At 46.3% G+C, this 66,979-nt stretch overlaps 1 protein-coding gene across 1 annotated transcript; it reads left to right on the forward strand.

The window, feature by feature from the left end:
* The first annotated feature begins 30,051 nt into the window (after positions 1-30,051).
* Positions 30,052-31,209, forward strand: NEUROD2 (neuronal differentiation 2). The gene has a single exon (XM_044674501.1). The coding sequence runs from the start codon at positions 30,052-30,054 to the stop codon at positions 31,207-31,209; it is 1,158 nt and encodes a 385-aa protein (XP_044530436.1).
* The last annotated feature ends 35,770 nt before the right edge of the window (positions 31,210-66,979 follow it).

Raw genomic sequence — 66,979 nt, forward strand, 5'->3', positions numbered from 1 at the left:
AGAGAGAGAGAGAGAGAGAGAGAGAGAGAGAGAGAGAGAGAGAGAGAGAGAGAGAGAAAGAATGAGAAAGTCAGAGAGAGAAACAGAGAGACAGAAGGAGAGGGAGAGAGGGAGAGACAGAAGGAGAGAGAGAAGGAGAGGGAGAGACAGAGAGACAGAGAATGAGAGGGAGAGATAAAGACAGAACAGAGACAGAGAAATACAGAAAGTGCTTGTGAGTGTTAATGCAAGTAAATTGAAGTGTATGTGGACTCATGAATATATGTGGACTTTCTCCACCAACTTTTGTCTGTGTGGTGCTTCTGATCATATGTGAGGCATGTTCCTAGCATGTGCTTATAGCTGAGTGGGAAGAACAGTGGGGCAATGCTAGGATTGAAAAAAATTCTAGGGACATTGACTTGGGGGAGGGCAGTAACTACCATCATATATGGGAAGCAGGAAAAGAGTGAAGAGGGGCTGACATGCAAGGAGATAAAAATGTGTTACACGAGTATTTTGGCAGATGTATTTCACTCTCTGCATCAAAGGGCCATAGGCTATTAGAGCTGGAAGGGAACTTAGAACACAGAATCTAGAATGTCAGATCTGTAAGGGACCTTAAAACACAAAATGCAGTTTGTCAGAGATGGAAGGGGCCTTAGAATACAAAATATAGAATATCAGAGATAGAAGGGGCCTTAGAACAAAGCAGAACTATCTGAAGTAGAAGAGACTTGAGCATGAAGAACAGATTTTGTGTAAGCCCCTCATTTTACAGATGAACATACTGAATTGAGAACACCAAGAACTATGGAAGGGAAGTAACTTGCCCAAGAGGACAGAGCTAGTTAATGATACTGTAGAGTTAGGAGACCTAAAAACTTGAGTCTTTTTGTTGACTGACTGATTTACCCACTCTCCTGGGTTCCTCCTAATGTAACACATCTCTTATTCTGTGTGTGTCAACATAACCATATAAAAGTGTGTATTTGTATCCATCAATCAACAAACATTTACTAAGCTTCTTCTACATACCACTCCACCGAGTGCTGGAGATACAAATTTTAAGAATGAAACAGTCCATATCCTCAAAGAGCTTACATTCTTATGGGGGGTGGGGAGTCTGTGATTACCTAAAGAATACGTATCTGCAAGACTTTGGTTTTGTGTGTGTGTGTGTACGTGTTTTCTATATATCTTTGTTTTTTATTGTGTATGTTTCCAATGCAAGGCAATGAGTCATAGTGTATAGGAGGACCTGAGTTCAAGTTAGTCACTAACAAGCATTTAAGCACTTCTATATGCCACGGCTAATCTATGTAGATGTTGAGGAAAAGGGAAAAAAGATTTATGAAGTATCTAAAATTTGCCAGGCACTGTGCTAAGCATTTTTCAAATACTATCTCAGTGGAACTTCACAGCAATTCTGGGAAGATTAAGAGAGTCTATTATTAGCAATTATTATTCTGTGCTAGTCTTATTCCCATTTTACAGTTGAGGAAACTGAAAAGAAAGACTTGCCAGTGTCATACAAGGAGTAATCCAGCTGAGACTGGATTCAAACTCAGGTCTTCTGACCCCAGGGCCAGCACTTTATCAGCTTCAACACCTAGCTGCCTATACAGAATATACAAAGAAAGGCAAAAAACATCCCTGTCTTCAAGGGACTAACATTCTGAGGGAGGAGAAAATATGTAAATTAATAGATAGATATATACAAGGTAAAGAATAGTTAGAAGGTATTTTCAAAGGGGGAGACACTTGCAGCTAGGGGAACTGGGACAGGTCTGCAGAAAGTAGAATTTGAACTGTTGTTCATTTTTCATTTTCATTTTCATGGTGAGACAGAGATGTACAAAGTCATCAGCCTCACTCTCTCTTCTAGAATCATCCAAGTCCAGTGGCAGAACAAAATCAAGATGACTGGTGGTAGCCAGGGATGAAATGGATGGCCTTGTTGTCTTTGCTGTATGCCCAAGCTCTGAGTACCTTCTTCAGCCACCTCCATGACCTTTGGAACAAATTGTTCTCATCTGCCCATCCACGAGAAGAAGTCTTCACAAGCTTGGGGTAGATATCTCCCTAACTCATCTTTTGTTTGCCTCGACCTGGGATAGCCCTTCTGCTGAGAGACTTAAAGGGGTATGGTTTCTCCACATGCTACAGATTTTTGGAGCCACAGATGAAAGTTGAGTGGCAGACGCTAAAGGTGGAAGAACGACCCCGAAAAGAACTAGTCCTCCCTGCATACCCCATAAGTCTTTTTTTTTTTTAACCCTTACCTTCTGTCTTAGAATCAATACTGTGTATTGGCTCCAAGGCAGAAGAGAGGTAAGGGCTAGGCAATAGGGGTTAAGTGAGTTGCCCAGGGTCACAGAGCTAGGAAGTGTCTAAGGCCAGATTTGAATCCAGGACCTCCCATCTCTAGGCTTGTCTCTCTATCCACTGAGCCACCTGACTGCCCCATACTCCATAAGTCTTTAAAGGAAGCCAAGGGAGCCAAGAATCAGATGGAAGAAGGCAGAGCATTCAACAGCCCATGACATGGAAACACCATATATAATTGTGTGGAAGGATCAAGTAGGCCAGCATCACTTGGGAAGTGTCTTCGGCTAGATTTAAACTCATAAAAATGAGTTACCCTGACTCCAGGCTCAGTTCTGTCTCTGTCTCTCTCCACACACACATATACATATTAGGGAGATATATACATATATATATATCACATACATGAATAATATGAATAAAGATGCTAATTGAACCTATATGGATGGATGAGGTCACCAAGGCAGAAAAGAGAAGACCCTAAGACAGAGCCCTGGGAGATACCCATAGTTAGTGGGAGTGACCTGGATGAGAATCCTGCCGAGATTGAGGAAAGGTCAGGGAGGGAGGAGAAAAACCAAGAGAAAGAAAGCAGTGTATGTGTGTACATCTCTGTTTTTTAGTGTGCATGTCTCCAAAGGGAAGCGATGATTCCTAGTGTATAGGAGGACCTGAGTTCAAGTTAATGAGTCTCTTGACAAGCATTTAAACACTATATGCCAATGCTAATCTCTATAGATATGAAGGGAAAAGGAACAAGGATTTATTAAGCATGGAAAACTTGCCAGCCTAGATCCTATGATAGAAGATTTACAAGGTATGTATAATTACAGGTGTGTGTACATTTGTTTATATCATTGTAGGACTGTGTGTCTTTTTAGTGGCACACTCTGACCATGGTCTGACTCTGTAGCCCTCTTCATGGCTCCAGATTTATGTGTATCCTTGTGTGTCTGTACATTGGACTACGGCCTTCCTGGATGGGTATTTGTATTGGCGGCTCCTTCTCTTGGTCACGATCAGGAATTAGTTGAGAGACTTGTTCCCTCCCTCCCTCCTTCCCTCATCTCTCTGAACCCCTGCCCCCCATACCTCCCCCTTTGCAATTCCCCCTGGCAACTTTTCCATTAACCCTCCTTGGAAAGAGGGAAGCAGGAACAATTCTTTGGAAATTGGGGTCCTCAGGTTCTGATGGAGTCCCTTGTATAGGCCATGCTCCTAACACTGTTGAGACCAGGAGGGGAAGCATGGTAGAATTTTTTCAGAAGGGCAGGCACAAATTCCACTTTAAGCCCAGGGATGGGACAGGGGTAAGGAACTGGAAATCTTTAGCCCTTTCTGCCACTTTCTATCCACTCAAGCTCAGCCTAAGGCTTTCTGTGTTTGTTGACTCTGAGCCTGTGGCAAAGCAGCCGGATGCAAGGACACTGGGATTAGGGTGTGGGCATCGCTGGCAGTGCCCGTGCTCCATTGGCACTAAAACTCTAAGACACAGTGGAATTGGCAAGCAGACAGCCTGGAAGCCTCCCCACTACCACCACTACCACACATACCAAGTATTTTGAGGGAAAGGGCATTTAGCAGTGTCCTCAGCACAGTAAACAAGGTGTGTCTATCTGATGTCCCTAGCTTTGAATGGACACTGAGAAGCCCCTTAGAGGGTGGGCATGCCTGGGTCCTAGAGCAGGCACAGGCCAAAGATGAGGGACAAGATGGTGGGGCAGGAAGAGTGGGGATGCATTTAGCATCCAGGGGACCTGGGTTTGGATCTTTATTTGATTACCTCCGTGACCTTGGGCAAGTCACCTCTCCTCCTTCAGTTTTTATCATCTGTAGAATGAGGGAGCCCAGACTTGATGACTTATAATATCCCTTCTAGATCTAAATATATGATCCTATGAGAGGGAAACGCCACCAGAATTGAGTGTCACACCCTAGGACAAATCACTTAGCTTTTCTGGGCCTCAAAATGGGAGACAATTTAATTTCTAAATCCTGAGAGCTTATATGGGGGAGGGAGAAAAGGATGCCATCGGTAGTGTGGGATCATGGACTGAATAGGAGAAGGGAGAGGATGGGAGAGGAAAAGGTCCTGGAATGGAGAGGGGGAAGAGTCTCAAGGGAACTCAGAACCTGGGCTGTAGAAAGGGTAGGAAAGGGACGCAGGTGGCCAAGAGAACAGATGGGGGATGAGAGGAGGGTAAAGAGAGGACAGTGAGTCACCACCCCTTCCTTCCTTCTCTGCTCCCTCCTCCTCCCCCTTCTTTGACGTCTGTTCAGCTCCTGCCTGAGTGGGGCTGGGGCCTGGAGAAGAGGAGACTCAGGATCAAAGATTTTGAGTCCTGAAGGCAATGGGAGGGGTAAAGGTCACAGGCCAAATAGACATTGAGCCCATAATAACCTATAATATCTCTTCCAGATCTAACAATGGGAGGGAAATGTAGCCTGAATTGAGTGTCATAACCAAGGGCAAATTTCTTAGTTTCTCTGGGCCTTGGCCTTAAGGCGAGGGAGAGGAGAAGAGGCTGATGGTGTGGAGAGTAGAATTTTGTTATTTTGGGCAAGCCACAAATCACCTCTCTCGGTCTCAGGATCCTCTGAGAGGGTTAGACTGGATCACCTTGAAGGTCCTTTCAAGCCAGAAGCCTATAGGTCCTACCCAAAGTCCCAAGACTTCCTTCTTGGAAAGCCCATGGACAAAGATGCTCTGATGATCTCAGGGGATGGGGTGAGTAATATTGGGGAGATCCAGGCAGGTTAGTCAACTGTGCAGGCATATCTGGGTCTGGGAGGTACCTTAGGAGTGAAGAAGGGTCAATAATGGATAAAGCTTTGATGGAGCAGAAAGACAAGACCTGGATTGTCTTTGAACTGTTTGCTCCTTGCCGGCTTATGTAGCTTTGTTGTTTCAGTCATGAAACATGAAACATCTTTGTGGCCTCATTTTAGGGTTTTCTTGGCACAGATACTGGAATGGTTTGGCATTTCCTTCTCTACCTCATTTGATAGATGAAAAATTGAGGCAAACAGGGTGAAGTAACTTGCCCAGGGTCACACAGTGTCTGAGGCTGGATTTGAACTCAAAAAGAGGAGTCAGTCTTCCTGATTTCAAGCCCAGTACTCTAAGCACTGTACCAACTAGCTGCCCAACAACAACAACAGCGATAAAATTACTTCTTGCTAGCTACATAACCTTGGATAAGTCATATCCTCTGGGCCTCAGTTTCCATGTCTATAAAGTGAAAAGGTTGGCTTGGGCAGTGTTTCAAGTCCAGCTCTGAGTATAGGAATCTTAACACTCTCCCCCCTTCTCTCCTGTCTTTCCTAGGCTTCTAAAAAACTTGGCCCCACTAAACCCTGCCTTTCAAGAGCTCCAGAAGTGGAAGGGGAAATGAAATTGGGGTAGGGGAGATTGACAGTCAGGAATGAAGAGAAAGACAGATGGGGAGAAAGCAGAGAAGAGACAGGAAGGAAAAGAGAACAGCAGAAAGAAAGATCGACAGAGAGAGACAAAGACAGAAAAAGGAGGCACTTAAAGAGAGACAGAGAGATCAGAAAAGAGTGAGTGAGGGAGTAAAAATAGCAGAACATTAAGATAATTGCAGCTCACAGCTCTGCCCTCCGTTAGGAATTAAATGAGGTTTTATTACTTTGATTTTTTTCTCTTCTGGATCCTACGCGATTGCAAACCTCCTCAAGAACTTGGGAAAAACTTTTTTCAGGTGGGTGGGAAAGAAGAGGGGGTTGTGGGGGAGAGGAGAAGGGTAACAAGGGTATCAGAGGTCAACCAGAGAAAAGGTATGGGGATTGGGGAAGGGAAAGGCCCTGAGGTCCAGAGAGAGGAACAGGGTTAAGGCTAACTATAGTGTATTTTTGACATTAAATTAGCCCTATGCAAGTGATGCAAACTGCTGTGCTAATTACTTTTATTATTCATGAGGCAACAGCACTGGAACTTTGGGTATAGAAGGAGAAAATAAGTCTTTGATACTCAGAAATCAGGTCTTCTGGGTGATGATCCCATACCCATATGGTTGATTTAATAATTATGACTGTGTGACCTTAGGTAAGTCAAACACACTCTGGGGGTTTTATTTGCCTTTTCTATAAAATGATGACTAGATAATCTTTTAATATCCCTTCCAGTGCTCAATCTCTTCATTTCTGGCTATCCTCCCTTGATTACACTAGGGCCTGCAATGGCAAACAGTGCAGACCAGCTCATTCCCTGCCTCCCCGGGAGGGCAGGGTGTGGATTTTGTTGTATACTGCGCTGTCTCAGAAGATGGGAGGGAGCCTCAAATCTGGCAGCGCCTGAGATCCAGGGCTGAAGTTCCCATTGTGACCAGCAGGTGTCAGCAGCCAGCCAGAGTTTCCTCCCGTGCCATCAGCTGGCGCAGATAGGGCTGGCACCACCTCTGTTAGGAGCTGGGCATCACATCCATGACCTTGGCATCACGAAGCCAGAGCCAGCCCAGGCTGGATGGCAGGGACGCTGGCACACTGCTGCTGGCATGGAGTCCCTCAGAAACCCTGGGCATTGGCTAGAGATAAGCAGCATGGGGAGGGCCGGGGTGGCAGACGGTCATAGGGACTACCCAGGCACTGGTGGCCCAGCACCTCCACTGGGCACTCGGGAGATTCTCTGCCCGGAACCTCGAAATGAACCAATATTCCATCTTCCGGGTTCTCGAGCTGTTTAGTGGGAGGGGGAAGGCGCGCAGGAAGAAAAGGATCCTCTCGGTGCTGAGGGGATTGGGAGCACCCAGCAGGGCAATGATTTAGGGCTTGGACAGGACCTCGAGCATCCCTGTGGGAAAGCAGAGTTAGACTCCGGAACGACCAGTATTTTGGAATATGTGAGCCGAGACTCCCCTCTGGTGGCAGAAATGGGAACCGCTCTCTTCTTTATCCTCCGGTACTCCCAGGAGGCAGTTGGGAGTAAAGCAGTGCCAATCTCCGAAGAGGACCCGCCCAACTCATTGTGGGAGCATCCTCCGGCTGGGGCACCTGGACAAAGGCTGACTTCCTGCTTCGGACACTGTCTGGTTGCCCTCCAGAGGTGCCAGCTGTCCTCAAGGAAAGAATGCCTCCTGCTGGAGCCGGCTCTTCCCCTCCCCAACATACACACTTCTTCCCCTCCACCCCTCCACAGCCAGCCTCACACACACACTCCAATCCTGGTCCAGTCGACTGCCTCCATTCCCTGAAGAAGAGGCCTAAAGTTAAAACAGCTGTTAATTTATAAACCAATTTTTCCGTGACTGCTTAATAAATCGCCAGCAGCTGCCATGCCCTCTCCTACCGCCCAGGCTCCTGGCCCTGGGGGATGGGGGGGCCTCACCGAGAAGCTCTGAACTACTGGGCTCTCCTCTTCCCCCCCAACATTCTCCATTCTCCCCAGCGTCCCTGGGGAATATGGAGGCTAGGAAGGGCAGTTCACTGGACTTTAAATTTTAGCTCTCAGTTTGCTCCTCCCTTACACAGGGAGAGCTAAGGTAGGAGTGGTGAAACACTCTCAGTTCAAGAGCAGTGTTCAGAAGTTGGGAGGGGGACTGTGCCCCTCACCTAAAAAGATCTCTTGGGATCATCTAGGAGCATCTCAGAGGTTCACTTGGTCTAGGATTTTCTAGCCTTTTTTGGGGGGGATGAATATGCCTTCTTTAAAAGGATATTACAGAGGCAGAAGAAAGATAAGATACCCACCTACTACAAACAACCCAAAGGAACTCTGGTGCCTTAATTCCCAGTTTGAGGTTCTCTCCCAGCCCCCTCTGCCTGGATCAAAATGTTCACTTCACATCTCCATTTCTATTTACTCTCAGATCCTGTTTTCTTCTCTATGGTAGGATGGATGAAAAGGAAAGAGAGCTAAAAGATTCTTCCCTTCTCTAGTGGAGCCCCTCTCCATCACCATCACTTTCTCCATCTTCAGAACGGTAGGAGATAGTGTTTGGACCATCACAACTATCTACTGGCATGACTTCTTGATTCTGGCCTAAGATACTGGCTTGAATAGCTGTCTTTGCCCCTTACAGTCTCCCATATTGCTTCTCTTTCCTTCCCATTCCCAGGAATCAATAAGTGAACCTCTACCCAGATGCTGATCCAGCTATACCTCTTCTGCTGTCAAACTAGGGGGAACAGATCTGACTCTTTTTTTTTTTTTAATAAACCCTTACCTTCTGTCTTGGAGTCAATAAGGCAGAAGAGTGGTAAGGGATAGGTAAAGGGGGTTAAGTGACTTGCCCAGGGTCACACAGCTAGGAAGTGTCTGAGACCAGATTTGAACCTAGGAGCTCCCATCTCTAGGCTTGGCTCTCAATCCACTGAGCCACCCAGCTGCCCCCAACAGATCTGACTCTTACTCCTTGTTGTTGAATCCCTAGCTGCCCTTGGGATAGACTAGATTGATGGTTCTCAAACTTTTTGGTCTCAGAACCTCTTTACATTTTCTTCAAAATGATTGGGGACCCCAAAGAACTTTTGTTTTGTGTGAGTTGTATCTATTAATATTTACTATATTAAAAAATTAAAGTATCTTAATATTATTGTGACAAGAGTTTTGACCTCCTGGACTCTGAGTCCCTGGACCACTCTTTAAGAACTGCTGTTGGGGAAGCTAGGTGACTCAGTAGATAGAGTCAGGCCTGGAGACAGGAAGTCCTGGGTTCAAATCTAGCCTCAGCCACTTCCTAGCTATGTAACCCTGGGCAAATCACTTAACCTCAATTTCTTCTGCCTTGGAACTGATACTTAATATTTAAGACAGAAGGTAAGAGTTAAAAAAAAAAGAATTGGTGGACTAGAAATCATACCTTGGATAGTCCCTCTCTCCTTCACCTATATAAGTTGAGAATTGGGATGGGAAAACTCGAGGTCTTTTGATAGGTGATGGTAAAGGCAAAGTTTTGGTGACAAGGTTAAAAATAGGTTAGAAGACCAGATTTCTAAAGTTTTAGATGACTTGGGAACCTGGACTTGAGGTGGATATCAGTGATGAGGGTCAGGGATGATGGCCCTCCTGGGGTCACCTTACCCAAAGGGTCAACAGGAGAATGGTCCTCAGCCCTGAGGTGGGGAGAGTGGGAAGGGAGGTGATCTTTCCTGTTCTCTTCAATTCCTAGATAAGTAGAGTCTACAGCTTTCCTCAATTATCTATTCTAGGTCTTTCGCTTTGCAATCACAAAGTCCCTCTTGTGGTCTAACTTTTGATTTCCATATCTTCTCTTGATTATTTGGAGGTGGGAGGGAGGAAGAGTTATAGGACTGTCATATTCTCCATTCCACACCACCAAGGTCCAAACTGAACCTCCTCCCTATTGATCTGCTAGCAGAATTAGAGCAGAGATAGGCAGGTAGTATGTTGTGTGAGCAAGAAAATTGGATTCCTAATCAGGAATTTTACTATGAATCCAGAGTTTAGGTTCTGGGAGGTATTACCTTGGGCTAGTCTTTTTCTGCTCTCAGGCTCTAAATTCCCTCATATGAAAACAAAGGGATTGGATTAGATGATCTCTTGAGATCTCCTTAAACTTCATTTTCCATCAAGCATCTCTTCCCTGGAAAACCAAAGCATATTTCATTCAGACATGGTCTCATTCTCACACTTTGGATTTAGCAGAGCAACTGAAAGTGGGGGAGGAGGGGAATAGTTTATAGTGTGAAGAAAAGGATTTGAGGGAGTGAGCAGAGCCAGGTATGAGAATGTGGCCTCCAGCTTCAAGGGACTTGCACCTGCCTGCTCTGCCCCAAGTCCCCTAGGAAAGGTGGAAAGTCACTCAGTCAAGACTCAGTAAAAAACCTGACAATTCCTGCTCCCCTACATCAAAGGAGCCAGATTATACTACCCCAACTCATGCCCCTTACTCCCTCCTTGTAATAAGACAGGTCCCCAGGGCTCACTCAATTCTAGGGCTGCTCTGCCAGGGTGCCCAGCTGGTGCCAACAAGGGCGGGGGCATTGGCTCGATCATGTGGAAACTGAGAGCTGGAGGGTACCCTCCACAGGCCCGAGGCTGGAGAAGAAAAAGAAAGGGAGGAGGTTCTGTACCCAGGGACCAAGATGGCACCAAGGACACGGCTTCTTTTTCTCCAAATGACAGGAGTCAGAGTCATGCCAGTCCCCTTTTCTGTGCCTTGGTTCACTCAACCATCTTGAGGTTGGTATTGGGTGGGGACAGGATCTTGGGGTCCTTTACTGGCATTCCTCCATCCTGTGCTTCCCTTCCTCACTGAAATCACCCTTGGGCAAGGGATGCAGACAGGGATTTCCCCCACCACCATTGCCACCTTCTTAAAGAGATAGGGCCCAGCTCTCCCCAATCTCCCCTTCCTCTTGGATTAAAGCTCGAACAGGCTGAGCAGCAGTTCTGGGAATCTCAAAACGAAGGCCCCTCAGGATCGGAACAGGAAGCTCAGGGACCCACCTGAACCAGGCCAGGGGTGAGGAAGTAAGCAATGGAACATTGCCAACAGCAGAGGGGGGGAGGCCCAGTTTGGCGCCTGTCCCTGAAGCGGGAAGGCAGTGCAGCACCTAGCTCGCTCCCCACCCCCACTCCAGCTACGGTCCTCATTTGCACCCCCCCCCCAATTGGGCCCCGGGAGGTCACTCTCCGACACCCCATCCTGCTCCCGCCGCCACTGCCCCTTTAAGAGCCCTTCTCGGAGCTGCTGTCCCGGATCAGCCAGAGAGACCATTAAAATTTTATGCGGAATGAAAATGGGCCAGGTCTCCAGCTTCCTCGCTCCCATCCAATGATTTATTACTCGCAAATACCACAGAACTAATTAGTATAGTAATTAATTAATACACATTTGCATATTTGCATGTGCAATTAGTGCAGTGGAGTGATTACTGGGAGAATGAGGGGCCCCGGATTGTCAGATGTGAGTGTGAAGTGGTCTGGAAAGAGTTGGTAGAAATGAACTTTGCGGGGAGAGAGATCGTGGGGAGTGCGAGTGGGGGGGAGCGGGCAGGGAGGGGACTAAGGGGGGAGCGCAGGATCTTCGGGTAGGAAGGGCCAAGGGGCAGGGCATGGGGAGGAGGTCAGGGGCAGCCGGACGCCTGGGTCCGCGCTCGGGCCACCGCCACGCTCTCCCTCCTTGCCGTCCCCCTCCCTTTTCCCCCCCTTGGCTGGCGGGGATGGGAGGCTCCGCCCGCCCGCGGATGGCACGGCTCCAAGCGTGCCTGAGCCCGGCCTGATTGTTATGCATTGTGTTTCTCGTTGGTAGCGGAGCCGGGTGGGATGGGGATAGCGCAAGCTGTTTCTCTGCCACGCGGCGGTGGCACCTTAAAGGGGCAGCATCCTTTCCCCGCCCTCCCGCCAGCTCTGCCGCCACGCGCCTCTTCCCCCTTTCCCCCCTCCTTTTCCTTCTCCCTTCCCCCTCTCCATCTCCCGGAGGAGCCCAAGCTCCCTCCCCAAGGAGGCGACCTTCTACCACACCCCAAAGGCCTCAGGGTCCCAGTGAGCACTGGAACACGTGGCCAGTAACCCAGGATGGGATTGGGAGCTGTGGGGCGAGGAACATGTCCTGGTTTCCCTTTCGGGTCCAGCTGGGATCTGAACCCTGTACCCTTCGTGGAGGGACAAGAGAAAAGGCTTTTCCTCCGGTCTGAGAGAACATGAGCCTAGACTCAGATAAAGCATCGGCACCAGGAAAACGCCTCATTCTACAAGCAGACCCTACCTGTCCCTTCCTCATCTGTCCGCTGCCACACACACACACACACACACACACACACACACACACAGAGAGAGAGAGAGAGAGAGAGAGAGAGAGAGAGAGAGTTTAGTAGACTAAACTGCTGTTGTGCAACTTGAGTCAAGTTTTCTCTCCTCTCTGGCTCTCAGTGTCCTCTTCTGTAAAATGGGGGCATGAGACCAGATGATCTGTAAAATATTTTCCAGCTCTAACTTTATAGGGTTCAAAACCCTAATGGGGGAAAGGGGCACATGTAAAGTATGTCTAATGACCTTCTAAGTAAGATGCTTCAGTGTCCATCCTCTGGCCAGGTAGGGTCAGCTGGCAAGAAGAGATAAGCAAAGTCCAGGGCTTGGGTTGTACCACCCACTGTGCCAGTCAGCCATCTGTGAAGGAAGGGGAGGGGAGGGAGGGAAAGGAAGATGGTTTCACACTTGTTCTGGTCTCAGCAGCCCTCTCCCTCCCCACCTTAGGGACGGAGCCAAGAACTCTCTGGTTAATCTGTGACATACTGGCATGGGCCCCGCCAAATACACCATTGACTCCTGGCAACCACCCTCCTGCAGACTTCGAATTCTCTGGAAGTGCTGTCTCCCAGAGGGAGGGGCAGCCACAATAGCCCCAAAGGAGTCCATAGTGTTCCCTCCTTTCCTGATTCTGAGCCATGGGTGATATCTAAGGAAAGTCAAGTGGAATTCCAGAATTTCAGCACTAGAAGTGAGGGAGCTCTTAGAACAAAAAATGGTAATACTAGAAGGGACCTTAGAAAATAGAACATGGAATATTAAAGCTGGAAGAGTCTTTAGGGCAGCTAAGTGGCACAGTGGATTGAACTCCAGGACAGAGAGTCAAGACGACACATGGTCCTGAGTTCAAATCTGGGCTCAGACACTGTGTGACCCTGGGCAAGTCACTTAACTCTGTTTCCTCCATCATAAAAATGGATAGTACCTACCTCCTGGGATGGTTGTGAGGCTCCAATGAAATAAATTTTTTTTAAGATTTTTTTTTAAACCCTTGTACTTCGGTGTATTGTCTCATAGGTGGAAGATTGGTAAGGGTGGGCAATGGGGGTCAAGTGATTTGCCCAGGGTCACACAGCTGGGAAGTGGCTGAGGCCGGATTTGAAACTAGGACCTCCTGTCTCTAGGCCTGACTCTCACTCCACTGAGCTACCCAGCTGCCCTGAAATAATTTTTGTAAAGCACTTAGCACTGAGTCTGGCACATAGTAGGCACTATATAAATATTAGGTATTATTATTATCATCGTCAGTTGGGAGGATACCCAGAACATAAAATGTTGGAACTGGAAATGTCTTAGGAGTCCATTGAATGTCAGAACTGGGTTTTCCTTTCTTACCTCCACCTCACAGAATCCCTTATTTCCTTTTGTATTAAACTCAAGAAGTAAGGTCTATGTAACGCCTTTCCTGTCTATTCTCCCTGGCCCCCCAACCATATCTGACCCCCCCATCAATTAGTATCTTCCCTCCACCTATCTAGAAAGGTTCCATAGTATATGTGCTACTTATGTGACCTTGGATAAATCATTTAACTTTTCAGTTCTCACAGATAAGTATAAACTGCAGATGTCAATACTATTAGCAGAAGTTCCTAATAGGGAGCTTCCTAGATAAATGAAATCACAGGTTTAGCTTGAAAAAAATTTTTGGTACATAGTTAGTAACGAACATGTTTTTGCCAATAGATTGTAAACTCCTTGAGGGAAGGAACCATTTCCCTTTTGTCTTTGTATCTTGCACATCACAGAATGGGTGATTACTAAATCTTTGTCAATTGATTGATTGGAGAGCCCTTAAAACAGGAGAATGACAGCACCAGAAGGGACCTTAAAACATAGTGGAATGGGCATTGTTTTTTTTAAGTCTGAGAACCTGGGTTCGAATCCTAGATGGGTGATCTCCATTACTATTTCCTCCACTGCAAGATAAGAGAGTTAGCAAGGTAGCGCAGTGGCTAGAGAGCCAGACCTGGAATAGTAAGGACCTGGGTTCAAATGTGACCTCAGATATTTCCTAGCTGTGTGATCTTGGACAAGTCTCTTAATCCCAATTGCCTAGTCCTTGCTGCTTTTCTGTCTTAGAACTGATCCTAAAACAGAACATAGGGGTTTGTTTTTTTTTTAATGAGGGAGTCAAACTAGATTGTCTCCAAAGTCCTTCGATTCTAGCTCTAAATCTTATCAAGAGATTTGCCCAAGACATGAAATACTGCCCTCTTTACACAGGAGCAAAGAAATATCCTGACTAGCTAGAAATCCATACCTGTCCTGACCCAAGGCAGCACTTCACTTGGAAAAAATACTGCTGCTGGTTCCTTATTGACTTTTCTTAAACCCTAAAGAAATCCCTCATCTTATTGCTGAATCTTTCCTCCTCCTCACACTGTCAGCTCCTAGTTCAGGCTCCCGTCACCTGTCCCCTGAACTATAATGATAGCTAGTATTTATATTGGAATTTACATATTACTTTATTTGGGGTAGTTACTATTACCATATTCCCATTTCTCAGCTGAGGAAACTGAGTTGAGAGAGATTAAGTGACTTACTAAGTGTCCTAGAGCTACTTGTTGTTCATCCTTCATCTTTGAAGAGGACCAACAGCATCACAGTGTGATGTCTTGACTTTTGAGTGAATCAGATTTAAGTGAGACTGAATTGTACAAAGACCAAGCTCTTAGCACTCCTTCAGCTGCCTTCATGGACACACTTAAATCTGTAACTGTTCTCATCTGTCCACTCCACCTGGGGAAGTCTTCATATGCTTGGGGTAGACACCTCCCTCCCAGCTCACCATTGGGTTTGAGGCATGCCAGTTACCATCTGCTGAGATGGTAACTACTTTACAGGCCACTTCTTGGAGCCACAGGTGAGAATTGAATGAAGGTGGACACCAAAGCAGCCCTGAAAAGGGCTCAGTGAGCCCTCATACCACAGGTGCAACACCCCAATGCAAGTATTGTCTGAGGAAGGATTGGAACTCAGGTCTTCCCATCACCAAATCCCAAGCTTTAAAATAATAGCCTCTGAATCGGTCTCCCTAGACCAGTAAAGGCAAACCTATGTATGGCACGGGTGCCAAAGATGACACAAAGTGTGTTTTCTGTGGGTATGTGGCCACCCTCCCTCACCACCCCCACTCCTACTTCCAGAGTTCATTACTAGAAAGGCAGAGGGACTTGGGTGGAGCTGCTCCCCTCCCCCCTCTCCACCATGCCTGATGACATTTTTTCGAATCACCTGCCCCTCTGCTCAGCAGCCCAATGGGAGCACTTCCTCCCTCCCCTGTGTAGAGTAAGGTGGGGTGGAGCATACCCAGAATGTGGGGAGGGAGGGGCAGGGCACAAGATCTCTGGGAGGGGCAGGCATGGCACTTGGTCTGGGGGGGTTGGGTGGGGGCAGGACCTGGCACTCCATCTCTAAAAGGTTCGCCATCACTGCCCTAGACTGTCTCTCTTCTCCCCAATCCATCCCTTACATAGTTGCCAAAGTACTTTTCCTAAAATTCAAATCTAACCATATCATTTTTCTCATTTAGTAAATTTCAATGACTCCCCATTGCTCCTAGATAAAATGTACACTCTACTTTACTATTAAAATACTTTAAGGGGGCAGCTGAGTAGCTCAGTGAATTGAGAACCAGGCCTAGAGATGGGAGGTCCTGGGTTCAAATCCGATCTCAGACACTTCCCAGCTGTGTGACCCTGGGCAAGTCACTTGACCCCCATTGCCTACCCTTACCACTCTTCTGCCTTGGAGCCAATACACAGTATTGACTCCAAGAAGGAAGGTAGGGGTTTTACAAAAAAAATACTTTTCTACTTAGCCCTTGTCCACCTTCATAGCTTTATTACAAATTACTCCGTTCCCTCCTTTCTCCACTCTAACCTTTCTTGCTGTCGTTCCCCAACCAACTCTGCAACTCTTCCATGAGTGTCCCCCATCCCTGGAATATGTATTCCCTCTTCGTCTTTGCTCCTTAGACTCTCTTGTTCCTTTAGCACTACACCTGAGCAGCAACACATGAAACCTTTTCATGATTTCCCTGGCTGAGAGTATCCTTCTTCCCAAAATTACCTGGTATTTATTTTTCTAGAAAGACAGTATTATAGAGTGGATAGAAAACTAGCCAGAAAGACCTGAGATCAAATGCCATCTCTAACCTATTGGCTGCATGACCATCAGCAAGTTTCTTTACCTCTCAGTGTTCAAGGCAACTCTATAAGAATAAGAGTGGCAGAGAAGGTACCAACCTCAGTTCCTAGAGTCAAATCAAGACAACAAGCCTTTATTTCTCAACTAGTACTTGCTAGGCACTGTGCTCAGCACTGGCCGTATAAAGAAAGGCAAAAGACAGTCCGTACCCTCAAGGAGCTCCCTGTCTATTGGAAAAACATCATGCAAATAACTATGCATAAATGAGATAAGAACTGGATAAATTGGAGATAATAGAAGGGAGATACTGCCATTAATAGAGATTGGAAAAGGCTTCTTGAAGAAGATGGAGTTTTAGCTGGGATGTAAAGAAAACTAGGGAAGTCAGGAACCAAAGATAAGGAGGGAGGGAATTCCAGGCATGGGATAGTGAGGTTCTCTATATATTTATTTGTGCATATATTTATTTATGGGTATTTTACCTCTATTCCCAACCCTGGAATGTAGGCTTCTTTGGTCAATGAGAAAAAGAAAAGCACCATATACTCCAAAATATTTATTTGCAACCCTTCTTATTGTAGTAAAGAACTAGAAACAAAGTAGGTATATCCTACTTTGTAGCTTGTAGTCTATTGGTGGATGCCCAAAAAGCATTGTGGTATACGAATGCAATGATTTTTGTGCTGTAAGAAACAGTGAATTTGATGAATATAGAAAAGCATGGGAAGATTTTCAAACAGATGTAGAATGAAGTAAGAAGAACTATGAAAGCCATATATAACCAGATTTCAACATTGTAAACGGGAAGCACAAAACAGTTGCAATAGAATGCTGAGAAATTCAGATGGCCCAGGTTGGCTCCAAAGAAGAGAAACAAGAAGGCTCATCTTGGCAGAGATGGGAGATCCAGAATTTATATAATGATGGACTTTTTTAATGTGTTGGTTAGTTTTATTGACCTGAGTCTATCTGTCTGTCTGTCTCTCTCTTATAAGAGATGATCCTCTGGAAAGAGAAGTAAGGGAGAAGATACTGGAAAATGTAGCTGAAGTGAAAACAAAAGAGATCAACACCAATTTATTTATTTTTTAAAAATCTTACCTTCTGTCTTAGAATTGATATCGATTCTAAGGTAGAAGAGAGGCAATGGCTAGGCCATTGGGGTTAAGTGACTTGCTCAGGGTCACACAGCCAAGAAGTAACTGAGATCAGATTTGAACCCATGTCCTCCAGACTCCAGGCCTGGCTTTCTACTCACTGTGCTGCCCTAACACCAATTTATTTTTAAAGCACTGTGAGGGCAGGAATTGTTTTATTTTTATTTCCATATTCCTAGGGCCTATCACAGTAGCACAACACATTTTAATAATTACATGTTGGTTGATTGATTAAACATTTGAGTCACAGACAGTAGATTGCAGTCCCTCCTTAAGGACAGAGACTGTGATATTTTTTCATCTTTAGAACCCTAGCACATTGTAGGTGCTAAATAAATATAGAATTATTTACCAAAAAGAGAGAATGTTTTACTGAATTAAGAGAAAGCTAAAGAGATAGGGGAAAAAAAAGAAAATGCTAAGAGATTCAGAGGACAGGTCCCAAGCGAATGTACCATTACCTTTGTACCCTACAGACCCCATCCTAAAAGTTGGTCCGTGTATCTCTCCATAGTTCTTCCTCCTGATTCTAGTGCTGCCTTGCTTTCCTCAGGCCTCCTGCCTTGTCACCTTCCATCCTTTCATCCTCCCCAGATGACACAATCAGTTAGGCCTACACCTATTGGATGCTGAAATCCTGAAACCACAAAATCTTTGAAAGAAGAACAAATAAACTTCCTTTTTCCTTCTCCTTATCTGGGGGTAGCATGCTATAGTTTCCCAGCTTATGATAGTGTTCTAAAAGTAAAGGTTTAGATTCGAATGAAGATTTCAGGCTTTAATATCTTAGACTATAGTAGATGCAGGGCATCTGGGTGATGCAGTGGATGGAGCACCATCTTCCTGAGTTCAAATCTAACCTCAAGACAATAAGCTGTGTGACTCTGGCCACATGATATGTGTGACATAGCACCCTTTTGCCTCAGTTTCCTCATTTGTAAAATGAGCAAGAGAATAAAATAGCAAACCAAAGCATCTTTGCCAAGAAAACCCCAAATGGGTTTTGGTTTTATCTGTGTATTCTCTTACACAATGACCAATATGGAAGTATGTTTTGCATGATAATATATGTATAAGCCAGATCAAATTGCTTGCTATCTCCGGGAGGGAAGGGAGAGAGGGAGACAATTTGGATCTTATAATTCCCAAAAACATATGTCAAAAATTGTTATTACATGCAATTGGGAAAAGAAAAAAAGAAAGAAAATCCCCAGTGGGGTCATGAAGATTTGGACATGACTGAAATGACTGAATTACAAAAGAGTAGATGTAGTGAGGTGACTAGTCCTTGGTCACTTGAGTGGTCACAGAGCCACAGTTAGATTGAAATTCCCTCACATCTCTTAGCCCAAGATTCTTTGTGCTACTTGCACCCCTATGCTTTTATCAGCTACCCACTTACCTGGAGTCATTTGTTTTTTTAAACCCTTGCCTTCTGCCTTAGTAACAATTCTAAGACAGGAGAGTAAGGGCTAAGCAAATGAGGTTAAGTGACTTGTCCAGGGTCACACAACTAAGAAGTGTTGGAGGCTAAATTTGAACCCAGGTCCTCTAAACTCTAGGTATAGCGTTCTATCCAATGAGCCACCTAGCTACCCTGTGAGTCTCCCAGTTTACTGGCATCGGCCATGGGCTAGGAAATATAGTGCTAGGCAAAAGTATATTAAAAGCTTATTGACTAGTTGGGAAGAAAATGTATCATTGTTTATCAAAGTGCCCAAGTCCTCTTAAAACAAGGGTTTCATTTAATATGTCTAGAGCAGTGGTTTCCAAACTTTTTGGCCTACTGCCCCCTTTCCAGAAAAAATATTACTTATCCCCCTGGAAATTAATTTTTTTAAATTTTAATAGCAATTAATAGGAAAGATAAATGCACCTGTGGCCATCACTGCCTCCCTGGATCGCTGCAGCACCCACCAGGGCGGGGTGGTGCCCACTTTGGGAATCACTAGTTTAGAGCAAGGCTGGGGAGATGCCTGTGATAGAGAAGTGCACCTCAAACCAGGAGACCCATGGTCAAGCCCTAACTCTTCCATAAATATATTATGTGGCTTGGATGAATGGCAACTTACCTCTACAGCCTTCAGCTTCTTCATCTGCAAAATGAGAAGACAGGATGATGCAATTGAAAGCATTAAATTAGAATCCTACCTGACCATTGGCAAGATACAACTCTCCTGATCCTTATTTTCCTTATTTTCTTCTTTTTTTTAACCCTTATCTTCCATCTTGGAGTCAATACTGTATACTAGCTCCAAGGCGGAAGAGCGGTAAGGGTAGGCAATGGGGGTCAAGTGACTTGCCCAGGGTCACACAGCTAGGAAGTGTCTGAGGCCAGATTTGAACCTAGGACCTCCCATCTCTACGCCTGGTTCTCAATCCACTGAGCTACCCAGCTGCCCCTATTTTCCTTATTTTCAAAATGAAAGAGTCTATCTTTTTCAGAGGAGTGAAACATGTCAGGCAGACTTCAGCTGAACTGGATTAAATTTGTTAGGAAATATTTGATAAAAAAATAAAAATACAATTGAACATAGATAATATTAATATGTGGATTTCTAGGTTGATATATGGCCTACAGAAATCCTTATGTATGGCTTAGTTTCTAGTTGAGTTTGACACCAATGATCCTGATGACTTTGAAGGTATTTTCCAGTTCTAAATCTCTAAGTTGATTAGGTGATATCTAAGGTCCCTTCTAGTCCCAACTTCTATGAGCCCATCCTCACAGAGCCCAGATTTCTACAGAGGAAGTGTAGTTCAGTGGGCTTGCCATGGGATTTGTGAAACAGGATACTTGGGTTCAGGTTTTAGGTCTTCCACTCTCTTTCTCGGAGAAAGTCACTTAAACGTCTCATCTATAAAATGAGGGCAATATAAACATAAACTGACTTACAGCGTTGTCCAGAGAGCAAACTATAAGATGAAATAGAAACAGGAGTTGTTATTAGGAATGATGCTTCTGATGAGGAAGAGTTAGAGAGGGGATATTGGAAGGAAACATCTCTCTCATAACACAGGCTCATATAGTAAGTACTAAAATGAGTGATTTAGACAGAAAGTCATTCATGGAAGTTGGGAATTTACTAAAAGGCCAAGGTAGTTAGGAGGGGTGATGCTTTGCAGGATTTAGAGGGTTCGGAGGAAGTGGAGGGGCATGGGAGAAGGCATTCCAGGCAAGGGAAATGGTAGGAACTCAATTGATGGGGCTGTCTCTGACACTTCATTCATTCACTCATTCATCTACCAAACATTCACCACCAATCAATCAATATGCGTTTGTTAATTGTTAATTAATTCTGTGTACCAGACACTGTGCTAGGTACTCAAGATACAAACACAAAGAATGTAAATAATTGCTAAGGACAAGGACTTTATATCCTAACTGTTTATTTTAACCCTTACCTTCTGTCTTAGAATCAATCCTATGTTTTGGTTCCAAGGCAGAAAAGTGGTAACAGTTAGGCAACTAGGTTAAGTGACTTGCCCAGGATCATATAGTTATGAAATATCTGAGGTCAGATTTGAACCTAGGACCTCCTGCCACTAGGCCTTGTTCTCTATCCACCTTTTTAAACTTTTTAGAGATAAAAATGGAGCCTGTATGCTTAAGAAGTTTATAAGACAAGGACGGGGAATATGATAAAGGGACAAAAGAGAAGTCCAAACGAATTTGTTGTTTGGTCGTTTTCTACTCTTTGTGATCCAAGTTGGGATTTTCTTGACAAAGACACTGGCATGGCTTGCCATTTCTTTCTTCGGGTCATTTTACAGATATGGAAACTGAGGCAAACAAGGTTAAATGACTTGCCCAAGCCCACACAGCTAGGAAGTGCCTATGGTCAGATTGGAATGCAGTCTTTCGGACTCCAAGCCTCCACTCTATCCATTGAGAGACCGATCTCCTCAAATAAAGTAGCATAAAAGAATATCAAGAGGGAGAAATCTTTTTTCTTCAAGAAATGGGGAGAAGAGTGGCTGGGCTCACTTTAAGCCAACAAACATTTATAAAGCATCTGCTCTCAGCTTAAGGACCGTGCAGGGTTGTGCAAGACAAAAATAGCAGTCTCTGCTCTGAAGGAGCTTCCCTTCTACTGGAGGTCATGCCCTTGTCCACTCACTCACTTACATGTCTGACCCCAGTCTGTGTCTTTTAGTGGGAAGAGTGTGACTCAGTCCCGTTTTTCTTGAGCTTTAAGCATTGAGACATCTGGGCATTACAGTGGGTAGAGCTCAGAGCCTATAGTCCAGAAGATTATGAGTCAAACCTGGCTTTAGGCATTTACTAGCTGTGCGCCCCTGGACAAATCACTTAACTTTTGTCTGTCTCAGTTTCCTCAGCTACTTCTCAGGGTTGTTATGAGGATCAAATGAGATAATATCTGTAAAGCACTTTGCAAACCTGAATGTACTATGTAAATGCTAGCAATTATATCCCCATTTTGCAGAGGGGAAACTGAGGCTCTAAGAGACTAAGAGAGAGGATTTCAAACTCAGGCCTCTTGACTCCAAGTCTGATACTTGGCCCACTCTACAACAGTTCTAAAAACTCATTCTGCTAAACATCGTCCTTGTGACTTCAGTTCACTTCCTTCTCAGTTCTCTCATCAAGTGCAATTCATTTCAATTTAACAAGCATTGATTAATCACCTACCATATATCAGGTACTATGCTAGGCTCTGGGGATGCAAAGACAATAAAGGAGTAGTTTCCTGCCCTCAAGAAAAGTCTATTCTATTGAATGGTCTTGAGATCTGTTCCCCTTCTAAATCCATCAATCCCATCTCAACTTGCCCATCCAGGAGATTAAGCTAAGGACCTCAGTCACATATATCCCTTGGGTTGAATGGCCTCATTGGAGATGTTTAAGATAGATGAAAGGCTGAGAAAAGAGCAGGAGAGGCATCCATCTGGGCACATTACCCAGGCGTTTGGGGTTCTATCGTGGATGATCAAGGCCCCTGGCTGAAATGAGATACAAGTTCTCATCACCGACAGTAAACCTAGGAGGAAATTACTTTTATGATCTGGAGGATATGGTAGGTGCCTAGAGCCAACCTTATAACCTGGAGGAGGCTCAGTTAAAGATGGATTTTAATACTGTCTCCCCATCTTTAAGTCCTACTATTTGTCATTATTGATTTTCCCTCCTGGGTCCCCCCTCTTATGGGAAATATATCTTCCCCTCATCTCAGTCTTCATCACTATAATCTGAGCAAGAAAGTCAGCTCTAAGGTGCCCACAATGAAAAAACATTGGGTGGTAATTCAGACAATAATAATAGCAACAATTCTGAATTATTTGGGGTTTTAAGATTTATTAAGTGCTTTCCCCACTAAAATCTTAGTGGCTTGAGGGCCAGTCCTGGAATCAGGAGGTTCTGGGTTCTAATTGGGCTTCAGGTACTTCCTAGCTGTGTGACCCTGGGCAAGTCACTTAGCTCCATTTGGCTAACTTATCATTCTTTTGCTTTGGCATTGTTACTTAGTATTGACTCAAAGGCAGACGGTAAGAATTTTTCTTTAAAAACTTTATGAAAGGGGAACAGTGGATAGAGCACCCAGGCCTGGAATCAGGAGGTCTCGGGTTCATATTTGACCTCAGATACTTCCTAGCTGTATGATCCTAGCCAAGTCACTTAAGCCCCATTGCCTAGTCTTTAACACTCTTTTGCCTTCAAATGAATACTAAGACAGAAGGTAAGAGTTTAAAAAGGAAAGAAAAAAAGAGGAAAGAGGATGGGACAAAGAATCACATCAGGCCTGGGTTCAAATGTGGCCTCCCATACTTCCTCCCTGTGTGATCCTGGGCAGGTCACTTGACCCATCTGCCTGGCCCTTGCCCATCTTGTCTTAGAGCTGTCATGAGGACAGAAAGTAAGAGTGCTAGGGACTCTGCTTCTGATGCTCCAGACTTTGCCCTCAGGCTACCTATCCTATCCCTTCCCACTTCCACTCCCACCTTTTCCGCTCCCTTGTTTGTGTTTCTTCCCTCATTAGAACCTAAGTTCCTTGAGGATGGCTGGGGTAGGCCCTTATTCAAAAATGGTGCACTCACTGTCCTATGTATATGTCAGAACTGGAAAGGGCTGTAGAATATTTCATAGATGTGGAAATGGGGGCTCAGAGAAAAGACATACTTCCTCTAACATATAGGGGACTGGGCCAGGAGTCAAGAAGACTCATCTTTGAGGATACAAATGTGGCCTCAGACACTTACTAGCTGTGTGACCCTGGACAAGTCACTTAACTGTTTATTTCAGTTTCCTCAACTGTAAAATGAACTGGAGAAGGAAATGACAAACCAGTCCAGTTGCTTTGCCAAGAAAAACCCCAAATGGGGTCATGAAGAGTCAGACATGACTGAATCAAATGTAGAACAACAAAAAAGATCACATGGCTGCTAACAGGCAGAGCTGGGGTTCGAACCTTGTCTCCTACTTCAAGTTGTCCAGCAAGGATCTGCTAAAAAGGGTTTTATGGACCCCAAAATACTATCCAGCTGAGAGGAATGGAGAGAATTGTTGGAGTTCACAGGTATCAGGAGAAGAAATGCCTCCCTTTCTAAGAGAATTTTGTCTACGTCCATGAGTCAGAGGTCACCGGGGCCAAGGTCATATACCACATCCAGGCGGGGAGACTTCCTTGTTAATGGACAGTTCTGCCCCATTTTTTGTCTTTGATGGATGGGGTGGGGGTGGGGGGAAGACGGAGCTTGCCTTGTTTGTCTTTTTCCATGGAGGGAAGGAACAGCAGTGGTTCCTTCCCAGAACACTTTGCCCAAGGGCCTGGCATCCTAGGGGTGTGCTCAGCCAGCTTTGGGAGAGTGCCCAACCCTAGAGCAAGTGGCACTCGGGTCGGAGAGAACAAATCAAGGAGGGCCTCTCTGGGATTGGCACCTTGGTAGGGGTCAAGAAAGCAGGGGGGAAGGGCTCAATGATGCACGTGCCCTCCCCCTCCAACCCCATGGCACCACAAGGCAAGTTGCTGCTTCACTCCCATGCCAGCCCTCACCTCCCGGCAACGTCGCTGCGTTCCCAGCCACGCCATCTGGTGTGCCCGCCGCTCCCTAGCACACTGCAACGGGCGAGGGGGTGGGGGTGGGGGGAGAGGGAGGAAGACAGCCCGGCTGGCGCCCACCCTGGAGCAGAAAAGGCACTGAGGGTGGGTGTCCCTCACCACCTTACTGGAAAACAAGCTAGGGGTAGAGGAGTGGGCATGCTCTGCCAAGGCATCAGGAGGAAGCTTGGGGGCATTTTTACTTTACAGAATGGTCACAGGCTGGACAGTGCCAGCCTGCCCACCTCTCCCTTCCCCCTTCCCTCCACATGCTTCATGCTAGGGGTATAGACCTTTAGTCTGGACATGCACAGGGCTCTGATTCTGCACCTCAGTTTTGCCTCTATGGTGGGAGAAGGCTGACCTCCTCCTCCCCCACCCCCATAATCTTCCATGCAAGATGCCATGAACACAAAGAATATCAAATGCTTAGATATTTGGGGCTGAATAATGAGGGTTAGAAATGAAGAGGAGGGGGGATTGGGGCTGTTTTCTACCAGTCTCATCCTCAATTGGAAGCAAGATTCTGGTTTTCCAGCTGACCGAAAAGCCCACCACTGCTATCCATCCAACACGTTCCCCTTCCTGGCTACTCCTCACCCCTTTGCCCTCTCAGAGTCCCACTTGAAACAAAATGGCTGTCACCCCCTTGAGGCAGCCATCTTAGGTGCCAGGAGATCTATTTCCCTTGGGGTGGGGGCTGTGTCACCACAGGACTACCAAGGTGCTCTGAACACAGGTCCCATGTGGAGTGAGAAGCTTAAAAAGGGCCCTAGCCTAGTCTGAGTCTCCACAGCTCCCTCACCTTCCTTTTTTTTTTTTTTTTTTTAAACCAACTCCCTCCCTCCAATGCCAGGGGGAGGAACAGATGGTATCTCTGGGTGTCCTGCCTCTCTCAGTCTCTTTTTCTCCATTTCTGTCTCTCTGTTCCTCTCTCTGTGTGCTTGTGTGTCTGTGTCTTTCAACCAATCACGGAGACATGCTCACCCTAAATCTCCCTTGGCTCTAATTCTTCCCCTGTTTTTTTTAATGTTATTTCCTTTAAAAGAAAAGGTTGAAATGTGTCAAGTGAAGAAAAACTTGCTCCATTTTTTTTTGAAAGGAAGAGGAAATGGAGACTAAGAGAGAGAACTGGAGACAGAGACAGAAACAGAGATTCCTGATCACTCCCATTCCCTTCTCTCATTGGGTAAAAGGAAAGGGAGGACCAGAGCAGGTTAGCAACAGAGGGGGCTACCCTGGGGTCAATAGAGGGTCAAGGGAGTGGCAGGTAGGGGAGCAAGAACCGAGCAAACCAGCTGGCAACTGTTTGAAATTTGGGTCCTCTGGTCTTCTCCCCATCCACCTGAGGATGCCCCTAATCTAAGGAACACTGATACTACTGAACTATGCCTCAGGGGTCAGGAAGAAACTGGAGCAGAAATGGATTATCTTCCCAAGATCCCTTTTTTCCTCTCCTCCCCTCTATCACTTCCGAACTTGCCTTCTAAAGGGACAGAGGGGGCTCAGGCTGGAACAGGTGTAAGATTTTGAGGGAGAGAGAGCAATACCACAACCTTTGAAGGGTCCTACTTATCCTAGGTTGCTCTAGTACTATTCTTGTTCCAGAAAATACAAGTAGCATTTTTTTTCTTTCAGGGGTTCCCTAAGGAGAGAACATGTGGTTGGGGGTGCCCACCAAAAATAACTCAGTGAACAGGGGCACCTGAAAACCTGGAGAGAACATACTTAGGGAAACAGGTGTGTAGCCTTTCAATCCCCAAGGGAAGCAGGAGGTTAGTGTCTGATGGAGCCCTGAGGTGATGCTGAGAGGCAGCGGGGACAGGATGTCATCTAGGACAGAACTAATCCACCGATCCTCCCTCCTCCCTTCCTTCCATCTTTCCATTCTTCCTAGGGCAATGGTGTCTGTTCTAAAATCTGGTGTGTGTGTGTGTGTGTCCCCAAATGCCCATGATGGGGGCAGGGAGCATCACGAGTCACAGTGACCTAAGGCCCTAGATACTGTTACACAGTCTGACATCCTGAAGTGTACCTGACTGACTTTGGAGGACAGAGAGAGACCCTTTTCCCTCAATTATCAGGTATCTTTTTCAAAAAAGAGTAGAGAAATGTGGGATAAGAGTGAGGTCAATAAGAGAGGGGACATATGAGGCTTCTTTAAGTCCTGAAGAAACTAAGAAGACTGTCCCTTGGGATGGAGAAATTCTGCAGCTCTCAGCTGCCAGTTCTATTTCCTGTCACATACCTCTCCACCTGGACCTAAGCAGAGCTGGCTTCCTGGAATTTCAGTAAAGAGGGCAGAGAAATGGACTAATGGGGTGGGGCTAGGCATCTCTTGCACTAGTCTCCCTCTTACAAACATTTGTCTCTAATGCCTGTCTCAAGGCAAGTGATGGCAACAGCCCTTGGGTGCATTGAGTGTGAATATCTCCTTTCCTCCCTGCTCTCCCTGACCCAGGATCAGTGAAAAGAGAAACAGAAGGATGTGTATTTCTATGCAGATCTATGTGTGCACAGGTATGAAAATAAGTGAAAGTAAGTATGTGTCAAGTCATGGAGATGTCCAAGTTTCAGCACAGGTAAGTGTAAATGCACTTTTATGATCGTGTGTCTACAATGGTGTATATACCCGTTGGGATATGTGTGATGTGTGGCTACTGCATCTGTATCACAGTATAAGAACAGCTGTGCATGTGTGTATGTGTGTGCACGAATGTGCAAGACATCTCTGATTCTGCTCCCTTTAGGATTTGTTTGGCCAACGGAGGGGAGAAAGGGCAGATGCCTGCCTTGACCCTCTCTCGGCAGCCCTCTAGGGCAGTCAGGAATGACTCTGTAAGGGTTAGTGGAGCCCAACTACCTGCCCATCACTTGAAATTCCATCTTCCTCTACCTTCCAGCCCTTTCTCAGCCACCTCACCTTCTTGAAACAGGATCAGCTCCCAAGGAGGCACACTGCCCCTGGAGTGTTTAGGGTCTGGGGAGGGCTGTTAGCAGTCCATGCCCATACCCTTCCCAGATGGCTGATGTATATGGGCCCAGCCAAGGGACTTCTTCCCAGCCCCCACCCCCACACACAGTCAAACTGAGAAGCTAGATACAAACACGATTAGAGAAGCACACATGGTCACATTAATTCTTCCATAGTCTCACACACATGTAAGTAGCAGCACAGAAATGCAGACAGAGACACACCGAGGCAAATCTTTCTTTCTCTGCTTCTCCCTTGGTTGAATTTCATTCAGCCACATATGTTGTGTGTGTGTGTTGTGTGAGGGTGGGTGGAGGAGGGGCAGATCCGAATGAGGACTGGCATGATGCCAACACCTACCTATGGGGCCTGGGCTGGGGACACCCCCTCCCCACCCACTCTGGGACTTCTACCCTGGGAAGGGGGCCTCAGCTGTCCCTTTGTGGCTTGAGAGGGACCCTCTTTGTAGGTGGCAGCAAGAACACAGCCCCGTTTACATCCCCAGCCCTGAGTCTGGTCCATGACCCACCTTGGGGGCTTGGGGGGTGGATGCGAGGAAGCCTCCAGAAAGGGAAGGGGGAAGGACAGAGTAGGGGGCCACGGTACCCCCCACAATCCCTCCCTTTCCAGCTTCCCCACCCTATTGTTCCTGTCTGGGGGGACATGCCCCAAGGGATCCATTCCCCTATCCCCCCACCCCCACCCCATCTACAGCCCCGCTTTTCCCTGTGTTAGGAAGGGAGGGGAGTACCGAAGAGATATTTATTTATTTTCTTTATTTATTTATTTAATTTTTTTTTTTTGGGAGTAGAGAGTGACAGATGGCGGCTGGTCCCGGGGGAGCCGGCTCTCCCCCAATGCAGACGCATGCCAATCACCGTCTCTCATGTGATAGCTGCTGCCCGTGACGTGCCAAGCCCATATGGCCCTGGCATAGAGGCTGGTACCCCCGCCTGGTAGAGATGCCACACTCGCTCCCCGCTTCGCATGGCGCTCTGAAGACGCCGGCGCCCGCCGCCTTGAGGAGCCGCTGCCCCCGCTCCTTGAAGATGGGGAAACAATGAAATAGACAGGAAGATTCCTTCTCTCCCCCTCTTTCTCTTACCCCCTCCCCCCTCCCCTCTCCCCTCGACTCCGCTTCGAGGTAAGTTGTCCGAGGGGCAAGGAGATTTGAACCGCCGGCCGGGGAGGGCTCTGGTTGTGGTTTTTGGAATCGGGGGACCAGGAAGTCCCCAAATGCTCCGTTGGCTTCCTGGGGTGATGGTCCCCCTTCATACGGTGGGGAATGGAGCCACCTTGGGATCTCTGCTCCCCCCCCCAAGACACCCGGGGTCTGCGGTTCCGGGGCTTGGGCTGCGGAGGTGGCAGCGTTGGTTTTCGAAGGGGCTCGGGGTTAAGACAAGAAAAGCGGGTTGGGGGCGAAGGGGCTGAGCCAAGGCAGACATCCATCCGTCTCTGTTTCCCCATGATTCCCATATCAAACCCGAGATGTCCCTCCGCAAAAAAAAGAGAAAAGGGGAAAAAAAAACGGATTCTCACCAAATCCCAAATATAACGAGATTCGGGGAGCCATTCCGTGGGCGGTGAGGTTTAGGGGTGTCCCGGGTGTCTTTTGACGCTGGGGTGCCGGGAAGGGCTTGCTTTCCTGGCTTCTTAACGCGCACCCCGGTTCCCCTGTTTGAGACTTCCCGAGCTCTGAATCCTTGAGTCCGAGGACAGAGCTGGTGTTGGCCTGGAGAAAGGAGCTGGAGCTGGAGACGGAGACAGGGACCGATTCGACTCTGAGACTGGGGGCAGCTGGGGGCGGCTCGGGGCCAAGTTGAAAATTGGATTAAGGGTTGAGGGCGGTAGAGCGGCTGGCAGCGAGGGTGGGGAAAGGAACAGAAGGGGGCAAAGCAAAGAGAAGTAGGATCCACCCGGCCCTGGGCACGAGGCACGACCGGGAAGCCGGACCTCCAGAAACACTCAAAGTCTCCGCCCGGAATGAGAAAAGAAAATTATTTCGGGGCGTGCCCCCAGCGGAGAAATTCGTTCTCTAAAATACCCCTCCACCCCCACCTCCCTTCTCATAGAGAATAATATGCAGAGAGAAGGGGGGAGGGGGTTGGCCTTAAATCCAAGCCAGTATTATAACAGAGAGGTCGGAGTTGGGGGTTCCCGGCCTAGGAAGGGGGGGTACGCTGGCGTGGCGAGGAGGGGGACAGTACCTGAGCCCCAACACCAGAGATTCCAGAGGCTCCTTAGCCAGAATAAAATGGACCCCTCCTGATAGGCTCCGGAGGGAGTGTTCCTCCGAGGCAAGGAAGGAGGCCTTGGGGGGGGTGTACCACTAGTGCCCTAGGGTGGACAGAGGTTGCGATGAGGTAGGGGTTAAGAGCAGGCAAGAGTTTGAGGGGGTCGCTCGCCCTACTGCCTATTCCAGGAGACAGAATTCTGTAGGGCTACTGGGGATGGGGGAGGCTTGGAAGAGGTCACTTGGGGGAGAGGCTTTATTTGGAAATGGTGGGGTCTGGAAAAAGGGGAGCGGGATATGTGTGTGTAAACCTCTAATAACAGCGCGGAACTTACGCGGGTTGGATGCTCTGGTTCTTCTGTCCCATGCTCACCTCTGTGTCTATGTTCGTGTCTGTCTTCTCCCCACCCCCACCCCCGCCCGCCCCAATTCTTCAGGCCACCATGCTGACCCGCCTGTTCAGCGAGCCCGGCCTCCTCCCCGACGTCCCCAAGTTTGCCAGTTGGGGAGACGACGGTGACGACGACGAGCCCAGGAGTGAAAAGGGTGACGCGCCGCCCCAGCCGCCGCCTCCACCACCGGGGCCTGGGGCTGGAGCACCGGGGCCCGTCCGCCCCCCGAAACCGGGCCCTCTCCGTGGCGAAGACCCCCCGGACCCTGCCCTGGGCGAGGTCAAAGACGACGGCGAGTTGGGGGGCGAGGAGGAGGAGGAAGAGGAAGAGGAGGAAGGGCTAGACGAGGCGGAAGGCGAGCGGCCCAAGAAGCGGGGGCCCAAGAAACGGAAGATGACCAAGGCGCGGCTGGAGCGCTCCAAGCTGCGCCGGCAGAAGGCCAACGCGCGCGAACGCAACCGCATGCACGACCTCAACGCGGCGTTGGACAACCTGCGTAAGGTCGTGCCGTGCTATTCCAAGACGCAGAAGCTGTCCAAGATCGAGACGCTGCGCCTGGCCAAGAACTACATCTGGGCGCTCTCTGAGATTCTGCGCTCAGGCAAGCGGCCGGACCTAGTGTCCTATGTGCAGACATTGTGCAAGGGCCTGTCGCAGCCCACCACCAACCTGGTGGCCGGCTGCCTCCAGCTCAACTCGCGCAACTTCCTCACGGAGCAAGGTGGTGAGGGGGCCGGACGTTATCACGGCTCGGGAGGCCCGTTCGCTATGCACCCCTATCCGTATCCCTGCTCGCGGCTCGCGGGCGCGCAGTGTCAGGCAGGCGGCGGGCTGGGCGGCGGTGCCACGCATGCCCTGCGGACTCACGGCTACTGTGCGGCCTACGAGACGCTGTACGGGGGCGGGGGCGGGGGCGCCTCCCCCGACTACAACAGCTCGGAGTATGAGGGGCCGCTGAGTCCCCCGCTCTGCCTCAACGGGAACTTCTCCCTCAAGCAGGACTCGTCCCCGGACCACGAGAAAACCTACCACTACTCTATGCACTATTCCGCCCTGCCCGGCTCCAGGCCAGCTGGCCACGGCCTGGTCTTCGGCTCCTCGGCCGTGCGCGGGAGCGTCCACTCGGAGAATCTTTTGTCTTACGATATGCACCTTCACCACGACCGAGGCCCAATGTATGAGGAACTCAATGCATTTTTCCATAATTGAGAACTCTCCTCCCTCACCCCCTCTTTTGTTTTCTTTTTTGTTCGTTCCTTCCCTTTTTATTTACTTTTTTTTCCCCCTTCGGAGAAGGTGGGCCACCCCCCACCGTGCAGGGATTTGGGCGGCTGGGCCAAGCTAACTAGAGGCCACCCCCCTCCTCCAGGCTCTCTCCGTTCCCCTTAGCTGTGCAGTCGGGTTACCTGTTGATGTCTCCCCCTCCCTCGCCACTCTTATCTTTGCCCCAGAAGTTTTCCTTTCCCCGGGGGAACCCCTCCTAAGACCTCTCCCAAGGGGTCCGGCTTCTTTCAGAAGCGCCTGCTTCCCCAGCGCTTCCCCTCGGAAGCACACACTCTGAGCTCCTTTCCTTAATTTCCTCTTCTCAACCTCAGCCCCACCCCCCAAATAAACAGCTCGGGCCTGGAGAAGGGGACCGGGGGGGAGGGGGCGGCCCAGCGGCCGGATTCCATTTCGTTTGTTAAGTTCTGTTTTTTTTAATAACAGAAAGGGGGATGTAGTAGTGGTGGGGAGAGGGTGGTGGAAAAGGGTATTCTTTTTCCCTGAGGAGGACATACTAAGTTCACCATACCTGGAGCCTTGAATGCCTCCCACTCGCCCGGTCTCAGCACTTTGGAGTACTAATCTTGAGTTGGGAGGAGTAGAGGGGAGGAGGAGGGGGAGGAGATGGGGATCCGAGAGGAAAGAAAAAGGTCAAGACCATTGTAACCAGATTCCGACTTTTTTCTTTTTTGTTTTTTTCTTTCTTTTTTAAAAAACACAAAAAAACAAACACAAAAACGCAAAAAGGCGACGGAGGCCGAACGCAGAGTCCGGAGCGGAGAGAAAACACAGTAAGAACTTTTAGAAGCAATAAAAGGCAAAAAAAATAAAATAAAATAAAATAAAAAAATAAAAAGACACAAATATCTATGCAAGGAGGTTCTGACTGAGCCAAGCGGCCCCGCCCCCTGGCCCCCCGGGATCCCCCCACCCTTCCTCGGCTCCAGGGCTGGGGCCGGAGCTGCAGAAGCGGATATGTGCACTTTGGTGAAGTTGGGGACGTGGCGCCTCCCCTCTCTCCCTTCTCCCCTCTTACCCCTTCAAACTCCTTCTCCCTTCCCTCGGTTCTTAAAGTCAGTGACTCCGAGATTTGGGACATCAGTGTCACTTCCCTCCCCCTCCCCTTTCCCTTCCTTACCCGTCCCCATTGTGCGTCATACTGTTTTTTAAACCTGTTTCCAAATTTGTATGAAATGGCGAACTGTTGGGGGAGGGTCGGTTTGGGGGGGGTTGCATGATAAAGACACACACTGACACAGCACGCACGCACACACGCACACAGTGACACAGCGACATGCACAATGACACAGAGGAACACACACACACAACCACACGGTAAATATGCAATGCTACTTGGGAAAGAAGGGAGCTATAGCCTTTCTCGGGTCTGGGGAAGCAAAGGAGGAAAGGAAACATTACAGGCCAGAGGCATCCCTTTAGCCCGAGTCACCCTTTAGACCTCCATCCCTTCCCCTTTCCAAGCCCGGTCAATCAGTTCCCTGGGGCTTTGTTGCTGTGGTCTTCCTTTCCCAGTTAACGCCTTGGAATGGACAAGAGGATGCTTGGGCAGATATAATTCTTGGAGACGAAACTTTTCTGAGAGGTACTTCTGCACCCAAAGCCCAGAGGAGGCCAGGATCCCCTCTGTTATTGTCACAAAACAGAGAGAAAGTTAAGGAGAAGCAGGAACTCACAGAGCAAGCCCGCAACCAAACAGACGAATAGACACACATATTGACACAAAAGCAAAAAAGCAAACACACACGCAGACACACTCTATCTCTTTCTTACACTCAAACACACGCAATTTCACCTTCACATTTTATTGAAACTGAAACTCCCGTTGGACACCCGAAGTGCATTGCGTGTTTCTGTTCAGTTTAATGACGATTAATAAATATTTATGTAAATGAGATGCAAAGCTGGACGGCGATTTCTCACGGTGGCGTCGTTTCGTTTGGGGGCGATTGTTTGGGGATCCGGGGAGTGGCGGGGTTGAGGTGACGAAGCAGGTTAAAAGAGGTCGGAAAACGGAGGAGAGACCTTAGGGTCAGCTATAAAGTGGTCAGGGGCCCCTGGTCTTGGGCAATTGTATCCCTCCGTGTGGAGACAGAACTCCACAGAGCCGTGCAAGACAACACCCTTAGACAAACAGGTACTCACAGTATGGCATTTGCACAGACACGCACAGGCACATGCAAGAGCATAGGCACTTGACAGTCACACTCAGACACATGCTCACATAAGCACATGCCTTCTCTCTTAAAACAACAATAACAACATACATCTGTTTCTATAGCTGGTTTCAAAGGGAAAAAAAGTCAAGTCACAGGAGGGAGATCATCTGCACCTGATGACAATAGAGACTCAGATCTTCGTGTGTCAGACACGAAAAGGGGTTGGGGAATCCTAATAAAGAGTCAGTTGTCAGGGGTATATTTAAAGATCAGAAGGAAGGGGGGGTGGAGAGAGAAAAGTGTTCTTTTTTTTTAACAAGGTTTTTTTTTTTTCAGACTGACCATTTTCAGCCTCTCGGAATTTGACGTATTAAGTTTTTAATTTGTGCCCTTTGGGGGAGGGAAGAAGGTGAGGAAAAGCCTGGGAACCTTTGGGAGTTGGAGATTGATTCTGGATAAACCTTTGCAGATAGACCAAACAGAATCCTCAGGATTTTGAACACCAGGAATTTTTAGATCCTCAGCAGCAGCAAATAACCACTAAATATCCCTACATTGTTGAGTTGGCAATTTTCCTTTTCATGTCATACTACTCAGGGAAGAGAGGGCTCCAAAATAATGGGGGGAAAGAGTAGGACACCGTAGCTGAGAAGCCTCTGCATCACTTCAGTTTTCTGGAAGGTTTCTTACAAAATTCCAGTTTTCATAAAAGTCAGTGTCACATTTCTTTGAAGTTTGTTACCTATAGTAGTCTTGGACCTCCTTCTAATTAAGAGCCCCCTTCCTTTTCCTCCTCTTTCCCCTAACTCCCAACACTTAGCACTGATAATGGAGCCAGTATAGGAAATAGTTCCTGCCCTATGTATTCCTCAATCCTGGAAAAGACACATCTAGTTTCTTTTCGAGATTGCCTATTCCAGTTGTCTCTAAAACGGCATGATTTAAAAAAGGAGTTATCTTTCCTTTTAAATGGGAACTTGGAGTTGTAGAGTTCTGAGGTTCTGGTCTTATTTATGACAGGATAATTAGTTCAAAGCATCAAAGAGAGCATGTAAATAGCAAAAGAGAAAAAAGGTGGGGACAAGAGAGAAAATCTCATTTCAAAAGTTCTGAGTGAGGCAAATTATGTTTTCTGGCTCTTCATGGTGAGGATCCATACACTCTGCCTTCATTCCCCTTTCAAACGGGAAAAAGAAAAGAAAAGAAAAAGAAACACTCAACACCTGAACACAGAAGTGAGTTACAGTGATGAGCTGTCCATTGCTCTGGTGCTGAACTCTCAGGTTGAAGAGTAGGCCAACCACAGCTGTCCTTTACAGCTTATTCTCAGACTGCAGAAAGACATTCACAGTCCCCGGTCCCTCCCGCATTTCTCCTAGAATTTGCCCCCAGTTTTCTCAGAATTTCCTGGAATTTTACTGAATTCTCCTAGGATTTTCTCTAGGTTGTGGTCTGAGCTCTCAGTTAGCAGTGTTCTCTCTCAGTGGCCTATCAGGCAGGCCTATGGAAACCTTGGTATCTCTTTCTCCAGGATCTAAATGAGCCTCTTTCCAACTATTGTCTGTGGGACAGAAGAATCCTCCCTTCCTTCCCTCCTTCCAACTTGTCCTCCCTCCCATTTCCTGGTCTCTCAGGACTGGCTCAATTCAGTTCTGTGCAATTAAGCCTGAGGGCAGAGGCCTGAGCAGTAGGATCTTGGAGTGGGGGAAGGACTCAGGTGTCTAGATCCTGAGACCTGGAGAAGGTTTAACTATTCTACAATCATTCCTTTTAGAAGAAATCAATCTGTCACACTAAGTTTTCCAGGAAAGACCCACACAGGGAAGAGAGTAGACAGATCTCTTTTAAGATCCCAACTTGATACCCCACCCCCCCATACTCTATGCTTCTCCCAGAACTTGGTTAGATATTGATTTCTATTTCTTGAGACTAAATTTCTGATCACTTGGAGGGAAGAATAATGTACTGGAGTTTTGTCTCAGGGCTGCTAAGGGGGGAAGATTGGGTTGGGAAGACTTGCCATTCCCACCCACCATAATTCTGAGCAATTCTGCTTCCTACAAATCTCTAGAAACCACCCTCTTCCTGTCCTGTCTTTCCTCCCCTATTCTCCCATATGCAGATACACAACAGACAGCTGTCATTTGCCCTTCCTGCTCCATCCTCAACTTTTCCAGCAAAATGGGGCAACTGAAAAGATAACATGGACCTGAATCCCCAAGTTTCTTCAGTCACTGTCTCTCTCATATATACACATACAGAATCATACAGAGCACCAAGAGAAGTAATATCAGCAGAAGGAAGAAGCAAGGGAAGAGGAGAAAAAAGACCAATGTTATTCTCATGGCCAAAGAGGAGAGGAAAATATGTCCTTCCTCATTCCTCAATTCCCACAAGAGGGATCTCCAAGCACAGGAAGTGTTCAATTCACATTAACTCCAGCAATTACTGGAACCTTAAAGGATTGGATTCGTGGTTGAGCTGGAGTTTTTTCCCCTTTGGGTTTATTCTTGTCCCTATCAACTCCCCCTTCACCCCCAAACAACCTCTGTTTTGAAATACATATATATGTACATATGTGTATATTTGTATATATTTCTCTTCCCTTCTAGTCATTTTTCTAGTTGTCCTAAGTAGAAAGGGGGAAGTACTTATCCTTATGCCATTATTCCAGGTTTCTCCACCAAGCCTCCGATGTCTCCTGCTGGTTGGGCCCCCTCCCTTCTACCTCCCACCCTCTCCGAGTACAGGAGATAACTCTCAGATCAAATACCCAAATAATATACCCTCCTAAGGCTAGAAGAAGTCTGATGTAGCCACTCATGGAGAGGCAGAGTGCTCTTTTTGTGGCTCTCACCCCATGGGAGTTCTTTTTCACTTCTCTTATTTTGAAGATATCTCGCAAAATACCCATTTTGCAGTACTTTATGAGTGAGGATAGAAAATGTTATTTTCTTCTGTTCCTTTCTTTACCTTCCTCCCTTGAGAATCCAGAACTCAGAAACTCTAGAGTTATCCAATTACACAAAATTCAGAAGAACCTTTATTTTTTCCTGAGATTTAGTTTCAGTGTTTGAATTTTTCCCATTACCAATCAAAGAGGAAAAGAATTCACAAGATGGCAGTGCCGGTGGGGAATCTCTGGCCCTATAATCTTAATACCTGGTATACCTTTCTTTTACCCATTGTCCTACTCTTCTGGCCCAATTTTCCAATCCCTCAGGTGAAGCCCTGAGCAGGAGAACCTGGCTTGCTGTGGCCCTAATATTTTTTTAAAAGAGGAATTGTGTGTGTGTGTGTGTGTGTGTGTGTGTGTGTGTGTGAGAGAGAGAGAGAGAGAGAGAGAGAGAGAGAGAGAGAGAGAGAGAGAGAGAGAACCTGACTTCCGACCTGCGGTCTTTGCCTTCTATGTCTCTCAGTCTCAGTTTCTCCCTGGCTCACTATCTCTGTCTGAATCACTTTTTGCCTTCCTCCCCCGGCCTCAGCCTTTGGAAGGTGATGCTGGCGGGGAAAGGGAGGAAATAAGGACCAGAGAAAATCAAACTTAAAAGTACTAAGAATGATAATTGGAGGTTTGTCAGCTCAGTCCTTTCCCAAATTTTCGTTAAGAATTACAATCCAGTCAGAGGTTGGGATAAGCTGATGCAAGGTGGTGATGAGGTTTGGTGCTACTCCTGGAGGAAGCTCTGAGCTCCGAAACTTTGTCAGCCTTGATGCTGAGATGAGAGTCTTCCCGGGGCGTCAGGTCAGGGCACGGAGTGGGTTCTGGGAATGAAGTGCGATAGGATTGTAGGAGGTCTTTGGGCAGGTGGCCAGAGTGAAGGCTGTAGACGGGGAATATAGATAGCGTCATACAGCCTTGACGCGTTACAGGAGCACTCTCCTACACCGCAGGAGAGTCCTCGAGCCCAAAAGGAACAGGCTAGAGCCTTAAATGAGAACCCTAATCTATTCTTTCCCAGTAGCGTCAGAATGTGCCAGAACTCAGTCAGACATCGGTCAGCTCCTCCGACCTCGTCTGATTATCCAACAACTAATATCGATTCTCAAGCAGTTATTATAAACCTGCCTTAGACGCCAGCTTGAAAACCGTGTGGCATGTTCTACTGTTGGGGACGACGCCATAGCATATGAAACTAATGTAATATTCTTTAAATAATTCGACGTGGCTCAGTCTTTCCAGCTCTCTCTTTTTCCGGAGAGCTCCGGGGCTCCCAGCCATGGCTGCCCTGCGCTCTGAGTGAGTGACTGAGATGGCAGGTCGGGTCCTGGCTAGAAGCTCAGAGTGGGCACCCCATCCTTCGCCGCGACCATCCCCTTTGGGGACTCTCGTGCCAGCTCCTATCCTGAGCCAAGTCACCGCCAAGGGCACAGCTGGGCGGGTCTGGGCAGCCAGCCCGACTCCGGGACATCTGTTCTCGCCAGAGCCGCATTAAAGAGAAAGCGGACTGCGTTGGGGTGGGGTGGGGGGAGGCAAACCAAGGCCCAGAAATTCCCAACTCCAACCTCAGTCCCCCAATCTATACATTGCTGAGTGAGGAGAGAGCCAGGAGGTTTGGATTTGCAATCCTCAGTCTTCCCCCTGGGAAAAGTGGAGAGAACTGAGATGGGGAGGGCTTGTAAACCATCTCCTCTCACTAACCCCCCTCCCTCTCATGACTGGTAGCTTCCCGGGCTTCCCCTGTCCTTCAAGGGGAAGTCAGGTTTACCCTACTTTGGCCCAGGTTACAGATTGAAACAAATTCCCGAGGGAGTTAGGGAAGCGGCAGACAGAGCTGGGGGCCTGGCCCTGCTGGGCAATGCATGAAACCCGCTTTCAGCGAACTCTGGCTCCCGCAGGGGCTGAGAAACAAAGTGACGGGAGAACCGAGGAAAGAATTGGGCTGATCTTGGTAAGGGGAGTCGATCGGACAATATCAGCTCAGTTAACATCAACAAAATCTTGGCTTTCACGTTCGGAGATGATGAGGTACGCAAATTGGACTGTGTCTGTGAGCACGTGTGTTTTTATCACTACGGACCCAGAAAGAAAGCTCTCAAATCCTAAGTCACTTCGCAGAAAATAAAAATCTCTCATACCCTCTTCAGCCCGCAGCCCGCCTTCCCCTGAGTATCCTCCCCCAATTTGTGCCCCACCCTAGGACCCTGGCGAGAAGCCGGGGTGCCCCGTGCCCACCCTTCGCTTTGGTGACTGTGCCAATCGATGCCACTCAGCCGGTGCCCAGTGCCCGGTGCCAGGCGCGGGGGGAAGGCGGGGAGGAGCCGAAGCTCCAGCTTAAATTCCATGGCATCTGTTCATTATTATACAGTGAGGATTTTTATATGGACAGCTAAATTAAAGACAGATTTTTGCCAGAATTGCAGATCCCATAAAAATGATGACACAGGATAGGGGGGCTTAATCTAAAAAAAAAAAAAAAACCAAAACCAAAACCAAAAAAGCCCAACATCAAATAAAAAATAAAAACAAAACAAAAAAACCCACCATAATGAACCATGAACCCAGAGCCCTCTCGAATCCATCATTCATCCTTAGAGCTAAAGCTCCTTTTTAAAACCCAATTCTTCTCCCAGAAAGCTTAAAGTTGCAAGATAGGGACCAGACCCCTTTTGGAAGAGACAGTAACATTCTCCAAGAAATGCATGGAAGCCAGACTCAATAGCAGTGTCCTAAAGCGCCTGGCAAGAAGCAAGAGAAGAGCGATGTGAGTATAGGGAAGCGGAAGAGAAGTTCTTTGGCCCAGAAGGGTATGGGAAAAGGTCAGGAAGCTGACCTCCTCTTATTTTTTAATTTAAGGGCTGACTTTAGAAGCAATCCTACCCCATTCTCAGGCTTCAATGGGCAGCATTTGAGATCCACGAGCATAGGATCCTCCACCCTCATGCTTCTTGTAAGGATGTCTCTCTTTCTACATTCCTTCATCCATATAAGAAAGTAGGATATTTGGTTATAGCACAGCTCTGTTCTCCTATGGCTCCCTCACCCTCTAAAACTGTCAATTGGAGGACTCAAATAGAGAAATTCAAGAATTCTAAAATCATCAGGTTCTGGCTTCCTGGAATTTACATCTTCCAATAAGAAAATTCTGGAGATTCTGATATTCTCGAATCCCGAAATTCTCCAATATGGGAATTTTTATACTCTGAAAGCCCAGATTTTTGTAGGATTGTGGAATTATGCGATCTCTCTGTTCTCGCTTGTTAAGATTCTGGAATTATGGGCTTTGGGTGGGGTGAGGGGGAAGGTAGAGTAATGGTGGTAAAACTCGCTGGAAGTGAATGAGAACAGCGAGATTTAAATGGAAAGGAGAGAAAATGGATCAGAATGTTACTGATCCACCCCCAAGAGTCTGAAGAGACTTTTTTCTTTTGGGGGGAGAAGGGGCAGGAGGGAGGAAATCCGCCTGAACGTGTCTTCTTCAGGCAATTAATTGTTCTACTCCTTTCCGTATCTGTGGCTCTCTCTGTCTCTGTTTCTGGGTCTCTCCCTCTCTTCGTTTCAGAGCTGACAGAATTCATATCACAGGAGTTAACGAAGGGACATCTGTGTGCGGAATGACTGTGCCTATCCGAATCTGCCAATCGCTGCTGGCACCAGCCGGAGAACAAATGCCTTTTACCTCGGAATGCGGGGGCAGAGGGTGGGAGGGGGTGGCCAAGCCCGGCCGGCCCAGCTTCTGCCTGGGGCTGGGCATCGGTCTCCTCCGGTCCCCCAAACCGGAGTTCAATTGGATTGGATTATTAATTAACTAACTAACGCTGATGAGGGAATTCGAGTGTTTCTTTTCCCGGCCTCATTCTCTTGTCCCCTCCTGTTCCCTTCATTCCCTTCTCGCCCCTACTCTCGCCTACACCTCAGTCTTAACTGTCCTTTAGAGCCAGCAACCCGGTGTATCCGAGAGGGGACAGAGGACACAGTCCCCTCATGCCAAGCAAAGGGGAGATTTAGAGGAAAATTCAAGAGAAGGTGTATGGGAAGAAGAGGAGATCGGTTGCTGCCTAGAGGTGAGGGCCCTGCATGCAGCAGTTGGCGAAATCTGACTTCTCGCCGTTACTATCTGGGCACTGGGGTGGGGCAGCGAAATGGAGAGGCAGAGACTGAGAGAACCACATGAGGAGGAAAGAAGGAAATAGAGAGCCGAGGGCAGAGAGAGAGACACACACGGAGACAGCCACAGAGCGAGGGGCAGGCCAGCAAAAGACAGAATCCTAGAGATAACAGAGACGGTCGGAAAGAAACTGAGACAAACATAGAGACAGCCACATACAGAGAAGGAGACCTACAGAGATCGCGATGTTGGCTCAGACTGGATCCGCCCAGAGGCCTGTCTCCAGTTCATCCCCTCCCGCTTGGGCTAGCTGAGCCCTCAGCTACTTCGATCCCGCCCCCGGGCCCCTCCCCGCCTCTGGCCGAAGTTCCTGCCCCAACCCCGCCCGATCCCCTCTGCCTGCCCTCAGCCAGACCAGCTAGCCCGGCCGCCGACTCGGTCCGTCAGCCAGTTCGGCTGCCAGGGCTCCGGGGGGAAGCAGAAAGGGGGGGGGGGAGGTTGGGGGAGGGAGCGCCACGCCGCAGCCGGTGCCAGCTGGGGGGGGGGGTTATAGCGAGGAGGAGCGGGGAGCGCATCTAAAATTCCGAGACATCTGTTCACCCAGAGAGGAGACACAGAGCGGGAGAAGGCTCCGACAGTTCCCCCCCCACCCCCACGCCGCCCTTTCTTCCACCACAGAGGGCCAGGGACCCTCACCCCAAAACTCTCCGCCGACCTGCAGACTCAGGAGCCCTCCACTTTTTTGCCCTGGCCTGACACGTTGGGTTTAGGGGGCAGAGAAGGTGTGGGACAGGGAGCGGTAGAGGCNCCACGCCGCAGCCGGTGCCAGCTGGGGGGGGGGGGTTATAGCGAGGAGGAGCGGGGAGCGCATCTAAAATTCCGAGACATCTGTTCACCCAGAGAGGAGACACAGAGCGGGAGAAGGCTCCGACAGTTCCCCCCCCACCCCCACGCCGCCCTTTCTTCCACCACAGAGGGCCAGGGACCCTCACCCCAAAACTCTCCGCCGACCTGCAGACTCAGGAGCCCTCCACTTTTTTGCCCTGGCCTGACACGTTGGGTTTAGGGGGCAGAGAAGGTGTGGGACAGGGAGCGGTAGAGGCAGCCTAGGTTGGAGAGGGAAGGGACTCTTTTCACACTCAGCACAGAGCCTGAATTAGGGAAACAGGATGCCCTCACTCATCCATTTTAAGGGTCGCTGATGCCTCACAGCCCAATGCAGAGAAAGAAGGTGACTATGGGAGAATGGGTGACTTTGAGGGCAGGTAGAAGGGATGGCCTTCTGGAGCTGAAATGGAGGTGGGGAGCTGAGCCAGGAGGAAGATGACAGGTTTTGACTGAACAGGATACCCATCCCTTAATACACACACTTCTCGTACACACATATAGACAGATATCCCTATTCCCACATACAATGCTCTGCACTCATATGATTATACAGGTGCCCCCATAGATTAGAATTCGATATGCAGACAGAAAAAAAGAACTTATTATCCCCCAAGCCCCTCCCCAGTCCACAATCTCAAATTTCCCTATCTAGTGGCACTTTCTTTGCCCTGCAACCATGTATTCCGGAGTCACTGGCACGCCTACTCTTAAATGTTCTTGTAAGAGCAATATTCTCCCCCAGACACATACACAGCCTGACAAATTCCCCCCACTTCCCCTAGGCATGCACAATAATACATATAGACAGTGGCACAGAGTCTCACATTCCTGCCCTGCCCATCAAAGGCATACAGACACAAACATAGACAATTACACATATAGAATCCCACTATTCTGCCTCCTCCCCCAAGTATCCACATATCTCATACTCCCTCCCTATTCTAGGCAGCCATACAAACACATACCAATTAGCAGTGTTTATGTACAATACTCAATTGTTAGTTATTTTATTTTCCTTGAAACCCAAGCCTCAACTACCTATATCTGTCTATCCATTCATCCATCTATCTATCTACCTATCATGCCCCAGCATGTTTCCTCACCCAGTGTATACAACCCCAGTCCCCAATATGGGCATGCCTTTACACACACAGCTCTCCCACACCTATTTCCTATCTGGAGGGGCAGTAGGGTAGAGGAGCTGAAGGAAAGCAATGTCCCTAGGTCAGTTTACTAGAATTCTTTATTTTTTAAATGGTGACCTCTGGAATAGCTGAGTTTGAACCAAAGGTTCAGGAAAGGAAGGGTCTGTGAATTCAGGACTTCTGAAGTTCAGGTTGAGGGGTTCTGTTCCCTTCTTCCATACACCTGTTGCCTCATCCTCTTTCTGCCCACTCATAGAAGTCCTTAAATTACCCCCAGGTCAAGCCTGAAATCAGCATTCCTCCCTTCCTGATAGAGCTGGGCAACTCCCTCCCTTAGGAAGCCCCTGGCCTTGGAACTGCAACCCCCTCCCCCAAACCTCTGCCAGACTTGCTCCTGCATAGGACAGGCAGAGGCTTGGGCTCTCAGCTGGGAAATGTCCATTTGGTTGCTACTTAAAAACTGATTTATGAGGCCGCCGCGGCTGTGGAGGTTTGGCCTGCGGTCCTGGTAGTAATCAAGGGCATATGCCCATCTCGACTGGCACTGCCCAGCTCATGTGCCCGGCTCTGGCCTCTCCTCTCCTGTTGGGAAGAGAGGGTGATATAGAAATACCAAGTCTCCTTTCTGCTCAACTTATTCCTTTTCTCCTTCATCCCCTGTTCTTCCTCCTCCCTTTTTCTCCCTCTCTCTTCCTTCCTCTGTTTCCCTCCCTCCTTCTCTCCCTCCCTCCCTTTCTTTTCCTTCTCTCCCAAGTGGCATGGACCAGCCTGTGTGCCGTGCTGGCGCTCACAGCTGCAACCCATCTGCTATGATTGAATGGTGACAGTGATGAGACAGGAGCTGGAGAGAATGTTAGAAATATGAGGGGGGTGCCTTTGCCCCCATGTCCCCCTTACTCTTCTACTGCTGAACCAGGACACCCATTTCATCTGAGATCTCTCCCTGATAGTATGTGGACACTCCCCCTCCCCCTACACCACCCAAAAGCCTAGAACCCAGAGGGGAAAAGATAGACAAAAGAGGGTGATAAGAGACAAGTTGGGGAGAAGAGAGGAGAGAAAATAAAGGGGGTAATTGGGAGTTGAAAGGAGTCTAGGGGTTGATAACTGGTCCATGTGATTTCTATAAATCTACTAGAAAGGAATTGGGTTGAAACTGGGAGTATGAACCCTTCTTTGAAACATGAGAAAAGGTGATGTGGTTGGGTTTGGGCTTGGAAGTCAAAGATTGAAATTTTAGCTTCTTCATCAATCAAAGGGTACCCCTCTGCCTTCCTACAAAGGGTAATTCCAAACCACAGATCTCAGGTAATTCTTGCCTCCCTACATTGGCTTCCTCCCCCCACAACTTCCTTCTTCTCTGCCTCCAAACAATACCCATTGACCCTGCATTGGAAAAGAAGTGTAGTAACATGAGCTGCACTGGGAGGCCATAACCTCCATGTCCACAAGAGACTGGAAAAGAGTGATGGGGCTAGGCCTGAAGAGGGTAAGAGGCTAAATAAGAATTTACCAGCCATGAGAAGTATGAGATGTAGACATAGACCCTAATGCATGTATGTACACTTTCAGAGAGACATGTATACACTTTAAGAAAATCTCATTCTCATGGATGTATTTGCCAGTATGCCTGCATATATTCTCATGAACACACAAAACATACTTTCAGATAAGCATACTAATTGCCATCCACAGGCAGTCACACTCAGAGATAAACACATTGTCACACATGCCCACACACTCACTGATAGATATAATCATGACCCATATTTCTTGCACTCACTGAGGGCAGCTGCTCCTTCACATTCATGACCCTGACTGCCCTGGGTGGAGTCTCAGTGCCCACGGTTCAAGGAGGAGGATGCCAATGTGAACAGCTGCAGGACTAGTCTTGAATCTCATCTCTTATCTGGGGAACTAGGAAGTCTGAGTGATGCTGCTGTTCCCACTTGGCACAATCCACCTGCACCCTCCCTGGGCACCTAACACAGAAGCCACTGAAGCTGGATGGGCCAGCTAATATCATACCAGAAACTGGAAGCACCATGTGCTTCTGTCCACCACATATATGACTGGTGAAGGGAGTGGTTCCCACCTTCCTCTTGTCCATAGATTTCCCAGTGAATTAGAATCCCCTCTCATTATGACCTCTTCTCCTCTCAGCTCTCCCCTTTCTTTCTTGCCCTTCTATTTCTTTTACTTGTTCTTTTCCTCCTGTCCCTTTTCCTCTATACCCTTCTTACTTTTATAATCTTCTTCTCTATCTGTATTTCCTCTTCTCTTCTTTCTGTTTCTCATATTCTTTCTTTTCCCTTCTCAGAATCTTCCTCTCCTCTCTTTTTCCATGTCAGAAGATCCCCAGCACACATTTTCTCGCAATACTTTAAAGCATTAAAAAACAAAACCAATTGTCTCTTTTCCAAGACCAGGAGAATAAGTTCCAGAAGGTTAGGGATTTTTATATAGGCTGACTGGGAGTTGGTTGTGGGTAGAAACACAATGGGGTATGATAGATATATGGATGAATGAATGGATAGATAGAGAAATAGTTGAGGCTTGGATTTCAAGGAAAATAAAAGAACAAACAATTCAGTGTGATATATAAACACTGCTAAATGGTATAGCTCCTGCATCCTCTGTAGAACAAGTCTATATCAATATTATTTCCTATTCATCTGGTATAAATGGGGATATGGAGCCAAGCAAGTAGCTATTTTCAAGGTCTGTCTTATCATACTTCAAAATTTGCCCCCTCAAAATAGCACCTCAGTGGAGAGCGATGGTTCTGGGAGCATCATATAACTAGACCCTCTTTGAAGGTGCACCCATTTGATTAAATCGAACAAATATTTATAAGCCTTTAGTACATTTTGGACACTGGGCTATGAACTATTGGGGAATATAAGCCAGGATGAGATTTTGTTCTGTAAAACTCCACCCTCTGTATAGAGGGGGTGGCAGATAAGAGAAAGACACAAATTATTGTACAAGAAGGCAGGATGTGAAAACTTCCATAAAAGGTAAATGTGCTATGGAATTCATAGAAAGAAGAAATTCTAGCCAGTTGGGAAGGTCAAGAAAGCTTATAGGATGAAGTAGAATTTGAGTTGGGCCTTGAAGTAAGGGCACTTTGGCAATACTATATCCACTAGACCCTTCTAGTCTTTGGCAACACAGATAGAGTTCCCCTACCTGCCAGTCCCTGGACTTCCTCCCAGAAGCTCATTCCTATTTTCCATTTTTGCCCCTTTGTCCCCTCTTCCAAGTCTACTTTCTCTCCCTTCTGTCTTCTTCTTTTTCTCCTCACCTCCTTATCACAGATCCCTCATGTACTCTCTCCCCTCCCCTTTCTTCTTTCTCTCATTTTCTTCTCCCTCTTCTCTCTCCTCACCCTTCTCTGGAGAGAGCAGTCTGGCGCTCCGTTTTCAGCACAACGGACAGCGACAGCAAGTAGGCGTTTGCCTGGTCTTGGGAGCCAGTAGTATCTGTGTTTTCTGCGTGCATGCTTTGGGTTTGTGTGTGTGTGTGTGTGTGTGTGTGTGAGAGAGAGAGAGAGAGAGAGAGAGAGAGAGAGAGAGAGAGAGAGAGAGAGAAAGCATGTGTGTCTGTCTGGGTCTCTGTGTGTATGAAGCACGTGTTTCTCTGTCTGTGTGTGTTGGTGTTTGTGCTGGTGTCCCAGCTTGCTTCCCCCACATAGCTGGCTTAGGAAGAGATCAGGAATGGGGACACTCCGTTCTGGAGCTGGGAGAGGCATGAGTCCCCTAGCCAGGGTCTGGGGGCGTTGTCCTTGCACAGACGCTTCACAGGAGCTATATGGTATGTGGTGCCAAGTGCACAGACTGAGGGCATCTTGCCCGGCTCTGGGGGTTTGGGTGGAATAAGGGAGGAAGCACCGAGCGAAGGCCAAGAGAGAGCTGTTGTGGATGAGTCTGGAACTCAAACTCAGAGCTAGTTATCTTCCCCTTATCACCGTTGCTCTCTACAAGCAAATACACATTGCACACACAGGGATGCATACTTCATGTATACACTCAAGTGTATATAGCGAGCATCATTTCCCTGACCACTTTCCCAACAATCTGCATGGTTCACATATTCAACCACAGCAATAAGCAAAGATCATGGAATTTAAAGCTGGAAAACACCTTCGAGGTCATCTGGCTCTACTAACTCATCTTATAGATTGGGTTTCAGAGGTTGAATTTTGTCAAAATCATATAATAATCCATTCCACTTCAGGATTTATCATTCTCTACTAATTCATCACATGGGTGCTCAGTCATCAACTGTTCCCAAAGCTGAGTGTGTGCAGTTCACTACCTCAACTGAGCCACTCCTCAACTTTCTTTAAAAAAAAACTTTCTTAAAAAAACAACAACCAGCAATAGAAATTAAAAGGCTTGAGTCACCCCTCCTACTCCCCTTCATACAACTTATATTCTAGATCAGGATCACTCTTCTGAGATCTCTTAGACCAGTGATGGGCAAACTTTTTAAAGAGGGGGCCAAAGGAAAGGAAATGCTCACCTGTCAGTCTGTTTCTAAGGCAACTCTTTCAAAGTTTGATTGTATTGTATCCTATCCATTGTATTGTCAGATTAGGAATAATGTCAAGTGGCCCGATAAAACATTTCAGAGGGTCAATTCTGGCCCGCCAGCTGTAGTTTGCCCATCACTGTCTTAGACTATATACCACCCTCCCCAGGTTTCCAGGTCAACATTAATGAGTGTTTAAGGGCTCAGGTCATTCTTGTTTACTTCCTTAGAGAAGTATCATAATAGGGTGAACAGAATGGTAGGTTTAGAATCAGAGAACTCTGGTTCATATCTCAACTCTGACCCTTACATCATGTCTTTGGACAAGTCACTAAACTTTTCTGTGCCTTAAAATAGAAAATGAGAGGGTTGAACTTCTAAAATCTCTTCAATCTCAAAATCTAATCCTGTGATGCCTAAGAAAAAGAAACCAGGACAGATTTTGCCCAGGCCCTTGTGGCCAAATAGGGGTTGGGAATTTCATTTCATTTAAAGCTGGGAAGGAACCTTGAAGATCATGTACTCACTTTCATTTTACAAAAGATGACACTGCGGTTCAGTGAGGTCAAATAATTTGTCTGAGGTCAAAGAGGAAATTATTTTAACCCAAGTCTTCTGACTTCAAATTTAGTGAATTCTCGTTGTATCTTGTAAATGATAGTGCCGCATGGGAGTAGAAAGGCATTAGGAAGCTCCTTTTTAATTTTTTTGACTAATAAATATCTATTAAGCTCCTATTGAAGGGGCAGCAGATTGAGAGCCAGGCCTGGAATCAGGAGGAACTGGTTTCAAATTTGACCTTAGACACTTCCTGGTTGTGTGACTCTGGGCAATTCATTTAACCCCAACTGTCTAGTCTTTACAGCTCTTCTGCCTTGGAACTAATATTTAGTATTTAGTATCAATTCTAAGACAGAAGGTAAGGGCTTTATTTATTTATTTATTTACTTATTTGTTTGTTTGTTTTTAGCTCTTTTTAAACTCTTACTCTCTGCCTCAGTCTATCTAAGGCGATGATGGCAAACCTATGACATGTGTGTCAGCACTGACACGCATAGCCATTTTCGATGACATACAGAGAAGTATGGGGCCGCATGCCAAAAATGAAACATTTGCTATAGTGTAGTGTAGACACTCTGTGCACTATAGATGACAATTCTACCTATATTAATTTATCTATTTTGGTTTATTAAATAGTTATATATTACAATTATACATTTTTGTTATTTAGACTATAAATATCACGAAATTAGGGTTTTTTTTCTCGAAGTGATACACCACCCAAGTTATGCTCGATTTTTGGGTGAATTTTGACATACCAAGCACAAAAGGTTGCCCATCACTGGTCTAAGGGGTAGGCAATGGGGGGTTAAGTGACTTGCCTTGAGTTACTTATCAAGGAAGAGCCTGCAGTTAGATTCGAACCCAGGACCTCCCATCTCTAGGTCTGACTCTCAATTTGCAGAGCCACCTCACTCCCCCCAAGGGCTAAAAAAAAAGCTCCCATTACATTTCAGGAACTGTAGTAGGCCCTGAGGAATACAAGTACAAAGAATTAAGTGATTCCTAATCGAAAAGAGCTTATATCTCAGGGATCCAAAATAATTGACAATGTGATGACTTCAGTCATCGTCAGTGATCTCTGGAAGCTCCTTGTCAAGTTCTTCTTCAACCTCTGGCAAAGGAGAAAGAGACAGAGACAGGATTAGAGAGAATGCTAAGACATGCAGAGTTTGGGAAGACTCCTCCCCCAGACTGCACACTACCAAAATCATTCTTTTTTTTACACCTTAACTTTCCATCTTAGAATCAATACTGTGTATTGGTTCCAAGGCAGGAGAGTGATCAGGGCTAGGCAATGGGGGTCAAGTGATTCCACTGAACCACCTAACTGCCCTCTAAAGTGACTCTTAATATTACATCGAAGATCACAGCTCTTCAACCTCAGGAAGGGGAAGATGACGGTGCTGAAGTGTAAAGGAAGCTTATAGAATAAGATAGTACAGCAAGGAGAAGCAACAAGTCAAGGGTAATACCCCATGAAGAATCAAGGAGAGCCTAAGTTCTTGGCTTCTAGAAAGGAGCTTTAAGAAGGTTAAGAATAACAATAATGCCTTATCAGCTGAATGCCACTTTCCAGAATTGTGGGTTGTTGTTGTTATTGTTGTTGTTTTAACCTAAAGTACTTCCACATAGAGGCACCTAGGTGGTTCAATTGGATAGAAAGCCAGGCCTGGAGACCAGAGTTCCTAGGTACAAATCTGGTCTCAGACACTTCCTACCTGTATGATCCTGGGGAAGCCACTTAACCGAAGTTGCCTAGCTCTTACCACTCTTCTGCCTTTAGTCGAGGGCTAAAAAAAAGGGGGGGACTTTTACATAGATGATCTCATTTGTGTCTCACAAACCTCAAAGTAAACAGAACAATGATTTCTTTCCCATTTTACATCTGAGGAACCTGAAAATCAGAAATAGTAAATGGTTTGTCCCAGAGCCAAAGCTAAATGATGGACTGAGGATGGACTGGAATCCAGGTTGTTTGTTTTTTTAACCTAAGTCTAATGATCTTATCACCACACCACAATGCCTTTCTCATGAGGCTACCTGAACACAGGAAAGAAAGAGTTGGGGGCTGGATAAAGCTGGGGCTGCAGCAGGGAGGAGTACTTTACATATGATTTCATTGGCATTGGGAACTCCCAGTGAGAAACCTCCTTCTTCCAATGCAACATAGTTTGGCAACTTCTCTTCAATTTATAATCTTAGGGAACTGCCTAGAGCATGGAAAAGTTGGGTGATTTGCTCAAGATTACACATCCAGGATATTTTAGAAGCCAGACTTCAAATGTGGGCCTCCTTAATTCCCTGGTCAGCCATATAGCTATTGCCTCTGCAAGTACTGTTATCACTTTTGTGTGGAAGAGAAACAGAAGCTCACAGAAGTTAAGGGACTTGTCCAAGGCCACATGGTTACTTTAATTTTAGTAGTGTTCAAATTTGCATTTTAATGAAATTTTAATGAAAAATATTTTGAAATACCCTACATTGCCACTTTTTAAACTTACCCTCTTAGGGCATCCATTTCCTTCTCTGTAAAAATGTGAGGGCTCTGTAAAAATTATATGACCTCTAAAGTCCCTTCCTCCTTGTTCTAAATCTAAGCTCCTTAGAGAAGGTACACCTTATGGAGCCATTTGGACCAGGCAAGAACCAGCTGCTTCTCTGTTCAAGTTCTGAGTGTGCTTTGAGATCATAGGAAATGGGCAGAGGACAACTGAGGGGTTTTGGTGCTCTGTCAGAACTCAAGAAGGGGGCCAGTGTCATCTCATCCCTTCTCATCCCCTCATCCTCTCGTCCCCTGCAGAGCTATGTGTCTCAAGAGCCCCGTCCTCTGGCAATCTCCTAATTAAATTTCACTTGACTGTAAATCTTTTCGTTAAATATAATTGAAACACACACCTTTCATATCATCAAATTAACCCAGCAGCCACTTTATGGCAGTAATTAGGGGCTTCCCAAAGTTCCTTGATGATTTGGAGAGGATGGGAGTCTAGCTAATCTTCACCACCCCCTTAAGTCATCCTAACACCTCCCTCCCCAGGACCTGTGAGAGGACTATTGACCTAGACAGGCTAAGATGGGAGGGGAGAGAGAAAAGTAGACTGGAAGTGGAAGTGTCTTGTGGACTTGTGTGTCCTACACCAGAATCCTTCCTGACTCCATTACTGTGGGCCTAGGCTTTTAGGCAATAGGGGATAGGGTCCCCCACCTGCTGCCCAAGGAAGGTCACAGTTATTGAGTTATACCATTCTTCATCATTCGAACTCCATCCCTTGGTGTTTCTGTTCTGAATCTTTTAACTCAGTTATATGGTAGAAAGAGCACTAAATATGAAATCAAAAGGTGTGGCTCCTACTCTGTTAGTAAATAGTCAATCAACATTTATTAAGTACCTACTATACACCAGGCATTTTGGCAAGCATTAGGAGTACAAAAGGAAGCAAAAAATAGTTCCTGCTGTCAAGGAACTTACAATCTAATGGAGGCACAATAAGCAAATAAATATGTATAAGCAAGCTACATGTAGAATATAGAGGAAATAATCAACAGGGGGAAGTCACTAGAATTAAGAGGAGTTGGGAAAGACAGAAACTAGAGAAGCCAATAGGCAGAGGTGAGGAGGAAGAACATTCCAGACATGGAGGACAACCAGAGAATATGTCCATAGTCAAGCAATGGTAATTTCTTCTTCATGGGTGAACAGGGAGGGCAGTGTTACTAAATCAAAGGGTATGTGAGGTAAGTAGGTATAAAGTGTATAAGAAGGCTAGAAAGGTAAGAGAGGGTTAGGCTTTGGCTTTGGGTGCCAAATACGACTTTGTACTTGATTGTGGAGGTGACAGGGAGCCACTGGAGTTGAGAGACAGAGAGAGGCAGAAAGAGAGACAGAGACAGAGACACAGAGAGACAGAGACAGAGAGATAGAGAGAGAGGCATGATCAGACCTGCACTTTAGGAAAATCACTTTGGTAGCTAAATGGAGGATGGATTGTTCTCTTGGCCTAGCTCTTAATTCACTGAGCTACCTAATTACCCACTCCACTGCTTCCTTTTCTTACTTTGGTGTAGTATAGTGGAAAGAATCTTAGAATGGGCATTGAACTTAAGTCCTTACTCTTCAAGTAAACCAGTATGGTCTTGTTTTTCACCATTAGATTTGTAATTAGATGACCTGGGTTTGGATCTTTGCTCTCTTACCACCCAAAATACTGCTTCCAGGGAATTCAGTCTTCTTAGCTATAAAATGAAGAGTTCAGACTAGATATTTAAGAACTCTTCCAGTTATAAAATTCTATGATTCTCGTCTTCAGCTTCCTTTCCCCCCACTCCTTCGTCATCCTTCTTTTCTTTAACCCCTTCCCTAACCCCACTCTTTGTCTCAGTTCCTGCTCCTAAATTATCCATAACCTTCTCCTTAATCTGTAAAAAAGGATAGAAGATCATTTCTTATGGGCTAGGCTAGACAAATAATTCTTTTGAGCTCTGGAAGGTCACAGGCTCACCAGCCTTCCCTAAGCCAATACTCTATTCTAAGATCATCTTTGTGCTAAGGCACTTAGATCTCTGTTAGGTGTATGTTTGTATAAGTAGGGATGGGATTAGTTAAGAATCCACTAGGACATGAGGGTTTATTTATTGACCTTTATGATCCCTCTTGAGAATCTAGCTCCATAGGCAAAATGGATGTCCTTCAGAGTACCTAGAGAGGTCAAGGGGAATCTAGCCCACTAACATATAATATCTGATAAAGTGGGAGAAGTAAGAATGATCAAAAGAATCATAGGTCTGGAGTTGGAAAGGCTTTCCCCCTAGATGAGAAGTAAAGCACCCCAATAGAAGGAGTGCTAGAACTGAGTTTGAATCCCATTTCTTTATCTCGAGTCCCTTTACTTTTTCTGACTCTGAAACCTTAAAACCTCCAAATAAATATGGAGATGGATAGAGAGATAAGCAAATAGGCACATGGATACATAGGCCGATAGATGGATAGATAGAAAAATAGACACATAGATAGATGGATAGATGGATGGATGAATGGATGGATATATAGGTAGAGAGGTAGGTAGGTAGAGAGGCAGATAGATAGGAAGGATAGATAGACAGATATATAGGTAGGAAGGATAGATAGATAGATAGATAGATAGATAGATAGATAGATAGATAGAAAGAAAGAAAGAAGATAGATGGATGGATGGATGGATAGATAAATAGAAGGATGATTGGATGGATAGATAGATAGGACATGTATTAAGTGTTTATTATGTGCCAGGCACTGAGCTAAGCACTGGGAATACAAATACAAGGAAAAATGCAATCCCTACCTTTAAGGAGCTTACATTCTAATGGGGGAGAATGGCACATAATAGGGAAATGAAAAATTGGTGGGGGAAAAGGCTTAGAAGTCATGATCTGAATTAGGTTTGGAGTAAGTACAGTAGGCATGGATACTTTCTCAAATGGAGATGCAGGGACAAATTATTTAATCAGAGGAGGTCGTAGAGGTGTTGATGTTGGCAGTATAAAGAAGGTCACTGGAACTTGAAGGAATCCAAGGATGGCTATAAAGGCAGCCCAGTTGTCCCATTCTTTGTTATATGGCCCCAGACATCACTCTTCCATTCTCTTGGTTTCAATTTCCTGGTTTGTAAAATGGGGTTCAACTTTGCCAGATCCCAGGGGGCTCTGGGTCTCAAATAAACACTGTATGTGAGAATGCAATGAAAATGTATTTTAATACTTGTATGAATCCATGATCTCAGTGATGTGGAAACTGCTACCAACACTGCAGATCACAACCTGTCCTTCTGTTGTCAGTGAGTCTATGTGGCACTATAAGATACAAAGAGAGATAAAAGATCATTCCTACTTTCAAGGAGCTCACAATATATGAAAAAGGTATGGCTTTTGGCCACATCCTTTGATAGATCCTTCATAGAGGCTTTCTTCTGGGTCCCTTAGCTCCATATGTGGCTGAATGGCCCACGTCCTTATTATCTTACTCGAGATTCTCATGTAAAATTTGCCAATTTGTCATTACTGTAGCCTATGTGCCATAGAGGACAAAGAGCCCGCCAGAGAGACAGAAAGACTGAGTTCAGATTCTGCCTCTGACCCTGATTGTGCAGCCCAGAGCAAGTCATTTAAGCTCTCATGGAAACTCTAAGTTGAAAAGAAAGTTGCTGGGGACACCTAGGTAGCACAGTGGATAAAGCACCAGGCTTGGAGTCAGTTTGGCTTCAAATCTGGCCTCAGACTCTTCCTAATTGAGTGACCATGGGCAAGTCACTTAACCCCCATTGCCTAGCCCTTGCTGGTCTTCTATCTTAGTATTCAGATTTGGAGGGGGCAGCTGGGTGGCTCAATGGATTGAGAGCCAGGCCTAGAGAATGGAAAGTCCTGGGTTCAAATCTGACCTCAGACATCCTGGCCAAGTCACTTAATCTCCTTCATCTTTCCCACTCTTCTGCCTTGGAACCAATATACAATATTGATTCTAAAATGGAAAGCAAAGGGTTAAAAAAAAAAAGAAAGAATTCAGACTAAGAGAGAAAGTAAGAGTTTAAAACCAAAAAAAAGGTGCCGACCTACTTTGGTTAAGGGAGCTTCCTCATCTGGGAGTCCCCATAAAGACAAAATCTCAGGTCTAGTCCTTATCCTTTACACTCTCCATTGCCCTTTACTGCTCATGATTCAAAGTCTTGGAGCATCACCACAGGAAGATTGTGTTAAAATAATGGGATTTTGTTTCTGGGAGAATTTTAGTGTGGTTGAAGGCACTGCACATTTTCCCAAATGCAGTTCAATCCACTTTCTTTCTTCGTCCTCTTTAACCCTGGGCTACCCGGGGTGCTCTTTTCTTCATTCATCTGTAGCTTATTTTGACTATTTGAGGTGCTACTCTTGGTAGAAGTGAAGCTAAGTTTCTAGATCAAGCCTGTACTGTTACTGCTATTATTACTGTTATTGTTGCTTATTACCTACTATAAACTACAAGCAGAACAACCCTTTTGGAAGACCCTTTTCCTGAGTAGAAGAAACTTTAAACTTAAATATGGTTTCTTGCTTTTTGCTTGCAATGTTTGCAGTTCTCTTCGAAGCACTGGCATGGGTAGCTTCATAAATTCACTTGTCAAAAATGCACCAAAATTTTCTTTTCTCCTAACTTTTTTGTAAACCCTTACCTTCTGTTTTAGAATTGAATCTAAATAAAAGATCACCCTATTGCAAATATGAAGAACATGGAAATAGGTTCTGAACAATGATACATGTATAATCCAGTGGAACTGCTTGTCAGCTCCGGGAGGGGGGAGTGAAGAGGGGAAGGAGAGAACATGAATCATGGAACCATGGGAAAATATTCTAAATTTTAAAAATAATAAACCATCAAAAAAAGAATTGATACTAAATATTGGTTCAAAGGCAGAAGAGTGGTACGTTAGGCAAAGAGAATTAAATGACTTGCTCGGGGTCATCCAATGAGGAAGTGTCTGAGGTCATATTTGAACCCAGGTCCTCTTGACTCCAGGCCTGGCACTCTACCCACTGTGCTACCCAACTTTGCCTTTAAGCTGGTTCTAGACACATTAGGGAGTGTTGCCAACGAGGGGGCTGCCTGAAGGCCATGTGTTTGATTCTTCTGTTTTATAGGTTTCTTTATTAGGAAGTGCCCAAGGGGTCTAAGGGCAGCATTCACACTCTGATCTCCATTAGAGATCTGGCCAGCTGCGACTCATCTCTGCAATTGATTATATCCTTCAATAAATCGCACCAGGCTACACAGGAGTTGTGCACTGGATTTTGCTTTCACCATTTAGTGATTCAGAAGTAATATTTACCACTTAACTATTCATTTAGAGAAATATTAAGGAGGTGGCTAAGCGGCTCAGTGGATATAACACCAGCCTGGAGTTAGGAAGACCTGAGTTCAAATTCTGCTTCAGATACTCAATAGCTGTGTGATCCTGGGCAAATCACTTAACCTCTGCTTAATCCACAGGAGAAGGAAATAGCAAACCACCTCAATATTTTTGCCAAGAAAATCCCACATGTGGTCACAAAGTGAGACATGATTGAATGACTGACTAAATAAAAACATGGAGAGCCTTATCCCTATTGCAACCCCTGGAACTGGTCCTGTAACCTAGAACATGGACTGCTTCATCATTAGTTGCATTGTCTGTCAAGATGTAGGTTGATATAGCTTAGATAGATAGATAGATAGATAGATAGATAGATAGATAGATAGATAGATAGATAGATAGATAGATAGAGACAATGAGAGAGAGACAAAGAGAGACAGAGAGACAAAGAGACAGACAGACTGAGATAGAGACAGAGACAGAGACAGAGAGAGGGAGAGAGGAAGGGAGAGAAAGACAGAGAGAGAGAGGAAGAAGGAGGAAGAAGGAGAGATGGTTAGACTAGATGATATCTGACCTTTTTTATTTAAAAGTTTAAAAAGAAGTTATCTTGAGTTTGGATGAACAAAATAAATCATATAATGTATAACTATGGATAAAACACAAAATTTCAATATTTCAAACATTTGAGATGTAATCGAGTCAAATGGTGAAGGAATGCTTAATGGGAAATGACATTGGGCATGGGAAATGAGGGTGTTTCCTCATAACTTTTGGTCTCCTGTTCCTCTGTTGTCCAAAAGATGACACCGAGAACTTAAACATTCTGAGTATCTGGAGTTCCCAGATCTTCATCTGCTTGGTTTGTTCTGTGCAAATTGTTAACCTAATGCTTTTTTTTTAAACTCTTACCTTCCATCTTAGAATCAATACTGTGTATTGGTTCCAAGGCAGAAGAGCAGTAAGGGCTGGGCAAGGGGGATTAAGTGACTCATCCAGAATCACATAGTTAGGAAATATCTGAGGCCACACTTGAACCCGGGACTTCCCATCTCTAGGCCTGGCTCTCAATCCACTGAGCCACTCAGCTGCCCCTTTTTAACCTAATTCTATTGAATGTCTGTGACGCTCATTTAAGGATTTGATGCCATCAACCCAATGAGTTGAATAGGAGCACTGGGAAAGCTTCACCTTCTATAAGGAGCCCCTCTTCTATTTGGACTCTATGCTGGACCTCTGCCATAACTGAGGCAAACAAACACCTTTAACAGATGAAACTACCCCAGGGGAAATTTCTAGCCCCTGATGTGATGGCTTTGGGCAATTTCCCATTTTCCGATATCTTCCACCTTTCCCTGCCTTATTTGCCTCCACCCCAGACAAATAGTCCCAAGAATTCACAATTGTTTTTCTCCCTCCTTGCATTTGCATCCTCAGGACCTGGACTATGCTTCTTCCCCCAGAGATATCTGTCTCTCTGGGTTCTTAAACTTCATTCAAAGTCCAATTCACCCTCTCAAAGGATCTGGGAAGCAGGGGGTCCAAGGCAACTAGTTCAGTGGCTTAGTCAGGAAGACCTGAGTTCATTGACAGCTTCAGCTACTTACAAGCTGAATGGCCATTCACAAGTCACTTAACCTCCATCTGCCTCAGTTTCCTGAACTATAAAATGGGGATAAGAAGAAGAACCCACCTTCCAGGGGTTGTTGTCAGGATGATCCTCACAAAAGTGCTTAGTAGTTCACCAGTTCCTGGAATATAGGCAGCAATAGATGCTTTCTTCCTTCTTCTATGAAACCTTTCCTGATCTTCCCAATTGTTACTTCTCTCTCCTACCACAGGGTGGTGCAGGAAAAGAATGAAGCATTTGGAGTCAGAGAACGACTTGCCTGTGTGATAATAGCAAATCACTAACCTCTCTGGGCTTCAGTCTCCTCATTTGTAAAGTGAGGTGGTTGGACTAGATGACCTCTGAGGTCCCCTACAGCTCTCTTTATAGGACCCCTAAATCATCTCCAAAAAACTGTATCCATGTGCACATATCCCCATCGTCCCAAGTAGAGTATAAACCACCAGAGGGCTGGCACTGCTTTACTTTTGTCTAGGACATATCATACGGCATATTTGAAAATTAAATTGAAGGAGTTCTGGAAGCATCAGTTACTTTTTAGCACTCATGCTTGATATCCTTTAAGTCTCTGGGCTTAGTGTTTCATCTTTTCTTTTTTTTCTTTCAGCCCTAGAGGGGAAGAGGTAGCTAGTTGGTCAAGTAGATAGAGTGCCATCCTGATGCCAGGATGGCTCCTCTTCCTAAGTTCAAATCTAGCCACAGACATTTACTAGCTGTGTGACCCTGGGCAAGTCATTTAACCTTGCTTGCCTCAGCTTCCTCATCTGTCAAATGAGCTGGAGAAGGAAATGGCAAACCACTCCAGCGTCTTTGACAAGAAAACCCTAAATGGGGTCACAAAGAATCAGGTATGACTGACAATGACTTACCCACAAACAACAATAGGCAGGGAAATGGACTCTTACTTCAAGAGTTCTTTCCTCTAGTGAAGTGTTTCATCTACAAGTTGGTAGAATGACATGATATTTTATCTTCTGCCTCTAAGACTTTGTTGCGTTTTTTTTTTACTCTTTATTTTCTGTCCTAGTAACAATTCTAAGACAGAGGGGCAGGGGTTAGGCAGTGAGGGTTAAGTGACTTGCCCAGGATAACACAGCCAGGAATCGTCTTGAGGCCACATTCGAACACAGGCCCTCCTGACCCCAGACCTAGTGCTCTATCCACTGAGTCACCTTGCTGCCCCACTCCATGACTTTGTAATCTGCCCTCCATGCTTGTAATACTCACCTTCCTCACCTCCCAGATCTCCAGATTCAGCAACGGCAATCTTTCCCTACCACTAGAGGCGCTAGCACTGCCCCCCTCCATTACTTTGTACATGGATTGTATTTATTGTCAGTGTACTTGTCATTTCCCCAAGGTAAAATAAAATGCAAGCTCTCTGAAGGCAGAGACAGGTTGGCTTTTGCCTTTGTATCCCCAGGATGTAGCATGGTGCCTAGGAGGTAGCAGTCCCTGCAGAAATGCTTGTTGAGTTCAATTCCTTTTTCTAAGCAGGTCTTCTTTTCTTTAAATGCGGGCTGTCTTGGAAAATCAAGGACAGATGGTCTGTTCGCTGTAGGTATGGGGAACTGAAAAGACAGCCTTTATGGGCCTGAGGAGGAAGGAGGGAGGCAGGGAGGGAGAAAGGAGTCACCCAGATGACCCTTTCTCTTTCCTCCTTCCTGGCTCATTCCGTAAGGAAGGGGATCTTTTGGGGGGCTGAGGATGGAGAAAAGGTTGAACCTCAAAGCACCCATATCTCAAATCATTTTCCCACCCAAGGGGCCAATTCACCAAATCTGATGCCACCCCCCCTTTCCCGGGCCCTTTGCCAACCCCTCCCTCCCCCTCCTGCCCCATTGTCACGAGAAGACAATGGCCAAGGACCCAGGCCATTGTGAACAGAGTTAGGCCAATTAATCTCTGGGCTGGGCTACCAAGCAGAGGGGAGGCAGAGGGGATGAGGAGGACAAGGTTGGGGGTGGGGGTGGGAGGATCTGGGGAGCAAAGTCTCCAAGCAGGCCTTGGGGAACATTTCCTCCGAATGTAGATTTGAGCTTCTATTAAACTTGCCAAAAATTTGTGTTAGCTAATGGATTCTTAATTCTGTCTAAAATGAGAGGGGGAAAATTATGCTATTCATCTTGTATTGGTTTGAAATTACATCTGACATCTAATCGATCATACTGTGGAACATTAACTCTTTGGAAAGGACCCAACTTTTCCCTCTCTCTCTCCAGTGCTCTCTTCTGCACCCAACCCCCCCCCACTCCTTCTTTTGTATTCTATTAACTAAGCAAAGCTCTGGTCTTGATAGCTGGGGGCTTGGGGAGCAAGGGGGGGCTGTGTGGAGGGACCGTTTGGTTGAATTAAGGCGGGGGGGGGCCTGCTTCTGCTGTTTATCTGTCACCCATCTCCCAAATAAGCCTGATCACCCTTCTAACCTTCATGTGACCTCACTGGCTCTGTTCTCCCTCTTCTCAGGACAGTCGGATTTTAGGAAAGGCAGAATGGAAGATCCTGGTGGGGGAGTAATATGGGGTGATGGAGGGGGATTTCTTCCTCCCTCTCTCAACAAGGGAAATGGGGAGGGGGAGGAGCAAGGCTGGCAGTGGGGCATGAGCCATGATGGCATGTGAGGGTATATCAGCTTGGTGTCCGTGAGCCTCCATCTTGCCTTGGCAGATGGGTGAGAGAGAGCCAGAGACAATGCATTTTGGCTTAGGGAATCTCATTGAACTCTACTTGAAAAGTCAACTCAGTTCTTTTTCCCAGGAGGGCTTAAAAAGATTTTAAAAAGGAATCCCCTTCAGTTCCATGAACCCTCTCTCAATGTTTCCTCATAGTAAGAAGCAGAGATTAGAGGACTGGATCTGGAGTTGTCAAAACTTGAGTTCAAATCCAGCTTCAGACACTTACTAGCTGTATGACCCTGGCAAAAATGTCTGTCTGCCTCAGTTTCCTCATATGTAAAAATAGGGACAATAATAACACCTACCTCCCTGGATTCTCATGAGGATAAGCATGCTATTATATAGGTCAAGGTTTGTAAGACTGTACCTGATTGGATTTGTCCCTTATAACAGTCTCATGGGGAAACCAGAATTATGTTCATGTTACAGACAAGGAAAGTTAGGCTTGTATGATATCATACAGCTAGATCCTAGTTCTTTTTTGACTTCAGACCTTTCTTCTCTTCAATCCCCAGTGCTGCCTCTCAGATTAGTGCTCTGACCATGTCTGTCAGAGTTTCTTCTGGGTTCAGTTCCTCTGTGACAGTGATGGTGACCTTATGGAACACATGCCAAAGATGGCACACAGAGACATCTCTATGGGCATGTGAGCAGTCACCCACCAGAGCTGCTCTATTCCCCCTCTCCACTGCATCTCCCTGCTCCTCTATTCAGCTGCCCAATGGAAGTGTTTACTCCCTCCTCTGAGGAGAACAACCTAGCCACTCCCCTCCTTTTCTCCCTCCCCAGTCTGGGGTAAGGTGGAGGAGGACTTGGTTTGGAGGGAGGTTGGGCTACAGCACACAGTGTCTAAAAGGTTCTAAAAGGTTCACCATCACTGCTCTTTGATCTGCTTGGCTAGGGATCCTCTGTGGGGAGCTTCTAGGTTTGGACCCTTCTCTGTGGGAATTTTCTGGGGCTTGGTTCCTTTTGAGGGTCTCCTCTCTATGTGGATGATCCCTATGGGGTTTCTACATGTAGGGCTCCTTGGGTTGTATTTTTCTGAGCTTAGGATCACCTTTGTAGGATCTCCCAGAGACAATAAATCAGGGAGACAACACATCCACTCTTCTGTGCTTTGCTCCATCTAAGGTTTTCCTTTACTTTATCTCTCCTAGGTCACATCACACACAGACTTGCTGCCACTACCAATCCCAGCTTGCCTTTTTTTTTTTTTTAAACAAATCTTCTGGGATCCAGAGGCCTCCTGTGGGTTGTTTCTATCTATCTCTATTTAGGTCTCTCCCTGGAAACTCAACTACTCCCCTCCCTCCTCCAAGTGGCAATATTGCCAGCCTGGGTGTTGGCAGGAGAAAAGCTGGTGCCCTAAGATAGTCAGTCCTGTGCCTGCCGAATTTAAGAGATTCCCACCCCAACCCCCAGTCCAAGCTTTGTCAGTTCATCTATTTTGCTAGGGTCAGGGGTCTAGTGGGCCTAAGAAAGGTGTTCCTTTGTGAACTAAGATATATAGGTTATGAATTCTATATTCAAAGAACCAGAGGATTAAAGCAGGAAAAGACTTTCCGTGGTGACCCCACTGTGTTCCCTTCCTTATCCTGAGGCAGGTTGGGAAAGGGGCATCAAAAGTGCTGAAAGCTGTCCTGTGGGTTTGGAGGGAAAGGGTACAATAGAATCAGGAAGCAGAGTAGGACAACAAATGGAAGGGGGTAGAGGCATTATACAGTAGTGGACTTTGAGTTAGGTAAGACCTGAGTTGGAATCCTTTCTTGGACTTTTACCATCTATGTGACCATGGGAAAGTAATTTAACATCTTTGAGCCACAACTTCCTCATCTATAAATTAGGAATAATAATATCTGTACTGCCTAGTTCTCAGAGTCATTGAGAAGATAAAATGATATGCCTTAAAGTGTTCCATAAAGATCAGACTGTGGCTGGCCTACTTAGGATATAGGTCTTGGAGCAGCTGGGTGGCTCAGTGGATAGAGAGCCAGGCCTGGAATTGGGAGGACCCTGGGTTCAAATCTGACCTCAGACACTTCCTAGCTGTGTGACCCTGGGCAAGTCACCTAACTCCCATTGCCTAGCTCTCACTCTTCTTCTACCTTAGAATAGATATTATTCTAATGCAATAGTATCCTTTCTAAGACAGAAGGTAAAGGTTTAAAAGGGGAAAAAAATGTAAGTCTTGAATAAGCAAAAGGGATAGGAGATTATTGGCAAAAGACAGTCCCTGCCCTGAAGGAGCTCACAGTATAAAGGGGGGAGAAAACAAATAAAAAGGAATCGAGTGTTAGCCAGGAAGGTCTTCTGTGAGGGGGGCTGATAAGGAAGTTCTGAAAGCAACTGGAAAATGACGGAACTGGCTGCTCTGGGCCCTCTCCTTACATGGAGGAGCTAGAAAGTTCTATCTGATGTCCACCCTCTGCCTTCTCCAGTCAGAGAGAGAAAGGAGCTGCAAGGGCTGGGGAGACCGAAGAAGTATTCAAAAAAGCAGGGATTGGAGGAGCGGATCTCCAAGTCCCTTCCAGCTCTGAGATGCTGTGATCTATGACCCAAGACCTGGTTCCTATCTCAGAGCAGCATGGGGTTAAGTATTGGAGAGTTGGGGAAAAGAAGGCTTTGGGGTCTACTGGCCCAAAGTTAAGAATTCCCCATAGATGGGATGGCTGCCTCCTTTGGGCATAGAAATGGCTTGGGCTATACCATAGTAAGATGGGGTAAGGGGCACATTAAACTCTTGAAATGTATTCTGTATTTGTTTATCTGTGTCCGTTATATCTCTCCTTCTCCTAAATGGCATAGTGTGATTGAATCATTTATTGTCTGTGTCCCCAGAGGCAGCTAGATGGCACAATGGATAGATAGCATGTTGTATTGGGTTCAAAAGGATCTGAGTTCAAACCAGGCTTCAGACATTAGCTGTATGACCTTCTTAACATCAGTTTTCTCAAACTATAAAATGGGGATAAATAACTGCACTTATCTCCCAGCCTGGTTGTGAGGAGGAAACGGGATACTATTTGCAAAGTGCTTGGCACTTAATAAATGCTTGATTTCTGCCCTCCTTCCCAAAACCTATCCCTATCACAGTACCTTGCACATAGTAGGTGCTTAATGAGGTGAACCAAAGGCACTATTTCATTGAAGGAAATGAACTCACTGGCATCCTTCAGCCCCTTGTTAACACACAGAAGAGCCTTAATAAGTACTTTCTAACTGAAAGACTGAATTAACTGAAAAGGAAACTGAGACCCAGAAGTCCCTCCCAATTGCCCAAGTCACTTTTTTGAAAATTTGAATTCCCAGCACTTAGTGCCCAGCACACAACAGGTGCTTAATAGATGCATTTTGACTAACGAACTGGTTATTTTCCCACTGAGAGAACAGTTTTAAAGGGAGAGAGATGAGGGTCTGGTTGGAGGAGACACTGAGAAGATGGGTGGGGGGTCACGGAGACTAGAGGGAGGGGCTGTTTAACCCTCTCATCCCCACCCCTCTCCTCGGGAGCAGGTACCCTATCTCTAAACGCACCGCAGTTCCCCCCAGGGTCGTGGATGAGAATCTCGTCCCATTCCCCCAAGGACGATGGTTCAGAATCCCGTCCTTGCCAGGCTGCTCGGCAACCACTAGGTGGCTATTGCAGCTTCCCGATCAGGGACCGTTTTCTGCCTGGAGACCGGCCCCAGAAAGGGTCCCACGTGGTTTGTATTAATAGGAGGCAGAGCCTCTGCCAAGAAGCACTGAGAACTGGGGATGGGCCGGCAGGGGCGGGGGGAGAGAGGTGGGTGGCTGAGGAGGGAGGAGGCAGTGGAATGGGGGGGGGGGCAGAGGAAGAAGATAGATGGGGGTTGTAGGAGGGTCAAAGGAGGAAGATGGCAGAAGTAGGGGCACAGGCCTTGCCCTAGATCCCGGAACACTTAGCCCCTTCCTCCAAGGACTTGATGAGATGCTTTCAGCGATACAACTGACATCTGAGGAAAAAACCCTTCCCATTTTCAAAGTCCTCAGCCCCAGGACTAAGAGCACCCCTCCCCTTCCGCCTTCACCCTGCTTTCACTCCCCAGTCCACAGCACAATTAGCCTGTGGACAGGTGGTGTCCTAGAATCACAGAATGGCAGGACAGAAAGATCTGCTGGACCAACCTCCTCCCATATGGTACTGCCTCTTTTGGAAGCTATTTTGACTTAACCTCCCTGCTGGACTGGAAGCTCCCTGAGGGTAAGGGCTGTGCCATTCATTTCTGCATCTTCTCCACAACTGTGTGCACCAAAGAGAAGGAGAACAAATTATTTAGGAAGTACCTACTATGTGCCAGGCACTGGACTCCTTACAAATGTTCTCATTGAATCCCTCAGGAAATATCTTTTGAATTTTGCATATGGGCTGTAAAATTTGCTGCTCCAAAAGTGCCTTTATTCCTCCCTGCAGTTCCCGTAGGGCCATGCCTATTTAGAGCCACTCCATCCTCAACACAGTCTGAGTTGGGCAGGACTTGAGGCTTTCAAAGATAAAAAAGGACCTTATTCTCTAAGGGGAATTTAATTCAAATTCCTCACTTTACAGACACCCTAAGCCCCAAAGAAGTTAAGTGGCTTGTCCAAGTCACAGAGGGGAAGCTGGAACTGGTATCAAAGTCCTCTGGTGCCAAATCAAATATTTTTTAAAAAAATAATCTTCACCTTCTGTCTTAGTATCAATTCTAAGATAGGAGAGTGGCAAGTGCTAGGCAATTGGGGTTATGTGACTGGCCCAGGATCTCATAGCTAGAAAGTTTCTGAAGTCAAATTTGAATCCAGGTCCTCCTGACTCCAGGCCTGGCCTTCTATCTACTGTGCTGCCTAACTGCTTCCCACAATACTCTAAAAATAACCTCATCTTCCATCTTAGAATCAATATTGTGTATTAATTCCATGGCAGAAGAGCAGTGAGGGCTAGGCTGTGGGGGCTAAGTGACTTGCCCAGGGTCACACAGGTAGGAAGTGTCTGAGGTCAGATTTGAAACCAGGACACCTCTTGTCTCTAGGCCTGACTCTCAATCCACTGAGCCACTCAGCTGCTCCCCTCACCCCATAGTCTTTCCATAGCATTAAGCTGTCTTCTTTCCTCAAATGAATTCTGCCTATTACTAATAAATATCTATTTAATTCCCTCTTGAAAAACCATTTATAGGGATTTTATCTTCTGAAGAAAAAAATTAAGAAAGTTTTTCTTCATATTGTGTTGAAACTCTCTTGAACCAGTTTAATTGAATTCAACGACCATTTATTATGGGTCTACTAGGTGCAATAGAACAGGCAAACAAGGACAGAGTGCCAAACCTGGAATCAGGAAGACAGCTTTCTGAGTTCAAATCTGGTCTCAGACATTTAATAGCTGTGTGACCCTGGGCAACTCACTTCATCCTGTTTGCCTCAGTCTCCACATCTATAAAATGAGTAGGAGAAGGAAATGACAAACTACTTTCATACCTCTGCCAAGAAAACCCCAAATGGGGTCATGAAGAATCAGATATGACTAAACAACAACTAGGTACAAGGAACTGTACTGGACTCTGGAGATATAAAGACAAAAGACTCTCTGTCCTTTAGGTTCTTACTTGGTTCAAAAATAAATCAAATTCCTCTTACATATGATTTGTGGTCAAATATTGAAGGTAGCTTTCCTCTTTCCCCCTTCCCCCCAGACTTCTCTTCTAAACATCCTAGAACCTATAGTAAAATGGTCATCAAACACCACGGTTTGTGGTTCCTTCATGTTCCTGCAGATCACTGCCTCAACTTTTCCTCTAAACTTTTTTTTAATAGCCCTCACCTTCCGTCTTAGAATCAATACTGTGTATTGGTTCTAGGGCAGAAGAGTGGTAAGGGTTAGGCAATGGGGGTTAAGTGACTTGCCCAAGGTCACACAGCTAGGAAGTAGCTGAGGCCAGATTTGAACCTAGGGTCCTCCAGTATGTAGAACTGGCTCTCAATCCACTGAACCCCCCAGCTGCCCCTCAGCTTTTTGATATCCCTTCTAAAATATGGCATCCAGAAGATGCTAGACTACTCTAGATTTGGTCTGACCAAGTGAGAGTGAAGTAGGATTATAACCTCCCTCCATCTGTATGTTATACTTCTAATAATGCAGCCCCAGGCTGAATTAATGTTTATTGACTTACACTGTAGTCACCTAAAATCCTTATGTCTTTTCTTCACAAATTCATATATATATATATATCCCTTGTCTTTTACTTGTACAATTTTTTTCAATCCAAACTGTAAGAATTGACATTCAGCACATGGCAAAATTTACTCCTTATTAGCTTTGGCCCATGCTTCTAGTTTGAAGAGATCTTTTTGGATCCCATTTCAAATGCAAGAATGGTTAGCCAATCATTTCCAAACCCACATAACCACTCTATCCTAGCTTACATCTCTCCATCTTGTCAACAAGGATGGCTGGAATGATTTTTTCAAATGCTTTCCAGGCCCCACTCTGATGCCACCTCCTCTAAGAATCTTGCTCTCATTCCCTCAACTAGAAGTGTTATCTTCCTTCTCAAATGGCTCATAAACTTTTGTTTGTTTCTCATCTGCGCATTTGTCATGTTGTAATTTGTATTATAGCTTCTCACCCCTACTAGAGTATATGCCTTTCTTTTCTTTTTTAAACCTTACCTTCATACTAAGTATAGGTGCCAAGGCAGAAGAGCAGTAAGGGCTAGGCAGTTGGGGTTAAGTAACTTTACCCAGGGTCACACAGCTAAGAAGTATCTGAGGCCAGATTTGGATCCAGGACCTGCCATCTCCAGACCTGGCTCTCAATCCACTGAGCTACCTATATTTATGTAATTCTACAGGGGAGAGTTTTTGGTAAAATTAGAGGGTGGAGAAGGAAGGAGTCACAGAGGAGATGATTTAAACTTATTATATACCTGCAGCCTTGTTTCCTATTACCTGTGGGACCTTAATACCTCTGGGTCTCATTTAATTTCTCTGAATCTGGAGGGAGGAGGCTGAAAGAATCCATGCATAGGGGAGTGACAAAGAGAAAGATTTTGGGAGCAGGATACAGGACCTTGGAAAGTTCTGTGGGGGGGAGAGAGAGACAGACAGACACACAGACACAGACGACACAGACACAGAGAAAGGAAGGAAGGAAGGAAGGAAGGAAGGAAGGAAGGAAGGAAGGAAGGAAGGAAGGAAGGAAG

Source organism: Gracilinanus agilis, chromosome 4 (assembly GCF_016433145.1).
Source record: "Gracilinanus agilis isolate LMUSP501 chromosome 4, AgileGrace, whole genome shotgun sequence".
Lineage (NCBI taxonomy): Eukaryota > Metazoa > Chordata > Mammalia > Didelphimorphia > Didelphidae > Gracilinanus > Gracilinanus agilis.

Bases quoted from the DNA above. Each gene is read 5' to 3' on its own strand.
- NEUROD2 (XM_044674501.1), top strand. From the start codon at position 30,052: ATGCTGACCCGCCTGTTCAGCGAGCCCGGCCTCCTCCCCGACGTCCCC.